Here is a 72089-nt window from a genome sequence, read left to right as displayed (position 1 = left end):
AAGTACATAAAACACATACGGGAAACAAATCATCACCTACCTCAAATTCGAGCTTTAACAACCTTTAAAGTGCAAGAGCTTTCCCTTTTTAGGTTCATTCCGCTAGTTCTTGGTCTAAAACAAGTCACATATATACAAAGGATCAATATAATTGCCTAGTTCAGATAAATTATAAGATAAATGTCACTCCCCATGAGGGTACCCTAGATGTGACCGGCACTAGAAGACCATTTCTGGTCATCAAGCGAACTACTTGGTCCAATCACACATCTATTCAATATCAATCAACCAGCAGAAAGTTTAAAATAAGGAATAATTTAGTGGGCAACCCAAATCAACGATCTAACTCAAGAAAGAAAGGCCATGTGCCAACTAATAGAACTCCAATCTTTGTCATTGAAAATAGTTTGACAATAATAATTCAAGCAAAAAAAATATTCAATCGACCCAACACTATCTAGTCTATGAAGCTTCTATCACTACTATCTAATTGGTGCCAATAAAATATTCATGGCTACCTTAAATTAAAATGAAAGGGCTAACTCGACGCAAGAATAACATAAGCGGTGTCCTCCGAATGTAGAGAAAGACTCACCAATACGCTGAGTGTGTATAGATCCTCAATGGTACTCCTATTGATGATCTCTTAAACCTGTCTCTGCATCATGAAATGATGCAAGTCCAAATGGACGTCAATACATGAAATGTACGAGTATGTAATATGGCAGAATGAAACATACCTCAAGGAAGAATAACGTTGGTTCAAGCATCTCAAATCAAAAAGATAAGAGAGACTCAAATCAAAGTGTTGTAAGTCTAAAGTAAGAATACATTTTTAGACAAAGACCAATCATATACCATACTATCCAATCCAATTATGTACAATACAGTTCAATCAAATCAGTTACAATTCTATCACATCCAATCATGTACAATCCAATCCAATCCAATTATATATCATCCAATTCAATCCAATCATATCACGTATTCAATCCAATCCAATCACATACCATCAACTCTAATTCAATCACATATTATCTAATCCAACCCAATCACATACCCAATCCAATCCAATCCAATCATATGTAATCAACTCAATTCAATAGCTATGCAAATTAAAATTATGCAATTTTTTACAATTCAACTCAATCATCTACAATCACAATCAAACCAATCCTATCAAGCACAATCCATTCAATTGGGAGTTTTTCTAACCAACAACTATCACCATAGGAGTGAGTGATAGTACAACAAGACGATGTTGTTGCCACATCCGTTCATACCTTGACAGGGTAAGAACGAATCAACAATCATGGATCCATAACCAATCAAGTCGTATCATGTCAGGATAATAATTTAGGAAGCATCCTACTTTAACAGTTCAATCCTCTCCTACGTTTGGCGACGTAGTTTATTGGTTTGAGTATAGACTATACTCGTACCCAATTCGATGTTCGATACTCCTTCCAAGACTCAATATGCTCATATCTATCAAGTGAGTAAAATACTCATAATACTCATTTAGTCTCATTGGACTCTTTTCAAAACTCAAATCAAATCTGGCCTCATTGGACCTTCTTTCAAATCGACTCATCTCAAATCATCAAACTCTTCTCTTTAAAATTGATACCATCTCAACTCGATCTCAAAAATTGACATTTTAAAGTAAAAATGCTCAACTCATTCATACTCAAAATATTCATGTTCAAAAATGAGAATTTAAGAGACTTTTTCAAACTCAATTTATGCTTAAACTCTTTCTAAATTAAAGATGAAAATAATCACTCTTTAAACTCAAAATAGTGTATAAATAGTTTATGCAAAAATGTCCACAAATTATTTATTTAAAACTCCTTCTCAAAAGATCATTTATTTTCAAAATATTCATAAGACTCCAATCAAATCAAATTATGCAAATCACATATCACATAATCACATTAGACTCCAATCTACTTCACCTCAAGCATCATCCTCAATATACCTCTTCATCAATAATTCTACATATGTTTAAAGATAACCATCACTCACATCATTATCAAACATCACCATTTACATCATCATCAAACCTCATTATTCACATCATTGTCAAACATCATCATTCATATCATTATCAAACATCATTATTCACATCATTGTCAAACATCATCATTCACATTATTATCAAATATTTTTCTCCAAAATCCTTATTTAATTCTATATTCTATTTATAGAAGCAAAAGTGACATTCTAGCTCTACCAATGTTTCATTTCTTTTTATACCATTCACATTCATAACTATCTCAATTCTCATATAACTCAAAATCAATTTCATCAAACGCATGTAAAAGAATACCTCATTTCACTATGAAAATAATATTATTTTTATTATACATAAAAACCATCAATCTCATCATCAAGATAAATTATGACCAAAAAAATCTCATCTTGGGGTCATGTGAATGAATACATGAATCCATATTCTCAACAAAGTCAACTCAAGAACATCATTAACACATTTTAGTAATATTCTATAGTTTAGGAAATTTCAAGAAAACCTTCATAGAAGGTTCAAATCTTTCACAACTTCTATCTAACACATTCATGGGCATATGGAAGAACTCAATCCATATTTTAAGTTAGCCTTGCATACCTTGGTGAAGACTTTGAAGGAACCTTGATGTTAGGTCTTCAATGGAAGACTTGAATCCTTGAAATTTTTGACGGCAATTTTTCTTAGAGATGGATTGAGGAAGAGATGATGAGGATTAGGGATTTTTAGAGAGGCACAAGACTGAAAAAAATGGTCCAAATCATCCCAAACTAGTGTATATATAATTAGGGAAAATATCCAATCTGTCCTTTCTTAAAAATCTGGAAAAATGGGCTAAAACCCTCCTGGTACTATAGTGGCGCCCCGCGCCACTGCAGCGCCAAGTCAAAATAAGCTTAAAACCCTGCACACCTAATAGTGGTGCGTCGCGCTAAGGACCAAACTACTGAGCCTATTTTCTGGCGCTATAATGGCGTGTTGTGCCCTTGCAACGCCAAGCCTAAATTTTCTAAAATCTGGAAAATGGGCTTAAAAACCCTGCAGGCCTAATAGTGGCACGTCGCACCAAGGAACAAACTACTGAGGCTTATTCCTGGCACTATAGTAGTGTGTCGTGCCACTGCGGCGCCAAGCCCATGTTTTTCCGCAGTTATTATCTAGGCCTGAAATTCCTACAGTACTAGTCCATTGTAAGATAGTCATAACTTTTGACTTCGAACTCCAAAATTTGAAATATTGGTGGAGTTGGAAAGAAGACTCAAAGACCTTTAATTTGGTAGGTCATAGGCCACCCAGTTCATTATATTCTAGGAGATATTCTCGTTTGAAGTTGACCCTTATACTAACTCATCCGAAAACTTAATCGATTGGAATTCTTTGGACTTGATTTGGTGTTAGGGGTCCCTTATGACCCCTAAACACATCTAACACACTTCAAATACTTAGGAATTGATACTAACTCATATATAAAATTACAAGTCCTTCAATTTGAGTCTACACACACGTGAAGAAATATTCAAGTCTTTGCGGAAAAAAATCTGGGTATTACAATAAATTTCCATCATAGGCCAAAACCCATGATCCTAACCCTACCCTAGGTCTATTTCCCACCATTAGTTTTAGTTTAAACCCTCCCCCAATGATTACCAATGATAATTTTTAGGTTCTACAAATCAAAAGATGAGTTTATGGAGTAAACTCCTTACCTTAAGCATGGAAATTCATGGAAAATTAATGAAAATTGCCCTAGGTCATCTCCTGTCATTCTAGAAACTGTTTCTTGCAGAAAAAGACCATTTTCCCCGACTTAATTCACGATTGTCCTGCTATGGCGGGACCCATCCCAGTCTGGTGGACCCAATTTGGTGGGAGAAATCCTTCTTTGGCAGTATATGCGGAAACAGTGAGCTCAGAGTTTGGGCTCCAAGCTCCCATTTCACACACACCCTTTTCAAAGGCGTATACCTTTCATGCCAAGTTCAATTTCAGAAGGTTTACTTGCACGAACGAGATTTCATGAAGACATAAATGCTTCATATCATCTTAGCTATTAGCTTACCTAATTAAACTAGAGATTACATCATCCACCATTCACAAGGTCACCCTAGATTTCACCTGACTCAGAATTCGTCCAGATCTGTCCTGATCTAAATTTTTTCAAAGTTACTACCCAAAGTTTTCTGACCTAAATTCCTTCTCCATTTTCCTATCCATAACAACGGGGATATGTCATTATAGTGTTGGAGAGAGTGGTAAAGATGAGAGTGAGAAGGGGTGTGTCAATTTCTGAGAATTTATTTAGTTTCATGCCAAAGTGACTGATTATAGAAGCTATCCATATTTTGAGGAGACTGATGAAAATTATCGGGAAAGGAAGAGGGACTTACATATAGTGTTCATTGACCTTGAGAAGGCCTACAATAAACTACCGAAGTAGGTTTTGTGGCGAGCCTAGAGGAAAGAGGTGTATCGCTGTCCTATATTAGGGCGATAAAGGACATGTACGAAGGATTCAAAATGCGGGTAAGAATGGTAGGAGGAGACTTGAAGCACCTCCCTTAGAGATGGGGTTACACTAGAGGTCAACTCTTAGTCTATTTTTATTTTCTTTGGTGATGGATATATTGACGAGAGACATTCAAGATGAGGTGATAGTGTATGTTATTTGTGGATGACATAGTCCTGATTAGTGAGACACCTTGAAGTGAATGCTAAGTTGGAAATGTAGAGGCAAACTTTGGAGACTAAAAGTTTCAGGTTGAGTAGGACTAAGACAAAATATGTACTGGAGTACAAATTCAATGATGCAATGCATGAGGTAGCATGAAAGTAGGCTTGGTACTAAAAATATACCTAAGAAAGATTTGAATATCTTGGGTTTATAATCAAACATAATGGAGACATCAATATGGTATCACATATTGTATTGGTGCGACGTTGATGAAGTGGAGGCTGGCCTATGGAGTCTTGTGTGATAAAAATGTGCCAACAAAACTCAAAGGTAAGTTCTATAGATTGGTGGTTAGACCGACCTTGTTATACTAGACTAAGTGTTGGCTAGTCAGAAATCTCATGTACAAAAGATACATGTTGCGGAGATGAGGTTGTTGAGGTGGATGTGTGATCACGCTAAGAGTGATATGATTAGAAATGAGGATATTCGGGATAAGGTGGGTATGTCCTCTGTGCTCGACAAGATGAGGGAAGCAAGACTGAGATGGTTTGGAACAGCAGATGCATAGATGCACCAGTGAGAAGGTGCAAAAAATTTACTATAGAGGGTACGAGGAGAGGCAGAGGGATACCGAAGAAGTATTGGGGAGAGGTGATAAGATAAAATATGACGCAGCTTCAGGTTACTGAAAACATAACCCTAGATATGAGGTTGTGGAGAACTATATTAGAATAGAAGGGTAGTAGGTAGTGTAGTGTTGTCTTGCTTAGGGTGGTTGGTGTTTGCGATGGTACTAGTTCTATTATTATAATTCTGATTTTTTAGCTAATCATTTCTTATTATTATTTGTTAATAATAATCTACGCTAGTATGCTATTTATGACATTTCGATTATCGCATGATTTTATTGTTGTTTTGGAGTTTCTTATTTCGATTTCTCTTCATTGTCTACTTCTTTATACTAGGATTTACTGCATTTAAGCCGAGGATCTTTCAAAAACAAACTCTTTACTTCCATGAGGTAGTGGTAATGTCTGTGTACATTCTATCCTCCCCAGACCTCAGTTGTGAGATTTTATTGGATATGTTGGTTTTCATGTTTGTTGTTTTCAAACTTTCCAACAAACACCCATTTTCAATTTTTTCATTCATTGTGAACTTCTTTCCAACAACACCCATTGTGAACTTCTTTCCAACAACACCTATTTATTTTCAAGTTTTTCTACCAATATGAACTTAATTATTCAAATTTTAGATCCATTATTATATTTTTAGTATGGGCTGCACGTTAGCTGTCATTGGATTATTAAGTTGTTGATGTTGCTCATAGTCGTAAGTTTTTGGTGTATTAAGAATATTGAAAGACTTGTTTTATTTAATTCAGAATACATAAGAGTCAACTTAAGTTAATATATTCCACATCTAAACACATCTTTATATAACAACTATGGCAAACATAGAAATTGTATCTCTAATTACTATTCTTCTTCATCAGCTTAACTCTTAGAAATGGATCCGTTTTCAGCCGTTGCATTAACTACGGCAGTGACAGCGACCGTGAACCTTCTGGTGGAGAACTTGTCGCATCTTATAAGTTATAATTGGAAGCTGTATACAGGTTTACAGAAATCGTGCGAAGATTTGTTTGATGAAGTGAAACGTTTAAATGCGTTCCTAGTTGATAACGCGAATAAGAGAAGTAACAGTACTCAATGGGATGTATTAGTCGATAAAATTCGACGTACAGTATATAAAGCAGAGGATGTGGTTGATAAATTACTGATTCAGGGTAAGCTAGACCAAGAGAATAGTAGGGCTAAAAGATGGTTTCACAAAACTTACAAAAACAGGAATTTTACACAGGAAATCAATGAGATCCTTGAAGAGGTGAGGACAATCCTTGAAGAAAATCAAAATTTGTTTGAGGCCAGCCCAACGATTGATCATCAGCTGGAAAAAGTTGTCCAGGAGGAACAGGTTCGTTTATGAAATCTGCACAAAATTTCAATTTTAATGCGATTTGTCAACATGACACTTTAAAGATATTTCAATACCTTTATTTATTAACTATGATATGCTCCTTTGGTAAAACCATATAAGAGTGAGAAATATTAATAGTTTTCATAAATCATGTCCAAACGGGCCATAATAAATAGTCGTTCATCTGCTTTAATAGACTTCATTTGTTTGAACTTAATGAAGGTATTAATCTTAATCATTCAGATCTCAATCATTAAGTTTGTCTGTTTTCAAGATCTGAATTTTAATCATTCAGATCTTAATTTCAATAGGGTTTTAATTATGAAAAATTGATTTCCTACACGTTTAGGAATATTTAGATAACTCCCCAAAGGTTTTTAGGACAAAAATACCCTTAAAACAAATTAAAAGAAACGGCAAATGCAGTGAGGTCCACCTCCTCTCCGTATCACGGACTGGTCGTGGATGCCAAGTTGGAGCATCTCCGGTAATAATATTTTACTCCAAACTTCATTTGACAAACGGTTGGCGGTGTTGGTAAGAAAACTTGTAGACCTTTAATTTGATTAGTTATGAGTCACCTAACTCTTCATGTTCTAAGAGATATGGTCGTTTGAATGTGACCCTTACAAAATCTTATACAAATATTCAATGGATAAAGAAGCTTTCAACTTAACTTTGAGATAGATGTTCCTTATGACCTTAATTCATATTTAAAGCTATTCCCACAATAAAGAATTATTTTTAATACCTATGCAACATTAGAAATCATTGGGTTTGGGGTCTATTCACATTTGAAGAACAACTCGGATCATAGTTTGAAAATTCGCAGTGTTACAATAAATAATTTCCCCCAATGTAATTTTGTACAACAAAAATTGAGTTGGTTACCAGACAAATCCTAGTATCAGCATGCATAGTCCATAAGAAATACTTCTCTTATATTTGAAAACTATTTAGCTTTAAGGGTGTTTTTGGTACGAAGGTAAATAATGTTTTGTTGGAAAATAATTGAGTTTCTACTTATTTTTCTAGTGTTAGGTGTGTAAGCAATAAGATGTTGTCCCGAAAGAATTTATATGTAATTTCTTCTTCGGATACAATCAAGACTTTGTAAGTATATATAAGAAGTCCTAATAAGTTGATCCATCTTAAAGGGTTCTTCATTGGAAAATCACGATGTGGTGGGGTTTGACAAGGAAGCAGAGGATGTGATCAAGCGTCTGGTTGAAGGAGTAGAATGTCTAGATGTTATCCCGGTTGTAGGAATGCCGGGACTTGGTAAAACGACACTGGCAAGAAAAATCTATAATGATCCTATGATTTCACGCCAATTTTTCAGTTACATTTGGGTTTTCATAGGACAATCAACCTGTGCAAAAAGGGATATCCTTTTTTATATTCTGAAAAGGTTCACAAATCGCTTTGACGAATTCCAAAACAAAAATGAGGCAGACTTAGCTGAGGAAATACGTAATCGTGTGGCTAATGGAGGTAAATGTCTCATTGTCTTGGACGATGTGTGGGATTCAGAAATTGTAGATTTTGTCAAGACAATTTTCCCAAAAAACAACAAAGCCCACAGGATCATGATGACCACTCGACACAAAGATATTGCTAGATCTGTCAATGAAAATCCCCACAATCTGAAATTTTTAAATCCAGTCGAAAGTTTCCAGCTGCTAGAAAAGAGAGCTTTTGGCGTTAGCCGTTGTCCTTATTATTTAGTAGAACATGGAGAAGCCATTGTAGAAAGATGTAGTGGAGTACCACTTACAATCGTGGTAATTGCAGGAGCTTTAAGAGGTCGTACTAGCGAAATTGATTGGAAAGTAGTTAGGGAAAATGTTGGGAAGCACCTTATAGAAGAAGACAGACTTCAGAGATGTGTGAATGTTGTAGGACTGAGTTACAATCATTTGCCTCAAGAAAAAAAGGCTTGCTTCTTGTATTTTGGTGCCTTTCCTCAAGGATTCGATATCCCTGCTTGGAAATTGATTCGACTCTGGATTGCTGAGGGACTCATAATGTCCAAGTTGTCGGGCAATGAAATTGAGGAGATAGCAGAGTATTATCTGAATGACTTTGCCAACAGGAACTTAGTGATGGTGATGGCAAAGAGGTCTAATGGTAGAATAAAAACATGTCGTGTTCACGACATGTTACATGAGTTTTGTGTTAAAGAGGCTACTAGATTGACTCTTTTCAAACAAGTACGTCTCACATCCGATCAAGATATTGTTCCTTCTATACAAAACTCAATTACTTGTCGTCGTGTCTCTATTCAATCCTCTGTTCCTCAAAATTTTATCTCAAAAAAGACAGTTGAAGAACATGTTAGGTCTTTGTTATGTTTTTCATCAAAACAAAAACAAGTTGACCTTTCTAATATCGACGTCAAGCTCATCCCTAATGCATTTCCACTAATGAGAGTCTTAGACATTGAATCCATCAAGTTTAGTATTCCAAGGGACTTTTACCAGCTATTGCACTTGAGGTATATTGCTATCTCAGGTGAATTCAAGGAACTTCCTCAACTCTTTACTTCTTTCTGTAATGTACAAACTCTTCTGCTTAATACTTCCAAGCCAACCCTTGATGTAAAAGCTGACATATGGAACATGCCACGTTTGCGCCATCTGCGCACCAACAAACCTGCAAATTTGCCACCCCCTACTGCCTCCTCAACACAAGGTAGTAGTACATCTTCTTGTTTATTGCAAACTCTATCTCTGGTTACACCAGAAAGCTGCAAGGGAAATGTTCTTTCAAAGGCTGGTAATCTCAAAAAAATGAGTATTAAAGGTAATCTGACCCCTTTTCTTGAAACTAGCAAGAGTGAATTCTTCAGCAATTTTCAAGTGCTAAACCTCCTGGAAAATTTAACACTGCTAAATGATGATAAGAGTAATATATCTCTTCTCCTTCCGTCAGCATTCTCCGAATGTTTACTAAATTTGAAGAAGTTAACTCTATCAAAAACAAGGTTTGACTGGAACCAGGCACATAGATTGGGACAGGTGAAAAATCTCCAGGTCCTAAAATTGAAAGAAAATGCATTCACGGGGAACTCCTGGAAGGTGGAACCAGGAGGTTTCAAGAAACTTCAGGTCTTGTGTATTGAAACGGCAGATTTTGTATCATGGGAGGCATCAAACTGTCCCTTCCCAAGACTTAGGAGCCTTGTCCTGGTCTCCTGCCTTAATCTTAAGGCCCTGCCAATCGAGCTTGCCGATTTGGATTACCTTCAAGAGATGACGCTGGACAACACAAGAAAAGCAAACGAATCTGCAAGAGAAATAGAACGCTTGATAAAGAAGAAGCAAGCTGATTCAGAAAGCGGCAAATTCAAGCTCAATATTCCCTACTGAAGCTGATTCCACAAAGTGAAGTTGCAATAAGGTTAGTCCAATTCCCTCCATCTCATATCATTAATATCCATAGACATTTTTCAATAAGAGTGCATCTATCTCTATAGTCTCTATACGCGAGGCTAGAAGGTAGCAATGTGTTGTCTTGTTGTCCGTTCATATTAGTAGTCATAGTATTGCTCCCGTATTTTCTTATCCTTTGATTTTTGTTACTATATGTTGTTCCTTATACTTCGATTATCGTAATATTTGTTGTAGTTTTTGTTATGTTTGTTATCTGTTGTTTCTTGTACTTCCGTTACTTCTTTTCGTTGATCAGTTGGACTGTTTTATTTCGAGCCGAGAGTCTATCAAAAACAACTTCTCTACCTTTGAGGTAGTGGTAAGGTCTGCATACGCTTTACTCTCTCCAGACTCTACGACTACACTGGGTATGTTGCTGCATTGTGGGTTGTGCACTTTTCTGGAGCATTAAATTGAGCAACATTACTCTGCTATACTACTCATATAGAATTTAGGTTCCTTTATATCAAACATAGATTGTGTTCAATTATTTTCATGTTCGTCACATTCCTCTCCTATTTTTCTCATACTTATTTTCCTCCTTTTTGCAGGATAGTATCAAGGCATGATGATGCATTTGCAGTCTCAGTTCATCTGATTACTAGTTCCAATAAAGAAACTTGTTACCAGTCAAGTTGAAAATATTTCCCTGGGTGGTTCTGGAGATTTTTAAAAATTAATGTGTTTGAGTGTTTTCTTTAATGTAAACTGTTCCAAACAAGTTTTGCTTCGCCACATTCAGTACTGAGTAATTTGTTTTATTTGGAGTTCAGCTTTGGATATCTATGTATTGTTCAAAGACGTGTTATTTGATAATTATGAATCGTATTTGTAGTCTCTATGAGATTAGATTCTACTTCTTAATTGGAAGGTTTCGAAGCCAAATTTTGAATCAACACATGTCTCATTTGGCTTAAATCTGATGAAGAACAGTGACCAAATGTATTGTCCCAGACATCATTTTTCTAATTTGATCATCAATGGACGATTGCCCCTTTGTATGTTGTTGTTGTTGTTAGTCTAAAGTGAATAAGGCAACTATCACTATTGCTATGGACGGTTGGATGACACTATAGAACGGGGTGTATTACTCCTAAATGAGGTTTCACGTTTGAGCCCTACTGGATACAGAGTCGCCATTTTAGGGAATATTTTATTGGGTTCTTATGTAGTTTGATGATTGACAAAGTGAGATGAAACATGTAAGTCAAGCTGGTCTACAGGTACACTGTCTCAAGTAGCTAAATTTGGAGCAAGATCATAAAATGAATAAAGATAAGTATGCAAAAAACAAGGGATGGATAATGATTAATTCTGATTCAGGATATTACCATTCCTACTAGGAAGTGAGAAGATTTGAATTTGGACTTCATCACAGGTTTGATTCGCATGTGTCGACATTATGATTCTATATGGGTGGTTTTAGACCAAATGAGTAAGGCAACATATTCCTCCCAGTTAAGATTTTCCTATTCAACTGAGGATTATGCTAAACTTTACATTCAGGAATTGGTTCATTGCGTGGAGTTCCTTTGTCCATTATCTACGATAGGGGTACTCAGTTCACCTCTCAGTTTGGAAGATCGTTCCAGAAATGTCTCCAAACTCAGGTTAAGCAAAGCACAACTTTTCATGCACAGATAGATGGCTAGGCCGAACGAACTATTTAGATTTTGGAAGATATGTTGAGAGCTTATGTGATCTACTTTGAAGGTATTTGGGATGATCATTTGCATTTGATTGAGTTAGCCTATAATAACAGTTACCACTGTAGTATTCAGATAGCTCCATTTGAGGCGCTCTATGGTAGGAGGTGTAGGTCTCCCATATGATGGTGGGCGTGATGAGATTTGGTAAGAAAGGGAAGCTCAGTCCCCGTTATGTTGGTCCTTACCAGATTCTGAGGCGTTTTGGCAAAATGATCTATTGTAATGACCTGTTAGGTCATTTTGAAAACGAGTCCTCAATCTTTAATAAAATACCTTTCTGTAAATTTAAATTGGGAATATTTGTTTTTTTAATTATAATTAATTAGTTGATGGGTGATTTTAGATAATTAATTTAGTTGATGGGCTAAATTGATAATTTTTTAAGACCCTATTCTATTTTGCTCATATAAATTAAGTTAAGTTGGTGAATTTAACATTGATTTAAAATATAATTTGAAAAAAAACTGAGTAAGAAACCGATGGAAGCAGTCACAGAAGCAAAGCCCTAAGGGTCTTGTTGAGAAAATAGCTTCAGGTACCTAGGATATCTCTTCCCATAAAAAAAAATTTAGCAAGTAGTAGTGGTATATTAATGGGTGAAGTTTCATGATTAGGCAATCAATGTAGGTAATGATTGATAAAGTTGACATTCTTATAGGAAAATTATAAGTTTTGAGTCTTTCCTTTTCACTTCTTTGTTCTGTCCGTAAATTCCATACTCATTTTCAATTAAATATTATAATTACTTCCTCCTAATTCTATGCCACCCCAAATAAAGAATTGGAGAAATTTTGGGTTTATCCAAATTTATACAGGTTATTGGTTCTGAAATCTCTTTATTTTTCTCTCATAATTTTGAATGGGGTTAAAAATTGTTTAGGTGCTCCGAATTTATTTATCCATATTGAATATATGTATTGGTGTATTTAGAGAAATCGAGACTTAACCCTAGGTTTGAAATTTAGAAAATATAATATTTAATTTATTAATTGGCATCAAAATTTGGGAACTTTATTATAGATTTGTGTGAGTTTTGGGTCTAGGCTAGACATGGGTGTTGTTAGTTTCAAAATCTTATTATGGTTATTTATTTGATTAGATTATACTTATTTGGAGGCCCAATGAAAAGGAAAGACTCAAGTTCCGAAGTAATTGCTTGATTATTAGAGGCAAGTGAATTTCTAAACCTCAGTTTAAACTTGTAGATACTTGTATTTCCTTGTTATATGCATTGGGGAGTAATGAGAATTAGAATTGGTTATTGACTGTATGATTGGCCTTAAAAATGGAGATGAGGATTATAAAATGGCGATCTAATGACATGCATTAGTGGAATTGATGTGATGAGATTATGGATTTATTTTGGACATGTAAAATGACTATGTTGACATGAGATAGGAAAAATTATTATTTTTGTCATATTATTATCGTGAATCATATGAACATGAATTGATTGTATTAGTTCTGACATACTGTGCTGAGACTGAAAATGATATGAAACGAAGGAGTCGAGCCACACGCTCCATGGCAGGTATTATGAAACAAAGGGGTCGGATCACACGCTTTGTGGCAGGTATTATAAAATAAAGAGGTCGGGCCACACGCTCCGTGGCAAGATATGTATATTGAGGGGATGGGCCACACGCTCCGTGGTAGGTAACATGAACAGAAATGTCCCCCATGGATATTGGACTGTAATTTAGCGGATGTGTAACGATAGGACATACATGCATCATCTCATTGCATTGCATCGCGCTTTGTTGATATTTGTGAATTCGTGTTTATCACTTACTGCTCCGTATATGTTGAACTTGACTTGATATGATTCACTTGATGAGACTACTGATGAGTATTCGTGGACTATATTTTTATTAGTGTGTAGAGTGTAGAGTTGGGATGGTTTTATGCAGGTTGTATTTAAGGAGGTTTGGTTGTGATGACAGGAGTACTTGTATCTATTAAGCTTTGCTTAGTTTTAGTTATCCACTTGTTGAGTACCGTGTTGTTTGGTAATCACCCCTTACTTCTACACTTTTGTAGGTTGTGAGTTCGGACCTGCTTGATCTCCTAGTGTTTCCTACTACTTTCGAGGCTATCATCTCGAGTGTTGAGGTAGCTGTTACATCCATCTAGCGGATACCTCTTACTCTTTTAATATGTTTTAGTCCTTTTCTAGAAACAAAGACATTGTGACTGTATTTTTTTTAGTACTTCGTTAGTGGCTTGTACACATGACAACCAATTTTGGGAGTGTTTGAGTTTGTTTTACATGTTTTCGATTAAGTTAAATTTTGATTTATTTACTTTTCTTCCACATCTACTTTCCATTGGGTATTAGGCTGATTTGTCTCGGTGGGTTGAGATGAGTGTCATCACACCCCTGTTTGGGTCGTGACACCTATAAGTTAATTTTGCCTGCAAAGTTGGCATCCTTGCATCAAGTGTTTCATATGTCCTTATAAAGAAGTACATTGGTGATTAGACATGAGTTCTGCTTGTAGAGAGTGTTGGAGTGAAGGAAAGTCTCTTTTATGAAGAGGTTCCAGTTGAGATTCTTGACCGTCAGACTCGTAAGTTGAGGAATAAAGACGTTGCTTCAGTGAAATGGAGAAATCAGATAGTTGAGGGAGCTACTTGGGAAGCCAAAGCAGATATGATTGCCAAGTACCCTCATCTTTTTCCTTCTAGTTCAGTTTCAGCGTGAAGTAATAGTTCCTCCATAGTACCCTTTCAAATTCATATATGTCACGATCCAAAATAGGTCATGAGTTATTAGATATTGGGTAGCATTAAGTCATTTTAATTTGTTTTCCGTTAATATTACTGTGTTGGAACGTGATACCCGATTCAAAAATATACCATATCGTAAAGTGACACCCGATCTAAATATACTGTGTCGTCTCGTGACATCCGATTCAAATATAATTAATTTATTATTTTTTATTATTATATTCCACTTCATTAACAATATTTCATCAAGTCTTCTTTATTCAAGGCGCCATTTTTGATAGCGCAAGTTCAATATTATGGATTTCACGGTCTTGAGATTTCAAACCAATCACAACAACATACCAACCATCCAAATCATAATAATTAAATGCATAGTAAACTTCACACATTACTCAATGACTATTAATCACTATTAAGAGTCTATCTATGATATAGAATAAATCATAACCTACCTCAGCCGAAGAACCGAAGTAAAGCAAGCTAATCCACCATACATTTCCTTTCTTCAATGCCTCACATTTTCAATCTATCAAGTATACAATATCTATAAGCAAACGAGTCCTTAGACACTCATATTACTATATGTCTAGTCTAGACCCAAAATTCACTTAATTCTATAATTAATTTCTTAAATCTCATGTCTAGGGTTAAGTTTTAACTTCTACAATTAACATAATTCTAATGGTATTCATACAACACAATACCCTAATATTTAATTACATATCTCAATATAACAAAATATTGAAATATAATATAATAAATCGCAAGAGTTTTCTTAATCAAAACTACATATCCAATACTTTAATTACGGAAGCAAAATTCAGGACATGCTTCCTGCAAAGTCATTTTATACATAATATATATAACTTCGAATGATTACTTTTCAAGTGTCATTGTTATCATTATTCAATGATAGTCATTAGTTATGTTGTCCTCCACTAAATTACAATTACCATAACAGAACCTCATATCTAAGCCTTTTAATTATGTTGTCCTCTAATCTTATTCCTTCATCAATCTATAACTTTTTGAAACCCACATCTCTCCACACCAACATATAATACCACTTTATACGCCTACATCATATCCCAATTTCACAAATTCAGAGATTGTATAAGTTTTACCCAGAGCAGTTCTTCTTTCCCACGTCCGCCGCAATGCTGTGGGGTGTTAATCATATAAAACCCTTTTCTACTCTATTTCAATAATTATAGGATAAGTGGTAGAGGGTGTTAAATAAAATACCACTTTAGCCCATTAATTAAATTAGCTATTTAAATTTACCCCTCAACTAAATAACCATGGTTATTGAATAGTCAAAAATACCCGTTAAAAATTTACGAGATGAGTCTTTTGTGAAATAAAAAGTTCTAGTTCTCAAAATGACCTAATGGATCGTTACAACAGATACCAATTTATCCACCGTTCATCCTCTAACTGTCAAAAAAAGAGCGAGGTAGAAAATGGTACTTGACTCGACGAACAAATGTGAATATCTTCCACGCATATCTGATTCAATCTCCCAAGTGGACTCCTCAACAGGATGATTCCTCCACTGGACCTTCACAGACGCAATCTCTCATGATCTCAACTTGTGGACCTCTCTATCAAGAATAGCGACATGCTCCTCCTCATAAGACAAATTCTCATCAAGCAATACCGAATCCCAGTGAATAATAGTTTCTGTCACAATGATATCTCTTTAGTATAGACACATGAAACACTAGGTGTATCCCAGACAAACCTGGAGGTAAAACCAACTCATAAGCCACCTCTCCAACACACTTAAGAACTTCAAACGACCCAATATACCTTGGATTGAGCTTACCTCACTTACCGAATCTCACCACACCCTTCATGGGTGAAACCTTCAACAACACTTGCTCTCCCTCCATAAACTCCATATCCCTGACCTTTCGGTCTGCATACTCCTTCTACATTCTCTAAGCTGCTAGAAGCTTCTCCTTAATGAATTTTACCTTCTCTAATGATTCCTTCAAAAGAGTAGTTCCCCAAGGCCTCACCTCAAATGCATCAACCCAACCAATAGGATACCTACATCTCCTCACATACAATACCTCAAACGGAGCTATATTAATACTCTAGTGATAATTATTATTGTACGAAAACTCTGCCAAGGGTAGGAACTAATCCCAATGACCACCAAAATCTATCACGCATGCACGAAGCATAGCCGCCATCACTTGAATTGTCCTCTCAAACTGCCCATCGATCTAAGGGTGAAATGCAGTACTAAGATCCAATCTAGTACCTAACTCAGCATGCAAGGTCCTTCAAAAGTTAGAAGTAAATTGTGTACCTCTATCTGATTATGATAGAAATCTGAACTCTATGTAATCAAACAATCTCACAGATATAGAGTTTGGCTAACTTTTCTACATCATAATTCACCTTAAGTGGAATAAAGTGAGCAGACTTAGTTAACCTATCAACAATTACCCATATCGAATCAAACTTACCCAATGTCTTTGGAATACCAACCACAAAATCCATTGCTATCCTTTCTCACTTCCATTCAGGAATGGGCATTCTTTGAAGAGTCCTTCCAGGTCTTTGGTGCTCATATTTTACCTGCTAACAATTTGGACAATAGGCAACAAAATTAACAATGACATGCTTCATTCTACTCCACCAATAATGTTATCTCAGATCGCGATACATCTTGGTTACACCAGGATGTATAGAGTACCTCGAACTGTAAGCCTCTGCAAGAATAGTCTGAATTAAATTATCAATATGGGGAACACATACCCGCCCCTTAATCCTCAAGACGCCTTCCTCATCGATCACAGCCTCTTTGGCCTCTGCCTGCAAGACCATATCATGAATCTGGCTCAGCTTCTTATCATCAAACTGCTTTCATTTAATCTTGTCAAGGAAAGAAGATCCCCACAGAGGCCAAGAATCCTCCTTTCTCAGTTACTTCCAGCCTCATAAAGTCATTAGCCAGAGTTTGAACCTCTCTAGCCAATGAACGTCTAAAAACCTACAAATAAGCTAAACTTCTCATGCTCCATGCTTTTTCTGCTCAAGGCATTGGCCACTATATTAGCTTTTTTCGGGTGATAAAGAATAGTGATATCATAGTCCTTTAGCAATTCCATCAATTTTCTCTGCCTCAAATTCAAGTCTCTCTGAGTGAACATATATTGTAAACTGCGATGATCTGTATACACTTCACACTTTATTCCATATAAATAATGTCTCCACTACATCAATGTGAATACAACCACAGCCAACTATAAATCGTGAGTGGGGTAACTACGTTCATGCACCTTCAATTGCCTTGAAGCATAAGCAATTACATTTTTCTCCTGTATTAGAACTGTACCTAAACCAGAATATGATGCATCACAATAAACAATGAAATTCTTACCTTCTACTAGCAAGACAAGAATTGGTGCAGTAGTCAATAAAGTCTTGAGTTTCAGAAAAATCTCTTCACACTCATCCGATACATAAATGGAACTTTCTGCTTGGTCAGATTGGTCAACTGGGAAGCAATTGAAGCAAATCCATTGACAAACCGGCAGTAATAGCTAGTCAAATCAATAAAGCTCCTTACTCTAAGACATTAGTAGGTCTTGCCCAACTCTTCACTGTTTCAATCTTCTAGAGATCCACCATTACTCCATCCTTAGAAACTACGTGCCCTAAGAAAGACACAAAATCAAGTCAGAACTCACACTTGGAGAATTTGGCATATAGCCTTTTCTACCTTAACAATCCAGAACAATCCTTAGATACTCTTCATGTTCTTTTCTGCTTTTTGAGTAGATCAATATATCATCAATAAAAATAATAACAAAAAGATCCAAATATGGCTTAAAAATTCCATTCATCAGACTCATGAAAGCAGCAGGTAAATTTGTAGGCCCAAAAGTCATTACCAAGAATTCATAGTGCCCATATCTAGTTCGAAAAGCAGTCTTCGATACACCTATTGCCCATATTTTCAGCTGGTGGTAGCCGGACCTCAAATCAATTTTTGATAAAATAAAAGCACCATGCAATTGATCGAATAAGTCGTCAATATGAGGAAGGGGATACCTATTTTTAATAGTCACCTTGTTCAGCTGCCTGTAGTCTATGCACATACAAAGGCTACCATTCTTCTTCTTTACAACTAAAACTGGAGAACCCCAATGAGAGGCACTCAGTCTAATAAAACTTTTACACAACAACTCCTGAAGTTAGGACTTCAACTCCCTCAACTCAGTCGGGGCCATTCTATAAGGTGAAATAGAAATAGGGTGAGTGTCGAGCTCCAAGTCGATAAAAAAATCAATATCCCTATCAGGTGGCACACCAGGTAAGTCTGTAGGGAAAACATCCATAAACTCACGCACTATCGAAATAGACTCAATCGATGGAACTTCAGAACTATCATCCCTGAGATGTGCTAGGAAGGCTAAACAACCCTTACTCACCAACCTTTTAGCACGAAGAAAAGAGATAATCTGAACTGAGGCAGAAAGATAGTCACCCTCCCACACCAACTGATTTATCCTAGGCTTGGCTAATGTCACAGTCTTAGCATTGCAATGTTAGATAGAAAAATTTGGAGAAAGCCAAGTCATACCCAAGATTACATCAAAGTCAACCATCTCTAGAATAATCAAATCTACATAAGTTTTGCTTCTCACAAAAGTCACAAGGCAAGACCTATACACTTTGTCAACTAACACAGACTCACCAACAGGAGTAGAAACACGAATATGCATGTCAAGTAAGTCATAATATAAATTGATTCCATCACTAAATGCTGAAGATACATAAGAAAATGTGGATCTAGGATCAAACAATACGAAAGCCAAGCTATTGCAGACTAGAAGAGTACCTATAATAACAGCATCGGATGCCTATGCCTCTAACCTCCCAGGAAAAGCATAAGAATAGGCTCTGTCGCCTGTCTGACCTTGCCGGGCTGTGCTCTAGTAGTTCCAACCTGTCCCCCACCTTGGCCGAACTGGACCACCACGACCTTGACCATCACGTCTTCCAGAATGAAAGCCCCTACCATAGTCGTCGCCTCCTCCTCTAGCTATTGGGACTCTATAACCCTGATCATGCCAAGTCTAACTTTGCCTGGGATAATATTTTCTGATATGTCCAGGCTCACCACATCTGTAATAAGTATTAGGGTTAGAAGTTGGTCTTTGTGAAGACGAAAAAGACTAAAGATTACCCCTGAAATTAGAAAAGGGTTAACTAGTCTTTAACGGACCTCCATCTGAAACCTGTAATAAAGACTGAATAGGACGGGTCAAATAATCTCTAGAACTCTATTCTTTGGAATAAGAACCACTAAACTCACCTTCCTTACGAAACTTCTTGAACGTTGTCTCTTTAGCGAAGTTATCTGGCTTCATCCCCTCCACCTTTATCACAAAATCAACCACTTCTTAAAAAAAATTGCTGAAGCAGCCACCTGTAAGGCTGGAATCCGTAAATCTAGCCTCAATCCCTTCACAAAGCGGGGAATTCGCTCTTCTAGACTGAAGCAAAGTTGAATAGCATATCTGGCTAAGGCACGAAACTTGGCCTCATAGGCGGCAACGGACATCCTCCCTTGCTTTATATTCACGAACTCATCTCTCCTTCTATCCTTTAAGGTCTGGAGAATATACTTCTTCATGAAATAGTCAGAAAAATCTACCCAAGTCATAGGTGGTGCCTCTGCTGGTCGGTACTCTACATGAGACCGCCACCATATTTTGGCGTCTCCCCAAAAGTGGTATGTCACAAACTCAACACCAAATTGCTCTACTTTATCCATCTTATGAAGCAGCTCATGACAATCAACAAGGAAATTATAGGCATCCTCAGATTCAGTAGGTTTCAACTTCAAGAACTTAACAAAGAGATCATGCTGGTCACTAGTCATTACCGGCTCTTTAGTGTAACACCCCTCAAAAGTTTTCCTAAGATTCGGGCCTTCTTTGTATACGTGTGGGGCCCATCGTATTTATTTCGAAGTATGTGCTTGAGTTGAGATGAGTCCCTAATAAATTTAAGAGCATTGGAGGTGATGTGGGGTCATTGAGGACCCCTAGGACCGAGCTAGGTCCAAAAGATCCGTCGTGGCTAAGTTTAGGACGAATTCATGTAAGGGTCGACTTTCAATGACCCTACCTTTTTAAAGACGTCAATATGGGTGGCCCACGACCTATCAAATTAAAGGTCGTCGAGTTTTCTTTCCAACGCCACCAAGAACGTAAATTTTGGAGTTCGAAGTCAAAAGATATGACGATCCGAAGATGAACTAGCACGACAGAAAGTCCATTTTTGGCCTGGGTGGCAACTACAATTGAAATGGCCTTGGCGCTGTAAGGGTGCGATGCGCCACTATTGCGCCAGAAACATGCCTCAGTAGTTTGGTCCCTGGCACGACGCGCCACTAAAAGTTGTGCAGGGTTTTTCAGGCCAAATTCCCAGAATTCAAAACAAAGGGCTTGGCGCTGTAAGGGTGCGACGCGCCACTATCGCGCCAGAAACATGCCTCAGTAGTTTGGTCCCTAGCGCGATGTGCCACTAAAAGTTGTGCAGGTTTTAGGTGTGATTGGCCTTGGCGTTGTAAGGGCGCGACGCGCCACTATCGCGCCAAGGGCGTTTTAGCCTATTTTCAGAACTTTTAAGAAGGGGCAATTTGGGAACTTACCCAAATTATATATATGTAACCCTTGGTCTTTTGGGAACCCATTTGGCAGCCCCCACTCTCTCTCTAAAAAGCCCTAGGAGCTTCTCTCTCTCTCTCTTTTTCATTTTCTCCATTTCCAACAAAAAGAGTCCAAGAGCATCAAGATTTGAGTCTCCCATTGAAGACCCAACATCAAGGTTTCTTCAAAGTCTTCAAACAAGGTATGTAAGGCTATCCAAAACATACGCTAAGTTCACCCATGTGCCCTATTCTTGCTTGAGGTTAGATATTCATGAAAAATAGAGTTCTTGGTATGGTGTATGTCTATATGAACTTTGTCTCCTATTTATATAATGTTATATATGTTGATGTTGTTGAGCCAAGAAGTCCTTAAAATTCCTTCCTGATTAGTATAAATTGATGGAGATGAATTGTTGTTATGTTTTGTTGACTTCTTTAGCCATGTGAATATGTTGTTTAAGTCAATTTCCTTAAATGCGCTAGTCTATTTGAATGGTTGAGTTGAAGTCATAGAGTTGTGTTAAATCTTGAGGAGATGTCATAAATGTTCCTATAGAGGAGGCTTGATTGAGTTGATATGAGGAAGGAATTGGCAACTGGACAAGGTCCAAAATGAGACTTGTCATTGTGCCTCAATTGAATTGCAAATGAGAACCTAGTTGATGAGGTGGTATTATACCACATGAAACTAGCCGTGAGGGCTTGTTTGAGATGATTTGAGGAGTCTTATGAGCATAGAGTCATGGGAGGAGTATCGAGCACCGAAGCGGGTGAGAGTATAGTCCATACTCGAACCCCAGAAACTACGCCGCCAACGTAGGTAGGGATGGAACCGTTAAAGTCGGATGCTTCCCGAGGGATTGGAACTGTTAAAGTCGGATGCTTCCCGTGGGATCGAACCATTAAAGTCGGATGTTTCCCCATTTGTATTATCCTGAAATGATAGAGCTTGACTAATCGATGGTACTCATGATTAGAGAGGAGTTCATACCCTGGCATGGTATGGACGGACGTGGCAACAATGTCGGATTGTTGTACTATCACCGGCTCATAGGTGATGGTTGTCGGTTAAGAAAAACTCCCATTTAGGCCTTGTTAGTGCTCCGAGTCAGTTGAGTTAAGTGGATTATGAGTTAGTCCTGTCTAAACTATTCTTGTTGGACTTAGGACATTGAGTGAGTTGTGATGTATACATGTATGAGTTGAGGTTCTGAGTTGATATTGATGTTTTCTTAATGTGGTTTCATCCGGCCATTTTACATACTCGTACATTCCATGTACTGACGCCATTTGGCCTGCATCATTTCATGATGCAGAGACAGGTACTAGAGATCATCAACCGATGCTCCGTTGAAGATCCACATACACTTCCAGCCAGTCGGTGAGTCCTCCTAGTTTCCGGAGGATATTGGGCCTTCTTGTACAGTTTTGATTGTCTTTTCTTTATTTAGATTGTCGGTAGCCATGGGCTTGTCATTGGCACCTTTTAGACTTGAATAGAGGCTTCATAGACTAGAGTGTGGGGAGGTCGAGCGGTCATCTTGAAGAGTCCTATTTTGATTATCTTCTTTGATTTGTAAATGTTTGGCCTTCGGCCCTTATGTTATGAGAAGGATTTCTTTAATTGAGTTTCTGCTAAGAGAATATGCTTGAATAAATGAGTGACTGTATCAGGTGGTTCGCTCGGAGGTCAGAAATGGCCTTCGGGTGCCGGTTACATCTAGGGTACCCTCCCGGGGCGTGACAAACATGGTATCAGAGCACAGAGTTCAAGTGTCCTAGGGAGTCTATGAAGTCGTGTCTAGTAAAGTCTTGCTTATGGGTGTGTTGTGCACCACACTTATAAGCAGGAGGCTATAAGACATTAGGAATTGTTTCACTTCTTTCATACGCTGAATTCGTGCGATGGAGTTAAACTCCATGAAACTTCCTTTCTAATTCGTGTGTTTATACGTTACAGATAATGCCTCCAAAACGTACTGCTAGCCAGAGGAATGTTGACAACGCCGAGATGCCCCAGTCCGAGGCACGTCCGGCAAGGGCTAGAGGCCGACTTATGAGATACTCAGAGGCACCCTAAGTGCCAGCTACCCCACCTGCACCCACATCAGAGGCAGAATTTCGAGGGGCAATTGCAATGCTCACGCAACTAATAGCTGTTCGAAGTGGTAATCAGAGTTCGCCGACTCTTAGCTCTAGCTCCCAAGAGCCATCTGCTACCACTAGAATCAGAGACTTTCTGAGGATGAATTCACCGGCATTTACAGGTTCTAAGGTTGATGAAGACCCCCAGAACTTTATTGATGAAATGTGGAAGATTCTGAAAGCTATGCATGCTACGGAAATTGAGGGGGTTGAGTTGGTGTCTTATCAACTCAAAGACGTGGAAAACATTTGGTATAACCAATGGGAGCAGAGTAGGGGTGAGGATGCTGAACCTGCTAGGTGGGATGAATTTGAGGGAGCTTTTCTTGACCACTTCTTTCCCCGAGAATTGAGGGAAGCGAAGGTGGAGGAATTTGTTAATCTGAAATAGGAAGGTATGTCGGTTAAGGAGTATGGCCTAAAGTTCATCCATCTGTCCAGGTATGCTCCAGAAATGATTCCTGATGTGAGGACAAAGATGAGGAAGTTCGTCTCCGGATTAGGGAGGCATGTGAAGAAGGAGTGCAAGGCAGCATTATTGATCTCGGATATGGATCTTTCCAGATTAATGGTGTATGCTCAACAGGTAGAGGAGGAGAAAAGAAAAGACAGAGAAGAGCACCTGACCAAAAAGGCAAGGTCATCTGGGCATGAGAATGAGCAGAGGCAAAGCAAGGGCAGCAGGTACTTCTTCCAGAAGAGGCCTTCCAACTATGCCTCATCTACCGCCAGTGCACCGATGCCGCAGAACAGGTATGATAAGCAGGGACAGAGTCGTCAGAGTTTCAGACCCCAGGGTTCTCAATCCCAGGTCAGTGCAAGTCAAGGTGCGAGGGAGAAGCCATCATGCAGTAAGTGTGGTAGGCTCCACTTTGGAGAATGCAGAGCGGGAAGGGTTGGTTGTTATAAATGCGGCCAAATGGGCCATTTTCAGAAGGAGTGTCCAACAGGGGGAAATAGAGCCCAGCATTCTATCACCGCACCGCCGGCTAGAGGTAATCAGAGGGGCACTACTTTAGGCACCAGCGGAGGTACCAACCGCCTATATGCCATGGGTAGTCGCCAAGATCAGGAGAACTCTCCAAACGTCGTGACGGGTATGATTCGAGTCTCTTCTTTTGATTGTTATGTATTGATGGATCCGGGTGCCACCCTATCTTTTGTGACTCCTTATGTGGCTAGTAAATTCGATAAAATTCCTGAACATCTTCTTGAGCCTTTTAGTGTGGCCACTCCTGTCGGTGATTCTGTCTTAGCTGAGAGAGTCTATAGAGATTGTACTGTGTCCATTTATCATAGGGGTACCTTGGCCGACCTAGTTGAGTTGGACATGGTTGACTTTGACGTGATCCTTGGCATGGACTGGCTCTATGTCTGTTATGCCTCTATTGATTGTAGAACTCAGATTGTCACGTTCAAATTCCCGAATGAGGCTGTCATAGAGTGGAAGGGTAGTCCGATTGCGCCTAAGGGTAAGTTTATTTCATACCTTAGAGCCAAGAAGCTAATCTCAAAAGAGTGTGTTTATCACATTGTCCGAGTGAAAGGTGACAATATTGAGTCTCCATCCCTTGAGTTGGTTCCGATTGTCAATGAGTTTCCGGATGTCTTTCCTAAAGATCTGCCTGGAGTCCCCCCTGACAGGAAGATCGACTTCGGGATTGATGTCCTTCCTGATACCCAACCTATCTCAATTCCTCCATATAGAATGGCTCCAGCTGAGTTGAAGGAGTTGAAGGAGCAGCTGAAAGACATGTTAGATAAGGGATTCATTAGGCCGAGTGTCTCACCATGGGGTGCTCCGGTCCTATTTGTGTGGAAAAAAGATGGGTTCCTTAGAATGTGTATTGACTACAGACAGCTGAATAAGGTCACCATAAAGAAGAAATACCCTCTCCCCAGAATAGATGATTTATTTGATCAGCTTCAGGGTGCCACGTGCTTCTCAAAGATAGACTTGAGATCTGGTTACCACCAGTTGAAGGTGAGAGAATACAATATTCCGAAGACTGCCTTCCAGACTCGTTATGGCCACTTTGAATTCTTGGTCATGTCCTTTAGGTTGACTAATGCCCCCGCCGCTTTTATGGATCTTATGAACCGAGTATTCAAGCCATATCTTGATATGTTTGTGATTGTGTTCATAGATGATATACTGGTTTACTCCAAGAATGAGGAGGAGCATGCCCATCATCTTAGAGTCGTTTTGCAAACTTTGAGAGACCAGGTATTGTATGCAAAGTTCTCCAAATGTGAATTTTGGCTTGCATCAGTGGCCTTCCTAGGCCACATTATATCTGGAGATGGTATTCAGGTTGATGCTCAGAAAATTGAGGCAGTGAAGAGTTGGCCTAGACCCACATCCCCGACAGAGATAAGGAGCTTCTTGGGTTTGGCTGGCTATTATCGAAGGTTCGTAGAGGGATTCTCCTCCATATCATCACCATTGACTAAGCTGACTCAAAAGAAGGCTAAGTTCCAATGGTCCGAGGCTTGTGAGGAAAGTTTCCAGAAATTGAAGACTAAGCTAACCACTGCCCCTGTTCTAACATTGCCCGATGGTACAGAGGGTTTTGTGATCTATTGTGATGCATCCAGAATTGGTTTGGGTTGTGTGTTGATGCAAAGGGGGAAGGTGATAGCCTATGCTTCAAGACAGCTTAAGGTTCACGAGAGGAATTACCCAACTCATGACCTTGAGCTGGCGGCTGTGGTGTTTGCGCTTAAAATCTGGCGCCACTACCTGTATGGAGTGCATATCGATGTATTCACCGATCACAAGAGTTTGCAATACGTCTTTAGCCAGAAGGAACTCAACCTGAGGCAAAGGAGATGGCTTGAGCTACTCAAGGACTATGATATGAGCATCCTCTACCACTCAGGTAAAGCTAATGTTGTTGCTGATGCTCTTAGCAGGTTGTCTATGGGTAGCACTGCCCACGTGGAGAAAGGAAGGAGAGAATTGGCGAAAGAGGTACACAGATTAGCCCGATTGGGAGTTCATCTGGGAGAGAACAATGAAGGCGGAATTACTATTCAGGATGGGTCTACGTCCTCACTTGTGGCAGAGGTAAAGGAGAAGCAAGACCAAAATCCTATCCTTCTCCAATTGAAGGGAATTGTTCACAAACAAGAGATAATGGTTTTCACCAAAGGGGGGATGGTGTGTTGAGGTACCAAAATAGATTATGTGTGCTGGATGTCAATGATGTTCGAGAGAGGATTATGGCCGAAGCGCATAGTTCCAGGTACTCCATTCATCCAGGCTCCACGAAAATGTTTCATGACTTAAAGGAAATCTATTGGTGGAGTGGGATGAAGAAGGATATTGCGGAATTTGTTTCCAAGTGCCCGAATTGCCAACAGGTGAAGGTTGAGCATCAAAGGCCATGTGGTCTAGCCCAAAACATAGAAATTCCAGAATGGAAGTGGGAGATGATCAATATGGACTTTATTACAGGCTTGCCGAAGTCCCGAAAGCAACATGATTCCATTTGGGTGATTGTGGATAGAATGACGAAATCAGCTCACTTCTTGGCGGTTAAGACTACTGACACCGCAGAAGATTATGCGAAGTTGTATATACAGGAGATCGTCAGATTGCATGGGGTCCCTTGGTCTATTATCTCAGACAGAGGAGCTCAATTCACTTCCCAATTTTGGAAATCCTTTCAGAAGGGATTAGGTTCGAGGGTGAACTTGAGTACAGCCTTCCATCCCCAGACAGATGGCCAAGCAGAGCGCACAATTCAGACATTGGAAGATATGTTGAGGGCGTGTGTGCTTGACTTCAAGGGAAATTGGGATGATCACTTGCCTCTCATAGAGTTTGCATATAACAATAGCTATCAGGCAAGCATTCAAATGGCTCCTTATGAAGCCTTGTATGGGATGAGGTGTAGATTGCCTATTGGGTGGTTTGAAGTTGGTGAAGCCGAGTTGATTGGGCCTGACCTCGTTCATCAAGCTATGGAGAAGGTATGAGTTATCCGAGAGAGGCTAAAGACAGCCCAAAGTCGCCAAAAATCTTACACCGATGTGAGAAGGAGAGACTTAGAGTTTGAGGTGGATGATTGGGTGTATTTGAAGGTGTCACCCATGAAGGGGGTCATGAGGTTTGGAAAGAAGGGGAAACTTAGTCCCCGATACATTGGTCCATACCAAATTTCGAGGCGGATCGGGAGTGTTGCTTATGAGTTGGACTTACCCTTAGAGCTAGCTTCTATTCATCCGGTATTCCATGTTTCCATGTTGAAAAAGTGCTTGGGCGATCCCTCGTTGGTAGTCCCCATTGACAGCGTTGGAATTAAGGATAGCCTGTCTTATGAGGAGGTCCCAGTCCAAATTCTTAATCGCCAAATTCGCAAATTGAGGAACAAGGAAGTTGCCTCCGTAAAAGTTCTGTGGAGGAATCAAATTGTTGAGGAAGCCACGTGGGAAGTGGAGGAAGCCATGAGATCTAAATATCCACATCTATTCGTGCCTACCGAGGAGGATGTCGAAGGTAATGACCATTTCCTTGACTCGAATTCATTTGTGCCTTTTGAGTTTTGATTGATATTTGATTGAGAATTTGATTGATTGAATGACTGAGTTTTGAGGTTAGATATTCATGAAAAATAGAGTTCTTGGTATAGTGTATGTCTATATGAACTTTGTCTCCTATTTATATAATGCTATGTGTGTTGATGTTGTTGAGCCAAGAAGTCCTTAAAATTCCTTCCTGATTAGTATGAATTGATGGAGATGAATTGTTGTTATGTTTTGTTGACCTCTTTAGCCATGTGAATATGTTGTTTAAGTCAATTTCCTTAAATGCGCTAGTCTATTTGAATGGTTGAGTTGAAGTCATAGAGTTGTGTTAAATCTTGAGGAGATGTCATAAATGTTCCTATAGAGGAGGCTTGATTGAGTTGATATGAGGAAGGAATTGGCAACTGGACAAGGTCCTAAATGAGACTTGTCATTGTGCCTCAATTGAATTGCAAATGAGAACCGAGTTGATGAGGTGGTATTATACCACATGAAACTAGCCGTGAGGGCTTGTTTGAGATGATTTGAGGAGTCTTATGAGCATAGAGTCATGGAAGGAGTATCGAGCACCGAAGCGGGTGAGAGTATAGTCCATACTCGAACCCCAGAAACTACGCCGCCAATGTAGGTAGGGATGGAACCGTTAAAGTCGGATGTTTCCCGAGGGATTGGAACCGTTAAAGTCGGATGCTTCCCGTGGGATCGAACCGTTAAAGTCAGATGTTTCCCATTTGTATTGTCCTGAAATGATAGGGCTTGACTAATCGATGGTACTCATGATTAGAGAGGAGTTCATACCCTGGCATGGTATGGACGGACGTGGCAACAACGTCGGATTGTTGTACTATCACCGGCTCATAGGTGATGGTTGTCGGTTAAGAAAAACTCCCATTTAGGCCTTGTTAGTGCTCCGAGTCAGTTGAGTTAAGTGGATTATGAGTTAGTCCTGTCTAAACTATTCTTGTTGGACTTAGGACATTGAGTGAGTTGTGATGTATACATGTATGAGTTGAGGTTCTGAGTTGATATTGATGTTTTCTTAATGTGGTTTCATCCGGCCATTTTACATACTCGTACATTCCATGTACTGACGCCATTTGGCCTGCATCGTTTCATGATGCAGAGACAGGTACTAGAGATCATCAACAGGCGCTCCGTTGAAGATCCACATACACTTCCAGCCAGTCGGTGAGTCCTCCTAGTTTCCGGAGGATATTGGGCCTTCTTGTACAGTTTTGATTGTCTTTTCTTTATTTAGATTGTCGGTAGCCATGGGCTTGTCATTGGCACATTTTAGACTTGAATAGAGGCTTCATAGACTGGAGTGTGGGGAGGTCGAGCGGTCATCTTGAGGAGTCCTATTTTGATTATCTTCTTTGATTTGTAAATGTTTGGCCTTCGGCCCTTATGTTATGAGAAGGATTTCTTTAATTGAGTTTCTGCTAAGAGAATATGATTGAATGAATGAGTGACTGTATCAGGTGGTTCGCTCGGAGGTCATAAATGGCCTTCGGGTGCCGGTTACGTCTAGGGTACCCTCCCGGGACGTGACATTTAGTCAATCGAGAAAACATGCTTATTCCGAACGATGCAGTCATGTGGGCAGCCACAACAATTGTATGTTGAACTCCTAGATTATGAGGTGATGAGGGAGCTTTTCCTGATCGGATAACCCACCGAAATAGGTGAGAACCTGGTGGATCATCTCTGGAGTAGGCTGGGGTGGTGCTTCTCTCTCATGAACCTGCTCATCCTCCACCTCAACATCCTCTCTACCTACCTCATCAGTCGGTGGAAGGGTCGTTGCTCTTTTCCTGGCTGGCCTAGCTGCTTGGACCCTTCCCTTGGTGGGCTTTATCCCCGACATCTACCACGACCTCTCATTGCTACTTCTCATCTAGCTACAGCCCTAACAGCTGGCTTAGGTGATTTGGTTGCTCTAGTTCTAACCATCTGTGAAAATAAAGTGAAGAAGGTTAGATACCAATTTGTATCACCTAGATACTAATTGAATTCAAGTAATAGAACAAAAGAAAGAAGGAATAGAGATTTCCTAAAGTCCTGTAGCCTCTCGAAGAAAATTAAAGGTGTCGCTGTACCGTTCTGCAAGACTCTACTAGACCTATCCTTATGTGATGAGATCATCGAATATAAGGCTCCGATACCAAGTTTTTCATGACCCAAAATGGGTCATGAGTTATTGGAGATTGGATAGCATTAAGTCATTTTAATTTATTTTTCTTTAATATTACCGTGTTAGAACGTGACACCCGATCTAAATATACTGTGTCGGCTCGTGACACTCGATTCAAATATAATTAATTTATCATTCTTTAATATTATATTCCACTTTATTAATAATATTTTATCAAGCCTTCTTTATTCAAGGCGCCATTTTTGATAGCGCAAGTTCAATATTATGGATTTCACGGTCTTGAGATTTCAGACCAATCACAACAACATACCAATTATTCAAACCACAATAATTAAATGCATATTAAACTTCACACATTACTCAATGACTATTAATCACTATTAAGAGTCTATCTATGATATAGAATAAACCATAACCTACCTCAGCCGAAGAACCAAAGTAAAGCAAGCTAATCCACCATGCATTTCCTTTCTTCAATGCCTCACATTTTCAATCTATCAAGTATACAATATCTGTAAGCAAACGAGTCCGTAGACACTCATATTACTATATGTCTAGTCTAGACCCAAAATTCACTTAATTCTATAATTAATTTCTTAAATCTCATGTCTAGGGTTAAGTTTTAACTTCTACAATTAACATAATTCTAATGGTATTCATACAACACAATACCCTAATATTTAATTAATATCTCAATATATCAAAATATTGGAATATAATATAATAAATCGCAAGAGTTTTCTTAATCAAAACTACATATCCAATACTTTAATTATGGAAGCAACATTCAGGACATGCTTCCTGCAAAGTCATTTTATACATAATATATATAACTTCGAATGATTACTTTTCAAGTGTCATTGTTATCATTATTCAATGATAGTCATTAGTTATGTTGTCCTCCACTAAATTACAATTACCATAACAGAACCTCATATCTAAGCCTTTCAATTATGTTGTCCTCTAATCTTATTCCTTCATCAATCTATAACTTTTTGAAACCCACATCTCTCCACACCAACATATAATACCACTTTATACGCCTACATCATATCCCAATTTCACAAATTCAGAGATTGTATAAGTTTTACCCAGAGCAGTTCTTCTTTCCCACGTCCGCCCCAACGCTGTGGGGTGTTAATCATATAAAACCCTTTTCTACTCTATTTCAATAATTATAGGATAAGTGGTATAGGGTGTTAAATAAAATACCACTTTAGCCCATTAATTAAATTAGCTATTTAAATTTACCCCTCAACTAAATAATCATGGTTATTGAATAGTCCAAAATACCCGTTAAAAATTTACGAGATGAGTCTTTTGTGAAATAAAAAGTTCTAGTTCTCAAAATGACCTAATGGATCGTTACAATATCTTAGTATGAATGTATGTTCATGAAATCAGTTAAGTATTCATGTTTTAGTAAGGAGTCAGTCACTCCATCAATTTCAGTGTTCAGCTTTTCAATTGGGTTGCAAATCTTTCCCCCCTACTATTTTCAGCCTATTTAGACTTCATTCGAGGACGAATGTTTCCAAAGAAGAGATATTGTAACACCTCAAAAGCCCCTTAGTACAGATCATGTTGGACAGTGCAGAAAAATCTGAAAGTCTTCAATTTTTGGAATTTATGGACGAAATTTATGAGTCGTACATGGAACCACAGCTAGTGGATTCGGTCTGTAGATGAGATTCAGGAAGTTGAAATTTTACCTTGTACAGGATGAGAGGGAATTAGGGGTCATGGATGGGCCTCGTAAACCAAGTCCTAAAACTTCAGAAACTTAGAACCCCAGCTTGACTTTTACGAACCAACAATACAGATCGTAGATTTATCTATGGACCGTAGATTGGTCTCGAAGATCCATCTTCAGGAACCCATCCCAAATCATTCTACGGAGCCTAGCTACGGGTCATAGTCTGAACTACGGTATGTAGAAATGGGCCTCGTAGATCAAACCTCAGAGATGATGTATTTTAGTATAATCCTTCTACGATCGTGTAGGATGGGTCGTACATCTAACTATGGACCATACTTTGGTCTCGTGATGTAACAAAAGTTAAAATTTATTATGAAGGGAAAACAGCGACGTAGCTAAGGATTTAGTTAAGGATGTTCAAACTTGAAAAAGTGATAATTTTGTAAGAAATTAATTGGTACACCAAAATTTTCAAATCAAAACTACACAATATTTAGTTAAACAATAATTTAAAATTTGATCATATAAGCAATATTTTTTTTAAAAAAAAAAGAGAAAAGTCAAACAAATAACGATTGGAAATTTGTAAGGGCAATTTTATTTTTGGGAAAAGACATAAATTTCTTGTTGAACATGCCATTTGTAAGTACTGTTATAATTTGCAAATCACGTATCATACGGGGCATAACGTGAACACTAAATTAGAATACTCAAAATTTAGATCTGAAATTGATTAATTTAAGTTTACAATTATTTGTCTTAGCTGAAATATTAAATTATTGTGTTGGTATAGAGTATAGAAAGACTTCATTTATTAAACTTAAACTAATCTATTTCAGATCTAGATTTTGATAAACTAATTGAAACAAAAGAATCCATCCAATAGCTTGCTACGAATTAAAATATTTATCAGATGGAGTCATTTGAATAAGTCATGAATTAGGTTACAATTTTAAAATGCTACTACAAACTACCATAATATATAGTTCATATATAGTTGCAAGGATCAAGGGATAAGAGTAAATAAAATAATACTACCTTTTAACCCTAGAGAATAAACCGACCTCCGAGTTATTAAAATTACACAATTGTAAAATGTGTTATCTGAGAAACAAATTCTCATTATTATTGGGATAGGCTACATTTTTACCTCTAGACCGTTGGTGTTTTGTTGGTTTAAGATTTTAATTTTTTTATTATTACTTACATTCTTCAAATTCATTTTTCGCAAAAAAAAAAATTAATCTCTCCGGAGGTCGTCGATAGTTTTTTACACAATAGGTAATTATTAAAAATAATCGATCTACAGAGATTGATTTTTTGAATTTTGTTCATTTATCTATTTAAAAAATAACCTCCAGAGGTAGGTTGTGATTGTTGTTATTAAATTGTATTTTTTTTCCAATACAATGCAAGAATGATTAAGGATATAAGAAAAATATATAATACAACTGCATCCAACTTGGTGTTTAAAATTATAAAACGAGACCTCAATTCCATTAGTCTTCATAAAATATGATAAGCCAAAATAACGAATAATTTAGTGGCAAAGATAAAGGATGAAGTTTGTCAATTTTCTCTTGTTGTTTGGCCATATATTCAAGCTAGCCTTCATTAGCTTTTAAGTTTTATTATTGTGAGATGTCTCTTAAATCACATAATTTCCTTGTTAACTTTCATAGTTCTAACAGCTTTGGGTGGTAAAGGTAAAATATAATTTCTAGCTAGTTTTCTCTTTCGATTTCATTTTTGACATATATTTTAGTGATTCACTTGATTTGAAAGAAATATTTGGACTCAAAATTCCCTTTTTGTTTATATTTTTGACTTGATAATTATAGAATGTATATGTTGGATGATCTGATAATTAAACATCAACTCTCTAGAAATTGAAGGCTGGTTCGAGGTTAGAGATTAAATCCGGCATAAATGAAAAAAGGAGGAAGAAGAGCAAAGAGGGTCCAAATAAGAAGAAACTCAAAGGTATGTCTATCAATACTTTTACATGTTCTAAATTAGTGTGTTTGGTAGGAAGAAATTATTTTACGGAAAAAAAATCATTTATTTTTTAGTGTTTGATAAATAAGTAAGAAAATATTATTTTAATATCATTTATATATTATCTAGCAAAATATTATGAAGGGAAGTAAAAAATGAAGAGTGGGAGTGGCGGTGGGTGGGATGGTCAAGGAATGAAGTAGTGGCGAAGCCAGAAATCTATATAAGGGTGTTCAATTTAGAGAGTATTTTTTTTTAATATGAAGGGTGTCAAATTTTTTAAATCAAACTATATTATATTTAGTTTTGCCATTTTTTCAGTAGTTTATCCTCAAAGCCTTATTCAAACACTAAATTTGAAATATGTTATTGAGTTTTCCCTATAAATTTTAGTTGAGCAAACCTCGAACACCCTACTGCTGAGCTGCATAACTCAGTTGTTCAGGTGTGTTCATTATGAGGTATATCATCATTAATTTTAAAAATTTAACTGGCGAAGGGTGTTTTGGATTATAGCGTAGCTCCACCCTTGGGGTGAGGGTTGGGGGATTGGGTCGGTGGGAGAAGACAATAAACTTGTGCAACTTGTTTTCGCTATTTTCATGCAAGAATTTACTTAAAGAGCATAAAAGTTATTGTTAGAATGTATGCTTCTACTAGAACAGTTGAGACCAGGTCCCTTACCAGAAATCAGTACAGAAAATTTAAAGAACAGAAAGATAAAATCAGACTCAAGATTTTACGTGGAAACTCGTTGCTCAAGGGAGAAAAATCACGACCTGTCCCATAGGATTTCAGCTCAAAACTTCACTAAAACAACTGAGCCAAAGATTCAGATTACAAGCTCTTGCAATCTAGGAATTGCACTCATAATCCCTCTTCACTTCTTGTAACAACTCTGTTACAGATCTGAAGCAGTAACTCTACTACTTCTTAAATCACTAGACTCCTAACTGATTTAAACTTCAAGTGGTATTCATAACTACCTCTGATTACTTCGACAAGATGAACAATGAAACGAAAATAAAGAACTGGTCTAGCCTCCTTTATAGTTAGGAGTAGACCTTACAAGATTAAGACCAAGAAATTACAACTCTAAAAACAAGAACAAAACGACTGATAACTTTATCAGGTCCTTGGTCTTCTTCAAGTGCCAATTTTCGATTCTTGAGAGCATAAGCTTCAATGGATTTCTCCTTTTTTTGATTCCAAAAAGCTAAGTGAGAAAATGTTGTAAAGAATGTATATATCAGTGATATATATTGTGTTGGATAATTTGTATTGGTTAGACAACTGGGCTTTCTGCACAGGGACTCGGCTGCATACACATAGACCTGCAAGCTTGGCAAAATTTATTTTGTAGTAATTACCTGTTGTCGTTATCAGCAAAATGTCTTCAAAGAGACCAAGTCCTCTACCTGTTTTCTGAATTTGTTAAATCATCAAAATCAACTAACTAAGCATTATCAGTTATGGATATTAGTACAAAAAGTCTACTCTGACAGCTGAAAAGGACTACTATCAACAGTACTTGATTACTCGCCTGAGATTTGGCTTTGAGCACAAGGCTGATTGGTTAAACCATCACTTCACATTTGACAGGAATCATACTCAGAAAGGGATACTTAAAGTGTTCTTCTTTTAGCTATTATTTTCTCTCTTAGAAAACTAGTCTTGCCATGTCTTCTTCCTCACATTCTTATGCATCTTAAGAATACCAACCAGGTAGACCATCAACTTTTTCTTTAAATAATGACCATTCCAAAGAGGTTGCACATATTCTAAGTCATCAAGAGGAAAGGCTTCCATCGGTGAGACTTCTCACTAAGGTAATCCACAATTTTTCACTGCTAACACCACTCTTCGACCTTTTTTCTTTGGCAGAGCCCGTCAAAGAGACTACCATGATAAGGTGGTGTAAGGCTTCAAGTTTGTTGCCAAGATACGCCTTCATCTAAAGTTGTAGTTATAAATATTTGAGGTACTATGATAAAGGTCACAATAGGTCATAATATGTCAAATAGGTGGGGTTCTCACTTCACTTCACATGGCTTCTCTGAATAGAAATAAACTCGAGACTCTAATAAGTCTATGGTGGAGTGTTTTTTCCCGACTTCTCCATCGGATGGTCAAGGCTTGGCAAAAAGTGACGCCTGTGGTGGTCATAGTGAAGGATAATGAAAAATATGTAGGCACGAGAAGAGGTGAAGACCTCCTAGAAACCATCCCTTACGAAGTTCCTGAATGTTTTAGTGGAGCTAACAAAAAAAGAGGTGAAGCAAATTCAATAGGCGACGCTAATATACCCAAGGCCAGCAAGGACCCGTATTTTGGATTTTGAAGCAGGAACTTCGGATCCCGCTCCACCCCAGTCTATGACAAGTACTTCCAGGTGTGCTGATGTGTTAGGTGATATCTTAGTGATAGCCTTGGCTTATGAGAGCGAGATGGAACCGTCTTTTGATGGTTTAGAGAATTCATTCTCCTAGCTGATTGCTACCATCCTTCAGATAACGTGATATATCCTTAGCTCTTCCTTGTTTATAGCAAAGACTTGACGCCCTCATCTTGTTTGTAGAGCCATTTGATTTCTATCACTACTATGAATAAGGCTCAGGAGAAACTAACTGTGTTTGCGATGCCAGTTGGGATGTTATAAATGCTTGGACTGAGGTATGTGGACTTTGGTCAGCAAATTCGGCAGATAACAAGATGTAGGAAGCTTCAAGAACCTTCTTGTTTCTGCTTTTCTAGGAGAACCATAGAGCTCTGGAAAAGTTTGAGGTCATACTGTCAGCACTTGCTAAGTTTAACCGAAGTCTTCTAGCTGAGAACTCTCAAAAGGCAGGACAACTTGTACATACCTCTTTCAGATACCGAATCTCTTCATGTAAAGGTTGTCTAACTGGAAGTTGAATTAGTTGTAGTCAGGGAACATCACTGCTAAGAGGAGGCTTTCAAATTGGAACTTTAGAGCGAGTTTGGTGTTTTGAGAGAGTCTCGCAAAGCCAACAAGGAAGTGACAGAGTTCGATAGGAATTGGGTGACCTCTACGACCCTGTTGGATGCTCTTCATGTTATGACGGAAGGATGCAAATCCAAAAACAAAAAAAATAAATAACACTAAATTTAACGTGGAAAAACCTTTCAAATCGAAGATAACAACCACGGGATCTTCAAAATCCGAATTGCTCCACTATAACAATAAGAGGGTTACAAATATTCTCCTAAATGGCTACACAACAATTGCCAAGTAAGGAGAAGTAATAGCTATAACAACAAAAGTAATAGGAAGAAAATCACCCAAAATAGAGCTACTGTTCGGGACCTAAAATGGGATATTGCTGAACTCCAAATCCGATCTCCACTGTTCAAATCAAACACTAAGATGTTAGGAACACTTAGTAAATATTTCAGCCCGATCCAACGGTTAATAAATCGGCAAACGCAATTTGAAGGTTGCTGATCGGAGAGGCAAAACTCTTGCGGAAAACACTCTTTTCTTCTCTCTTCTCTCTTCTCTCTTGTTGAAAGCTCTCTCAAAAACCTCTCTTATGTGCCTAATGTCTCTTAAAGACAATATCAATGAGCAATTACATAATTCTCTCAAATCATCCTATTTATAGAGTGGTACTTTTTCCTAAATCCAAAACCAACTCCAATTAGGATTATAATTTCAATTCGAATTGGAAACCAAATTAGGAGAATTATTCCAATCCTTTTACAAATAGGATTAGGCCATGGGCCTTTGGCTGTAACATGGGTCATAGCCCAACAAACCCCCCCTCCAGCCAAGGGGCCAAATGGGTTTCATCCTATTTGTAAAATGATTGGAATAATTCTTATTTTACTATTTTGATATGGAGTACACCACTCTCATATACAAGGAGAAAACAACAATTAATATTCTCTCTTGTAAAAGGAACAACTACTAAATGCCATAATCAGTTGTCCCTCTAATATACCTCAACACCTTTTTAGCAGCTCCAAGATGCTTGGTGCTACGACATTGGATATATCGGGACAATAGACTAGCTGCAAACATCACATCTGGCCTGGTAGCAGTCAGATATAACACGCTTCCAATAAGGCTCCTATAAAGTTTTGAATCTGCCCATTCTTCTCCATCATCCTTCATTAACTTTTCATTCACAACAAGTGGAGTTGCAACAGGTTTGCACTTATCAAGCTTGAAATTTTTTAAGAGATTCAGGGCATACCTCTTTTGGAACAAGAAAATTCTTCACAACCTTTAGGATCATAAATGACACATTTTGTATCCTTAAAAGTAAGTGAGTAATTATTATGAAGTAACTGAGCAACACTCAACAAGTTTTGAGTTAAGCTTGGCATATAAAGAACATCATTTATGATTTTCATACCTTCATCCGCAGGAAATTTTACGGACCCTCTACCTTGAGCTTGCACTAGTGCACCATTTCCAAGCTTCACTTTGGTACTATCAGACCTTTCCAAGCTAACAAACAGATTTTCATCAATCGCCATGTGCCTTGTGCATGCACTATCGACATACCAATTGCATCGATCAACATGTAATGTGTGCGAAGCCATAAATACCTCCTCCTCTGTTTTTTTAACTTATTGATCTTTCGCAAAATTTACTCGTTGAGAAGACTGACCACTTTGAGTTTGCTTTTTCCTGCAATACTTCTCAATGTGCCCATATTTCTTGCAATATCTGCATTGAATAGGGGACCTTTTTGACTTCTGCCAACAATTCTTCTCCAAGTGGTTTGTTTTCTTACAAATACCACAAGGTGGAAATTTACCTCTCCTCGACGATTCACCTTGGTATCCACCAGATTTCACTTCTCCAGAGTGGTCTAAAGAGACTTTTTTTCTTCCTTTTGTTGCCTGAATTTATGCCTTACTTGGAAGGCATCTTCAACTGTCCCTTCACTTCTCATGGTTACCCGTTGCTCTCGGATTTTTAATTTAGAGATCAGCTCAGCTATTGAAAGAGTATTCAAGTCACAAGACTCTTCAATAGCTGAGATTTTTGATTCAAACTTGTCCGGAAGGCTGACCATGATCTTCTCTACAACCTTCTGATCTGGAAAGTTTTCACCAAGTATCCTTATTTGGTTCACAATATCCATCAGTTTGGAAGAGTATTCTTTCACACTATCCGAATCTTTCATCTTCAAGAGCTCAAACTCCCTCTTCAAAGCTAAGACCTTAACGGACTTAACTCTGTTGCTGCCTTCAAACTCCCCCCTTAGCTTATCCCAGGCTTCTTTGGCTGTTTCACATGCCATAACCCTTGTAAACATCACTTCTGTAAGGCTGGAATGTATGCAAGTGAGAGCTCTTAGAGATTTTGTCACCAATTCATCATACTTTTTTATATCATTAAGAGTTGGGTTGTCTCTCAATGGCTGGACAACAGGTTCTCCTCTCTCAATGACATCCCACAAGTTGAGAGCCTTCAAATAGGCCTTCATTTTTATGGCCAAAATATGATAATTATCGCCAGAAAAAATCGGAGGACCCGTTGTTGGTTGATTTTCTGGTGCCATGTTTTCTAGCATACAAATCCAAGAAAAAAGCTTTAAAAAAAGATGAGCTAATCAACAACAAAAACAAATTCAGATCCCGTAAGAAATGGGATCTGATACCATGTTATAAGAAGGGGAAGAAGGATTAGAAAATAGAAAATTGAAGCAATGAATAAAATGTAGCTGTAAATTGCTACACACTGCAGGGAAGAAGAAGAGAAAGTTGGAATATTTTTAAGCATTCTTCTTATTTCAAGATATACATTTCATAGGCTACACACACATATATATAGTGTGTGTATGAGGACTACAAACCACAAAACAAGCAGGAAAAAAAACACAATACATAAGTGGCCAGCTAACCACCACTCTTTGTGGCCAACTAACCACCACTTATTGTGGCCAACTGACCAGCACTTAGTTTTAAATAAAAGACTTGGTTACTACATAAAAATATCTACTAAGTAGGAGTTTCTTAGATAAATCTTAATTTCCTAACAAAAACTGATTTCTTACACGTTTAGGGCCATTTGGATAACTCCCAAAAGGTTTTTAGGAAATAAATACCCTCAAACAAATAAAAGAAACTACAAATATTGGTCCAGCTCTATGTTGGCTCCGTGTCGTGGAGCTAGAAGACGAAAATCTATTCAAGTGGACAGTGAGGTCTGCTTCCTCTCCTTAATGAGGACCTGGTCGCAAATCGGTCAGTCAGGTTTGAGTTTTTCTGGAAAATTAGTCATAACATTTTACTCCGGACTCCGATTGATGAACAATTGGTGTTAAAAAGAATACTCATAGGTCTTTAATTTGATAAGTCATGAGCCATCTAACTCTTCATAATCTGAGAGATATGGTCGTTTGAAGTTGACCTTTATATGAACTCATGCGAAACCTTAGCCGGTAAAAATGTTTTGAACTTGGCTTGATGTTTGAGGTGCCTTATGACCCTAAGCCACTTCTGACATACTTCCTACACTTAGCCAAATAGACTGCCCATCTCACTCCTGCCCTTCACCTATAATATTAGCTCGAATTGTGACACCTCAACCCTCCCTATAACGAACATCTACTCTCTTATCTATATCATTGCTCCCTCACTTTAAAACACCACTATATACAATCATAACATAAGAGAGGTCATTGAGGTACTAGAGTACGACCATCAAGAAATAGGAGTAATACTACTCAATTATGACTCATATTTATCACAATACTCAAGAGAGGAGTAAGATGCGGTACAATAGGCATGAATACCTAATCTATAAAACGCATAGAGAATGGACAGATGATTGTTCTGGCATACATATAACATGGCATGAGTTCTTAGGAAAACGAGCATATCGGGAAACATAAGTTCATAACCAATTAGCAGGGTGCACTAAACTTTGGATCCAACAAATATTAGGGTGAAAGCAGAATTACCATACGAGACATTTTTCTCCTTGTTCGAGGAGTGAAACATGGTTCAGAATTTGCATGAAGTGCTTGAGCTTTATACATAGACAAGGAATGAGTGTGTAATACATGAGCCACGTGCCATCTTGGATTTTAGGCATAACATGCTATAAATTGGTAACCTCCTACAGAGTCAGGTTATTTAGAGTTAAGCATAACATGAGACACAATCTTAAGAATCATGAGCATCATATCATCATACTTGAATATCTGGAAGTTTAGAGGTGAACTTGTATCATTTGAGAACCATTATCTCTTCCATTCAGTGGGTCAGACATGAACATAACTGTGTATAACGAATCTGGATCTCAAACATGGTAGAGTGTCTTCTTAAACAGAAGTACGAGGGATATGTTAGAAGGTTAAGAAGGGATCCGTATGGAACTCATCATAGACTCCTCTATTAAACTCAAGGCCTCCCATGGTCCAATACTTATCATCTCCCCCTTATCTCCAAGGTCACCATCCTAGGGTTGCATACCCATTGTATAAACAGATCTATAAGAACAATACTCAATGCAACAGATAATTTTATACATATGAATAATATATTAAGAAGGTACCAACTTCTTTCTAGGACATCCCTTTCAGAGACACTACCCTTACAACACCAAGTTTGTCATCATCCTAAAACTTAACTCTCATGGGATACACATCCCCACTCTTTAACACTTGACAATTTATTTTCCACTCCTCAATCTACTAGCATTAAACTTCTAATCCCATATCCTTCCAATTCAAAAGAATTTAGTACTATTCAAAGAGCTCACATCATCTAGTAATAATTCCCCTAATTAAACTATAATTAGAACCATATATTAACCACCTAGCCTCCTTCATACGAGGCAAATCCAAAATATTACTAGGTACACGTAACACTTATAAACTTAAAATCTCATCTAATAGTATTATACCTTGGATACTTTATATTCTTACAAACATAAGGATCTTATTCATCTAGTGACTTAGCCACAATTCACTGCTTTAACACTAGTCCTCACATAAATCCTGCGCACATATTAAAGATTCTCAAGAGATACCAACTTAAACTATTCCTCACACCACATCTAGCCTAGAAGATCCATTTCCACAAAGACTGTTCTACCATCCTCAAGATATCATTATTTTTTTCACCATAATCAACATCTAGAGTTCAAACTTAATGTCTAGTACAAATTATAGATTATCGATGGAACATCCACATACTATACTAGTCCATCAAAATTTTGATAAGGAAAATCAACCTAAATTTCTAATTTCGTGTAACTATGGCCTATATGCACATCTTCTTCGCAACATTACTACTACAACTTAAAATTTACTACACACCTCCTCACCTATTAGACCGGCTTGCAACTACTAGAAAACAAATTGAGTATCACCAATTCACTAATCCCCATGATAAAATAGTAAAACTTATCTTGCACTCTATCTAATTATAATCTCTTAGCACATTCTTCTTTTTTCATATCACATCTATCTACCCATACATACAATTAAACCAGGCGTATAGTTCTAAGCAACAAGGAGTTCCTCTACAATACCACCAACTAAAAATTACACTTGTAAATTCTTAGCCACCCTATCTTTCCATTCACCACCTACGCTTGTTCTTCAAAAGCTCCTTCCTTATTTCAAATAAACTTAAAAACAACTTAACCAACCATCCTTTTTCTATGGACTACCATAAATTTCTCTAGTCTTGCTAGACCATAACCAACACCATAAGGACGTACAACCTCCATCACTCAATTAATGGATACAATACTCTCGCTATCTTCTCTGATCAATTTCTACTCCCACTCTTAGACTTCTAAACTTATGACTCCACACTTCAAGTGTCATTTCACTGCTCACGGGTCACAACACCAAAATATATATATATATATATATATATTTCCTTAAGTTGGCATTTAAAAAAGATTATTAGATCACCTGGACACCCGTCCTACATTAGCTCAACCGCATGATTCATGAAAGTAAGGGTATATACTTGAACCAATAAATTTTGATGCAATAATGGACTCCTCTTAATCCCTAGTGCAAATTCCATACCTTTTTTGATGACTAAATCCAAAAGGATCGCTCTATTAGAAATATGAGCTTTAAACACGTCCGCCACCTTAAAAGTAAGGCATAGCCAACGAAATTAGAATAAAGCAGGAAGTCTGTAGGAGTTTATCACGGTTGGATCGATTGCAAGATTTGGAGTATAAAAGAATGGGAAACATTTCCTAAATGTCTCATAGCCTTCTCGTTATAAGTGTGGCGCACTACACACTCATAAAAAGGACTTCACTCGACACGGTTTCATATACACCCGAGGAAAATTGAACTTTAAGCTCTGATACCAAGTTTGTAACGTCAAGACTCCACCTTAAATGTGACATGACACTCGGAATCCAATTAGGCCCGAGAGAACCAAACAAACTACTTAACTCAGATAATGCAATACAAATACCAATGCGGAAGATAAGGCACATTTCAATTAATATTCAAAAGAGGACAACCAAATTGACTCTTAATAAGAAAACCAATTCCAACAAATCATAGGTCTACAAAACCTCTACTAACAGAATAACAATGCCCACATTGGGACATGGCCCCTAACATACCATGAAAATCAAAGAAAAGACTTGATAAAAGAAGAGTCCGCTTTTCGAAATATGGAAAGCTCATCACAATGGTAATTGTTGTCCCTGAAAGATCTATAATTGCTCGAAACGACAAACTTATGTCTCTGATCCTACATTATGAAATGATGTAGTGTTCGAGGACAATCAGTACTGGCATGTAACCCAGGGAAAGGGAAAAGCAATATACATACATATAATATAACCATAAAGGAAGGAAAAATCATAAGTGCAAACCTTAAGTATTTAGACATCGACCTTTTGAAAAGCATTTATCCTGAGTAAGGTAGTGTTCACCGACATAAAGTGACCCACGCGCTATATGGATCCAGCCTCCGCCTAATTGAGGACCCCAATCCATGTATGTCGCATAATTAAGAGATATAAGAATCTGGAAAACCAAACTCTCCCAAAGAAAATAGTGTAGAAGTTGCTCTGATTAACAACATGCAACAATCATATCCATATTTTAGGACAAGGACCTCCCAGGCCGGCAAATACAATGCCGGGTGATGAGTCACGGGGACCTTACACCTCTCGGTGATACTACCAAACTCTATCTAAGCCCCATTAAAACCTCTACAAGTTTTCATTTATTTAGAGTTATTTGTATAAGGCATATTTCCATTGGTATCGTCATACCAAGACCTGCAAGCCATAGTAACCATGCTGAATTGTACAATTAGCCATTTAAAAGTCTTAATCCGTTCTTTGTAAACCAAAGACTTACTTATGTTAAAGTATTCCATTCAATGCCATCATCCAAGTCTTCCAAGTTATAAGACAACATATAAAATGCAATATCATTAACATTTTACTGGGAGGAGAAATTCTCCTTGCTCATCATTTAAAATCAAAGCTTTTGAAAGGCTCACAAATTCTCAAATCAAATAACCGAAAAACCCTTTTCCAAAATCATATGAGGTAATTCACCCATTCAAAAGCAACAATCCAAGTTCCGAAATCATAATAAAGTAATTTGAATGCAATTAACAAGAGAGGAACATTTGTAATTAATTTTTATGAAAGCATCTCTCAATCCTAACCTCAATCCGTAATTTAGGAAAATACGAATAATAGAATATGAACCTTGTATGAGTACTTTGAAGTAGAAAATGTTCAAACATACCTTTGGACGAAGAACTTAGGAAAGGGACCTGGCAAATTAACCTTAGATCTTGCTTCTTGAAGCCATGAGTGTTTTTTTTGAAGTTCTTGAGCGTAGGAATTTAGGAGGGAATGAGAGGGTTTTATTATGAATAACTGACTAACTATACGTTTAGGGTCATTTAGATAACTCCCTAAAGTTTTTAGGACTAAAATACCCTCAAACAAATAAAAAATGGCAAATTTTGGCCCATCTCCACGTTAGCACCATGTCGCGGAGCTGGAAGATGAAATTCTATTCAAGTGGATAGTGAGGTTCGCTTCCTCTCCGTGACGCAGACTTGGTCACGGACCAGTCAGCCAGGTTGGAGGGTCTCTGGTAAATCGGTCGTAACTTTTAACTCTGGATTCGATTGAAAAATGATCGGTGGCGTTGGAAAGAAAACTCATAATCCTTTAATTTGATAGGTAATGGATAACCTAACACTTCATAAACTGAGAGATATTGTCATTTGAAGTTGATCCTTATATGAACTCATGAAAAAACTTAGCCGGTAGAAATGCTTTGAACTTGGTTTGGTGTTTGAGGTACCTTACAATCCTAAACCACTTCCGACACACTTCCTACACTTGTTAAATAACCTTAACACACATGAAAAACTAGGAATCATCCGGTATGAGTCTATATGCATATAAAGAATAGTTTGGGTCTTAACTTAGAAATTTTCGAGGTGTTACAACGTCGGGTTGTCTTGGGGTAATCCTCATCCCCAAGTGGGTGAGTGTAAATGATGGATATAGGCACAGGAGTCTTTAAACTTTCTCAGTAAGTATTCATGGTAATATGTTTTATATTTGTTGGCTCATTAAAAATCTTGTCGGGAAAGACTCAATCGGGATAAAAACATGGCCGAGGAAAAGATGCACTATGTTAAACAAATCATATTGTATATCAAGAAAATAGAATATCTTTTTGAAAATATTTTGACAATGTTTCTTATAGGTCAATTTATGTTACATCCCAACTCAAATTTTAAATCTGTTGAATTGACAAGTCAAAATGAGCTGAGCCTATAACGGAACGGATCATTGACCTACTCAAACTCAATTGAGTTAAACGGATCATATTTTCATGAGCTAATCTTACTATCCATCGAGGGAATGGGTAAATGTAGCATTCGAGGCAGAGAGCGCATACACATTATAGTAGTAAAAGTTTATTTTTTGGATCTAGGAAATAAATTAGCAGTAATTATTATCACTAAATATATATCGGTAAAAGTGTCTTTTGTCGTAATGATTTTCATAGGCCAAAAAAATATTGATGCTAATTGGCAATTGCTAAGACGAGCCCTGTTTCTATTATTGTCACACAAATAGTTATAACTTGTTTTAGATTACAAGTTTCAGAAGTAATTCCTCATTTTTCAAATGTAGTGCTCAGTTCAATAATGTCACATAAATTGAAATTTAAGATGGAGGAGTAATTTTTTAATTCTTGTCTCTTTTGAATGTATGTTTTCTAACAACAATAGTAAAATGTTATCATAACGGTAAGTGATGTTTGTGTTTTTTAATTTAGCAGCTGCCATTTGAGGAAAAAAGAAGAAGAATCGGGAATCTTATTGATGATTTCTTGAATGGCTTGAAGAAAATAAAGAATGAAGAAGAAGAATTCATTGATTCAAAATTGGATGAGTTTGAAATGCTAAGAATGGAACTGAGATTCCTAAAAACATTTGTCCTGTTTGGGAATTCGACTTTGGATGACTTTTATGACAGGATGTGGTTTCTGAATAAAGACAAGTTCAATAGTCTTACTAGGTCACTTTTCTATGAAGATGAATTAATCCTAGCGAAATATGACATGGAAGGTCTTGCCCCTCTGCTGCTGGAAGAGATCAAAAGTTATTTGAGTTTGAAGAATGATTATGTAGCCACGACGACAGAGGAGAAAATGTTGGAATACATGGACAGCATCTTCAAACACCTTTATGATCTACCAATGTATTGTTCTGATTTGCTTCTCCCCCTGATGAGTGAATACAAGATTCTTCGGCAAGTATGCAGACATCTGAGAGATTTCTATGGGTTGGAATGCATCATGGCCAACAAAACAAGAACTGAATATCTCTATCCTCGGTACCAAACGATAGTTGATAGAGTAACACAATTTTGTTTTGATCTTTGGACTGGAAAGCGTAAACAAAAAATTGGTGATTCGAACTATTTCTACAAGTATGATGTCTCTCAATGCTCTTCCAAGATTACGTCTCTACTCATTGACATAATCCCTCTTGAGCTGGAAGTTCTATACATTTGTACTTCGGAGATCAAGAAACAACCAAGGTCAACAGAACTAAAAGGGTGGGTTCAGCAAATCTTAAAAGCATCTCCAAAGATTCTTCAAAATTATCTGATTCTTATCCAAGGACACATGGAAGGTGCGCTAGCTGTCAATTACGCTCCAACTCAAAGCATTAATGTCATGATGGAGTTCCTATTGATCTTTCTCACTGATATACCAAAGCGCTTTATCCATCCTGACAAATTGAACAATATGTTGGCACATGTTGGACTAATTACAAGGAAGATATCTATTCTGGTGAGCAAGCTGTTGGAGGAGAGCTCTGGGATTAATATCAACGAAGAAGACTTTTCTTCTCCAGATTTGTGGCACGAAATTGAACGAATGAAGGGAGATATCAGACAGATTTTTCAGAAAGCTCCAGAGTCATCTCAACTTTGCTTTCCTATGGATGATGGTTTCCTCTTCCTTAATCTTCTACTTAGACATTTAAATGATTTGCTCATTTCCAATGTCTATTCAGTTGCTCTGATAAAGAAAGAAATTATGATGGTGATAGAAAGCCACGAATTCCTAAGATCATCTTTCGGGAAAGTCAGGCAAACATTGGACGACACTAGTGGAGTAGTTAAAGATTGTTGGGTGCGTTCTTTAGAGGTGGCATATGAGGCAGAACATGTCATTAATTGCATTCTTGTTAGAGATAATGCTCTTAAGCATCTCATCTTCTCACTTCCAAGTGTCATTGATAAGATCAAGCTTATCGTGGCAGAAGTCACCAGTTTACAACTGGAGGATAAGAATGGGGATGACCCCCTTGATGCAAAGTCTTCCGACGAGCCAATTGAGTTTGTTGATGTAACAGTAGGTCATGAGGAAGAAGAAGCCCGGATCATTGAACAGCTCCTTGATGAACATGAATCCGAGCTTGATGTCATTTCGATTGTCGGAATGCCAGGACTTGGTAAAACTACTCTGGCCAACAAAGTGTTTCAAAATAAACTAGTTGCTAGTCATTTCAATGTTTGTGCTTGGTGCACTGTTTCCCAAAAGTATAACAAGTCAAAGGTGTTGCAGCATATTCGTCAGCAAGTTACTAGATCGGAAGAAAAAGAAAGTGAGGAAGACCTTGCTGAAAAGCTACGACGTGCACTACTCGATATAAGGTACCTCATTGTCTTGGATGATGTGTGGGATATTGCAACGGCGGAAATGTTAATAGCATGTTTTCCAAAGGTTAAGAGAGGAAATAGAATTATTTTAACTAGCCGAAGTAGTAAAGTAGGTTTGCAAGTTAAATGCCGTAGTGATCCTGTCCACCTTCAACTTTTAACACCTGAAAAAAGTTGGGAGTTATTCGAAAAAAGGGTATTTGGAGAAGGAAGCTGCCCTGCTGAACTGTCAGAAGTTGGACACCAAATAGTTGAGAAATGTCAACGTCTTCCTTTGACTCTTGTTTTGATTGCTGGTGTAATTGTTAGAGCAAAGAAAAAGAAAAAGGAAAAGGATTTGTGGCTTAAGATTCAGCATAGTCTGGATTCCTTTATTTCTGCCGACAAAAATTTGCAGATGATGAAGGTTATGCAATTAAGTTATGACCATTTACCATACCATCTGAAGCCGTTGTTGCTTTACTTTGCAAGATATCAAAAGAGCAAACGAACTCCAGTCTCTAAGTTGATGCAGTTGTGGATGGACGAAGGGCTGGTGGATCGTGATATTCCATCCAAGAGTAGTCAAAGTGACTTGGATACATTAATTTCCAGTAGCCTGATAATGGTGGATCATATCCCCTGTGAGAGTAATCAGCCTTTTTCTGTTATGATCAAGGTTTGCTACGTACATGATGTTGTGCACGACTTTTGTTCAGTAAAAGCCAAAAAGGAAAAGTTTTTGAAGTTAATCAATTCAGGTGCTCCATTTCATGGTTCGGATTTCCTACACCGTCGTCTAACCATTCATACTGACGAGGGCCAACTCCACAAAAGATGTGTTTTGTTCAATTCTCATAAGTCTTCAGCTGGTAGTAAGCATCTCATAGCTTTGAAAGTGAGCGGTTCGCTTGATAACTCCAGCTATATCTGTCACACAAGACACTTGAGACTTCTTAGAGTGTTGGAACTGGGTAACACTGTCCTGGGAGAGTCTTTAGCTGAAGAAATAGGCTCCCTATTTCATTTGAGGTTCTTAAGGATTCAGGCTTATATAAACGCTATTCCACTGTCGTGGGTGAACCTACAGAATCTGGAAACTCTGTTGATCGAACCAGGATATCACATCATGGTACTACTGCCCAGAATACTCAAACTGTCGAAGCTGAAACATGTGAGTATCGACTTATGTTCTTTCTTTGAAGTGGACAATGAATGGGACATTATTATGGATCAACCAAGTAGAATATTGGAAGCTGAGAATTCAAAGTTAGAAGACTTGACAACTTTATCCAAAGTTCTTATCTCATATTCTGAAGGCACGAATGATGCTCTGGAGAAGTTCCCAAATCTTCAGCACCTTAATTGCATCATCAAGGAACCGATAGATCCTCCTACACACGGCGATTGGTTTCCCAAGATTGATGTTCTTAATAAGCTTGAATCACTCATTGCAAGCTACCAAAAAGCATGGGCTGAATATTGCTACGAGTATGATCCCGAGTTAATAGACAAAATCCCACCTCCCAATGAATATCACTTCCCTACAAGCTTGAAAGAGTTACGGTTGTATGGTTTTCCCATGAGATGTGCTTTGTTTTCAGCAATGGCGGCATTACCTGAGCTTGAAATTCTGGAGATTATCGACTGTGATTTCGTGGAGGACAAGTGGGATGCAAGTGAGGACATCTATCAAAGTCTTAAGACTTTGCGTTTGGTATCTGCCGAATTTTCTGAATGGGAAGTTGATAGGGAAAGTTTTCCCAACCTTGAGAAATTAATACTAGAACACTGTGAAGAGCTTGCGGAAATCCCTTGTGCATTTGGGGATATACAGTCTTTAAAGTCCATTCGCGTGGTTCAAATTAAGCGTGAGGTTGGAGATTCAGCCATGAAGATTAAGAAAGATGTAGAAGCTTACACAGGAGAGGACAAACTTGATGTCCATGTATCATATGCGTATGATGACTCAAGTGAAGAAGAAGAGGGTGAAGAAGAGGAAGAAGACGAAGGTGAAGAAGAGGAAGAAGAAGAGGCAAGTACTTTCTCACATCTTCACCCTTACGTATAGTTCATTTTGATTAATCATTGTTTGTTTGTTTTCATCATCATATACATATATAATTTGCAGAATGCCCAAACTAGTAGGATAGTGAGACGGTATGGATATGGACATCAACGTCATATAGTACACAAGGACTGAACAACAAGGCGTCTCAACAAAATTAGAGGCCTAATTCTTAATTGAAGAAGGGGTAATGAATTTCTTAGTCATAAAATTGCTGCATATCTTGTTTGAGTTCCAGTTATACTGTGATAAAAACTTTTTTCGTTGGATGGCAGATTTAAACATGGTTTGGAGCATTTAAAAGGTCTTATTCATATAATATAATATTTTCTTTGTATTTTCGACTAGTGTGGAGATCCAACATTATCTCAAGGTCAAGTGCATGATTCTTGTGTTGTTATATAATTTTTGTTTGATGGCAAATGCCATGTCTCACTTTTATTTTAATGAATAAATATAAATAGTAAAATTAATATTGTTAATTTCAGAATTTTCTATTTCATAACTTGATTTTTTTTTAATATATAAAAATCCTATAATAATGATAAGGAACAAACGTATAACGCACTTTTCCATAAATTAGTACATTTAAAATTAGTCGAGGTGCGAGTAAACTGGTACTTCGACTAATCACACAATGAAAAAGAAAAATAAAAAAGAAACAAAAGTTATCGGATGGAAATGTTAACTATTTCAAGCGGTAATAGTGAGAATGCAATTATATACCAATAAAAGCTTTATATATACAATCACAACTATAAAATGGCTAAAGCGTTGTCTTCCGTTCGTAGACCTATCTGTTATCTGTTAAGGACAATTGAACTTCTTTGGGAATCGAAAAGTAGTTGGGGTTGCACCCGATTTAGCTGGCTATTTGCAATGTAATAACTCTTATTTGGCTTCAAGAAGTCTTTTCATGTTTCAATATGCTTATTAAATAGTGATACTTGAATCTTTGCCCCCAGTATTTGATTTAAGCAATGATTGATGTCATCAGTAAAGTATATGAACGATTGGATGACTCTATACAAACAGGGTTTACTGCTAACAAGAGTTGTAATGGAATGGTAAGTACTTCATGATCATTAATCAGAGGAACATAGAGTCGCCTTTGTTAAGGAATGTCTTTACCTCCAACGTAGAACTTTCTGAACTCCATGATCCTTAATCAAAGGGATATAGAGTGCCTTTGTTAAGGAATGTCTTTACCCCCAATGTGGAACGTTCTGAAGTAAATCTAGTCAATAATTATCAACATGATTAACATGGAAGGAAGTTACAGGTCTGCATAAACAAAATAACATCACTACTGTCCCAAATCTGTACTTTTATAATAATATCACATGATTGTACATAAAGTTAACTAAACAAATTTGGGAATGAAAAGATTCAAAAATTGAAAGCTCAAGAGTCTCAAATTATTCACCTCCTGTACAAATAGAGCACTAATGTAATACCACAATTATGAAAATTCTGATACAAAAAGTAGAATAGAATGCAAAAAACAAAAAAGACCATCAGAGTTTCAAATTAAGATCAGGCAATGTTGGATCTGTCCTAGTTTGAGGAGATACAGCTACAAAATTTATGCTTGAACTTTGCACTGAATTAAACCCCATATTGCCACCAATTCCCTCTATTTGCCTGAAGCTACCAGGCCAGAACATCTCCACTTCATCATCCTCGACGAAAACTGGCATCCCGAAATAGCCGTGTTCAAATCTCGCCCCGCTTCTAATTGCATGAATAGGCATTTCTTGGTGTGAGACGCGTTGGTGTGCGGAAGCATGAGCTTCAACACCAAGAGATCGAAATGCAGCCCCGTGAAGGGGCAATGATGCTAAGCTAGCGTACCTGTCTGATAACATTCCCATCCTCATTGCCCTCTTAGCTAAAGTCCTCTCCCTCTTATGTGCGTTCTGGTGTCCGCCCAACGCCTGGGAGCTGTAAAACTTGCGCCTGCAGAAATTGCACGAGAAAATTCTGGATAGCGCTGCCGTTGGAGGATGGGGTACTACTTCGTCACTCGCCTCTCCATTGGCTTTCAACTCGGTGTCACTGCTGTTGAAGCCAAGAGTCAAGTCAAGAGTAACAGGAACAGATTCCTGCTGAAGATTAAGGGAAGGACCAGGACGAATTTCTTGGACGGATATGTTTGAACCCACTTGGTGGTTACTGACCTCGGACTCATCTTCTGATTCAAGATTGAAATTTCGAGGCTTCATGTTGCTTGGAGATTAGCCGGGTATGGATTTAGACTTTGGTGAAACAACAAGGACTGTTAAATCAATGTATGGTCGCCGTTAATTGATTCACCTGCATATGTACAACAAAGTACATGATTTTTCGAACCAGAGAAAATAATCTTTCATGATGGGACAGTACTTTCAAGATCAATTGACCAATGATGCATATCAATTTATCAAGCCATACAGTAATCATTTCCCTTGAATTCTAAACCAAGTCGCACGCTGAGTGTGAAGCTCCCCAATAGATAGACACAATTATCGACTAAGGGCACAGAAACCAAAATGAATTAACATTGAATGGAAGCAGGTTAGCCCTTTTAAAAGATTAACTATAAAATACAATTTGGAAAGAGAAATAAACACTTAAAAGTATGAAGGAATGAAATACGTTAACAGAAAAACAGATCCAATATAGGTATTTAAAATAAGTCAGTGAGGCGGTCTATCCAACAGATTCTACATGGTCACCGTCACACAAGGCCAAACAAGCACTAGCTTGCAAGACATGACTAATTCGGAAAGATTTTCAAAACGCAAAGAATTGGCATGTGTTCGAGAGCCTGTTTGCGTACCATTCATGGACCTCATATCAATAACTTCATAAGTGATCCGTGGGTGTAAAATGGATAACATGTGTATACTTACCCAAAAAAAAACAAATGGTTAGCATAGTTGTAAAAAAACTCATTATACTATATTTAATTAGTGTGTAAACTCGGGACATTTAGCTTTAACTCAAGAAAAGCGGAGATATCAGTCTTAAAACATGCGAGCCGCTCGCCATATACATAAGTTATCAAGCATACAAGGTCATACCATTCACTTTGTCAAACTCTTAAATGTATAAATTATTAACTTTTTCAATGATTAAACAGGATAACTAGATTTCTATTAGGTAGAATATATACATTCTTTAACCTTTCTACCACTCCCCATTCAAAGTGAACGTTTAGAGACGATTTTGATTTGCTTTCTGCTCTGTAGGTTAGTACAAGTAACCCCATTGGTTTATAACATAATGGAGAAAGAGATTATAACCAAGGGACATCGTATGAGAAGTATCGGAGAGGACAAGTTCAATATACCTCTATGGAAACATCTTTGAAATTCTAAGATCAGTAAAATATATACCACACGAACACATAAGAATTTCACATTCTCAAATCAATACCGGTGCATCAAATAAAAGTAAATCATTTGTTCACATATGGGAAAAGATCTACCTGCTTACAACCGTAAACACCAAGCTCATGTTGAACCTTAGACTGGTTGTTATCGTAGTAATGACTCAAAGGTCGGTTAAATCATGTAGGAAAAAGCTCGGTTCAACAAGACAGTGCTAAAATGGTTAGGTAATTGAAAGTTGAAATGAGGAATACAATACCTACGGAATTTCAGTTTAATTGCACTTCGAGAAATAATCAGAAGAACTGCAAAGCTTCTTGAACTCTAGCAAAATTCAACTTTTTGGAAGAACCTGGGAAACAAAAGCCAACATCAGAAAATTTCTGCCAAAGAATCACATCTCGATGCTCAAAAAAAGGTCCATTTGAGTCATTTCCTCCTTTCGTTTTTCATTTGAATTTAACACTTCATTTCATTTTCAAGGAACTTTGAGAAACCGGTAAACATCAAAGAAGCAAAGGGACAGAATCAGGGGCGGAGCTAGAAGCCGAACCTAGTAGCATTTAGTTCAAACTCTGTATTTGCATTAAGAAATTCACTAAACATGTACAAAAATTAAATTCAGAACTCAGTTACTAACACCTAATGTTGCTATCTTAGAATTTAGAACTCATAAAATTCAAATCTTGGTTCCACTCAGCACACAATTTCGCTAGAGGTATCTTAACGCCTAAAATAAATCATCATTGAACCAAAAATCAGTTGATATACACCTATTTTCCATGTAATCATGAGCTCATCAAGTCTACTATGTTTGAACTACAAATTTCAAGAACAGTTTAGCATCTTTAACAAATTTTCATAGGGGGAAACTTCGATAAATTAGTTCAGTTCCTCAAGTTAAACCAAGTTTCTTATTGTTCCCTTTGGTAGGATCTATCCCAATCCATATTTACACCTCAAATAGGTGATAAATTAGTACCAAAAAAGGAAGAAAAAAGACACAAAATCAAGCTTCTTCACTTTTACCTATAGTGGAATTTGTTCATAAGACATTTGCAACTTAAATAGCTTCGTTGATTAACTACCTGAACTTTCACCTTGTAATCGCAATTCCGTTGGTTGACTAACTGAATTTTTACCTTGATTCTCCACAATCCTAATTCCATTGGTTGACTACCTGGTGAGAGTCCAATTCTCACCTTGTAATACCCTCCTCCATTTCCCTTACCCTTTCCCCTACTCCCCATGTATGATAAAATAAAAATAAATAAATAAAGTAAGACCTCAAATACAGCAAAATTCAAGCTACTCATAGTAGATCAAGAAAAGAACCCAAAGTTACCAAATTTACAACAACAATTCAAGAATTATAATCATAGTAACAACAGTTTATATCAGTAGAAGTAACATTCTATTAGTAATTACCATAATAATGATTATAACAAAAACAATCACAAAAAAATAAGAACAACCCACTATTATTTTGAGAAAAAGCTCAAGATATTATCATCAAAGAAACAGGAACAAAAAAAGGGGGCAGAAAAGCAGAGAGTACCCTTTATTGATTTCAAGAAAGTTGCAGCAGAGAATGAGAAGTGACATGACAGAAATTGTTTTCTGCTTTGTGGGTATTCTTAGTTTTTACTAAAAATGTTGAAGAAGAAGAAAGAAAGAGAGATAAGATCATTGGAGAGAAAGGAAGAAAATAAAAAAGTAGCACACTAGTTTAAAAGTATATTTTTTTAGTTGTTATTTTTGGAGCTTTTTGTTCAGATGAAAAAAGGCAAAGCATTAAAACAGTGACAGAGAGAGGAGAGAGAGAGAGAGGAAAAAACAAATAAGTACTACTAAAATGGAGTTTTTAGAAGTGTGTGTGCACAAGGATATTGGATCCTCTTCATACACCAAGTTGAAAATTTAGTAAAATGCATTTTTAAGATTCTGTTTTCTTTTTCTTTGTTCTTTTAACTTTTTTGGATCATCGTTATCTATATTGAAATTCGATTAATTTCGATTTATATTAAATAAAATTTATTTTGAACTAGTATTTTCTAGCAATGATTTTTTATATTCAAGGCTCAAAATATCGAGACTTCTGGTCAAGAGATGAACAGTCTCGTCCACTGCAATATATCATATGGTGGTATTATATTATATCATTAGTTTAAATACAATATTTATTGTGATTGTTATTTAATGTGACGATCGATTTGGTGTGATTTATTTTTATTTTTTCTCATTTTATCTTTGATTATGATTACTATTAAATAATTCTGTTATGTTTTTATCTTATTTTTTATAATAGTTTTATCCCGTAATTTATATTTTTATAGGTCTATCCTTCAAATTATTAATGTGTAACAATTAGCAATATATAATAATGAAAAACGATACAATTTATTAAAATATTATATTCATGAAAATAATATAATACAATATAATATCAATACTATAAAATATTAGGTAATAATCCAAACAAAGTGTTAAGTTTTACAGGAAACATTTTCAGCCTTTTTCTTCTCCCTCTTGCATGGAAACCCATAACATACCCATTCCTATCTCCATTGTCCTTTCTTTATTTACATAATTTTTGGTTTTCTTGCATCTTTTGTTTTGTTTCCTCATATCTTTTCTGTTTTGTAAGTGATTAGAGGGAATATTGGGAAAATAACTACTTCCCTATTTTAATTTATTTATTCTATTTTAAATAAGTATTTTTTAAAAGTAGTAAAAAATATTTTCAAATAGAAGCTAAAAAACAAATATTTTTTCCCAAAAATAAGTGTTTTGCTTTTATTTTTTATAAGATTACCGATATCAAAATTTATATTTTTCAAATCATTTAGTAACTTTCTTTTTTCATAATTTAACACTTCAAATACTTGTCAAGAATACTAGTCAAATACAAACTATTACTAAAAGCACTTTTTTAAATGATAAGTCAAACATAAACTATTACGAAGCATTTTTGTAAAAAGTATTTCTCAATAGAAGTTGATTTCAGAAACAAAATTAAACCAAAAAAATAGTCAATTTCAAATTATTATTTCAAATTATTATTTCTATTTGAATACCAATTTAAATTTCATTTAATTATTATTTATTTCATTTTCAACCTCATGAGTGGAGGAGGGTGTTTGGTGCTGTCTCAGCTCCAACTTATCTATGTGAAGTGACATGCACATTAGGTATTTGTATAGCCCAAAGACAACATACCACATTAAATGCCATTAGGCAGACCAGACAAGAACATGGACCACAAACTTGTGTGACATCTCCTCGTGATAATTATGCTATTTGTACACAACATATGTTCTTAGATATTCTCCAACAACAAAAATTCGATGGCCACATGACTAGAAATAGGTAAACCCTAGTTCATTTCTATTTTGAGTGAAACAGATCTACTATTTCTTTGTTTTCAGTTAATTTTGAACGGCATTTTTATTTTAAGAGGAATAGATTTATTATTTCTTTAATTTTGGTTGAATTTTGAACGACCAAGAAATAAACTTGTTCATATTAGGATTTCGTTAATTTAAAAGTGATTATTAAGTGAGTTTTCATATACAAAAAAATCTATCCAATTAAGTTTGTAGTGTCTACCATTTTTCCTATATCCCATTTTCTTAAGTTGAATTCGTATATAGAACAAAGTTTAAATTTTACTTTTAATTAGGGATCTTGAGATTAGTTATTTTAGTTTTAAAAAAAGTAACAAGTACCTTTTTGGATATTAATGTTATTTAACTTGTGCATAATTTTTAAAAAATTTTGCACTTCGAAACATCTTCAAACATGAGATATCTAAAGTTACATATATATATATATATGGTTGAAGTTCAAATATTTGTGCTTGAATTTTAAGGAAAATATTGCACTTCAACCATATATATGTATATGAACTTCAGATAAAAATGACTGAAGTTCAAGTAAAAATGATAATTCAATCATATGTGCCTGAAAATCAGGCAAAAGTTACTGAATTCGAACCATATTTGCATGAAAATCAATCATCTGTAACTTTAGATGACACTGCATGTCTGAAGTTAATTTTTAAATGAGTTGACTTGAAAATTTTTACACACTACTGGTATTCCCATTATGTGCGACAACACAAGTGCGATCAACATCGCTAAGAACCAAATTCATCACAAATGAACGAAACACCTTGATGTCCGTCATTAGTTTCTTCGGGACAATGTAGAAAAAAGGATGGTCACACCATGATGTCCTGTAAGATAGAAGATCGGGTGGCTAACATATTCACCAAAGCTCTTTGAAAGGAACAGTTTGAAAAGAATCGCTTAGCATTGGGACTCCTACGCCAGACGTAGTAAATTGAAGATGAATCTCCCAATGCGTAATGTCTCAATTCTTGAGAAATTACTTTTCAGTAAAAATGACCAGTTTGCCCTTTATTGTAGTATTTGCATACTTTATTTGTGATATGGGGATGGTTGGCATGGGTCCTGATGCGATCGGGCGAGATTTTGACGATTTGAGGTCTTGAATGGGAAGTTTCATTGATAAGGTTGATTTTGGCCAACATATTGAGATTCGAGCATCGGATGAGAATTCTATCAATTCCACTGTGTCTGGAACGTCGAGTTTGGTCTAGTTGAGCATTGACTTAAAGTCTCGGGACCTTAGTTTTTATTTTGGAAAAATAGGCTAAAAATTGAGTTTTAGGAAAAAAGGGGTTCGGGAGGGTAATTTAGTCATAACGATCCTTTTTCGGAAATCTGATGATTCCATTGAGTCCAAAATATCAAGTTTAGTATGGTAGCATATTCGATTTACTTTTATCGAATCTCGAATGATTTTTGAGGGTCCAACCGGAAGCATTTTTAGACTTGGCAAATCTGCAGTTTCGGTTTTCTAGTGTGGGTCATTTTGTTCTTCGGGATAGCGAAGAATCCACACGATTATGACCTGCCTCTTTTTTGTGCTTCGTGATCGCGACACTTGTCACGCCATCGCGAAGGGTTCCCTCTCAGTGTTTCACGATCGCGAGAGGTGGGTCCGCAATTGCGATGCACCAGTTTCTAGTGCTTCGCGATCGCAAGAGTAAGTGACTCGCGATCGCGATGCATAAATGATGCATGAACAGTATCTAGTTCAGGAATCACTCCCATTTTTTGAAATTCCACCATTGTTCACGTTTTGAGCTCTAGGAGAGGCGATTTTGAGTCTATCTTTTGAGGATTTTCACTTGGGTAAGTCCATCTAACATTGCTAACTTGTTTTCTATCCATTTTATCTTCTTAAATCATTGAAAAATTAAAGTTTTAAATGGGAATTTGGGGGGGTTTACTCCTAAACGTTAATTTCGGATTTCATTAGTTTCTAATCAATTTTTTGAGCAATTTTAATGGGTTTTTCGACCACAAACTCCTTTTTAAATTTTAAGCATTTTTGGTCATTTTTGTCTCCGATGCTAAAATCCAGCAATATGGTATCATTAGACTACATTTGATGTAATCTTATCATTCTTGATAGTGGGTAATCGTTTTGGAATAGTATTCATGGGTGGAGCTCCAGTTAGAGCATTCGTGCGAAGTTTTTGACATTTGAGGTAAGTTTAGCTATCCTTCTTGAGACTAGGGTGGGGTAATTAGTCGTTCGTATATTATAGACTTTGGGATGAGGTTGTAACATGATTTGAGACTGTTAATCATATTGTGATACCTGTGTGGGGGCTTATTTGTGTTGTGTAGCCTATGTGGGGGCCTTATTTCTGATCTTATCTACTTTGAGAATATGTGATTCATGATTTGCTTGTGAAAGAGGCGTGAGGAGACTATTTGACTTGTAATGCTCGCCTGAGGGGTTGAGTTGTGGGTTTTGAGCATACTTAGTCCTAAAACATTTTCGAGAAAGGGGTGAACACTTATTTTGATGTAGTTCCTCCCCATTACTATCTATTGAGGGTGAATATCATATCTAGGTTGAGTTTTGAGAACTTCGGACCTTGTATTACATGTTGAGTTGAATATTGCCTACATGTCATATGTGTTATGATGCATTCATCCTCATTCATTATATCAGTGATCTTGGGAAGTTGAGAACTGTGAAATTCTTTTTTTAAAAAGAAAATGTGGCACCTTTTTATATCCTTGACCACAAGCTAGGTGGCAAGTTAATGAGATATTGTGATTGTGATTTGGTATATGGATTGCGTGTCTCCCATGGTCCTTGTCTGAAAACCTTAGCTCGACATGTGTATACAATAGATTGTTCGACAGCCTTGACTCCACCATACTACCACATCATTGCATCATCATATTGCATTGCATTGGTAGATGTACTACTTGACTTATCTAGTTAATTGTGATAATGAGTTATTCTTATGTGTTTACTTTACTCGGCCCATTCTATATAAATTGGCGGCACCGATGCCGAGATAGGACTTTTTGTATACAGGTGAAAGCATTCCTTAGTTTATTTCATAGGTTTGATTAATTTCTTATACTGAGTTGGCTAAACCAACTGAGTACATGCGGATTGTACTCACCCCTACTTTTGTGTTCCTTTTGTATGCAAATCCTAGTCAGGGTGTTCTGCATGGCAGCTGATCTTTCTAGCGGACTCCATATTTTCATATTAGTGGTGAGATCCCGGGATCCGAATTGCCACTAGTTCTATCTTTTATTTTTCGATCTTTAGTACTATTCAGAGACTTATGATGTATTTCATATTCAGACTTTGTATTAGATGTTCTTTATACTTATGACACTAGATTTTGGGATAATTTCTTCGTTATATTTCTCTTCATTTAATTTATGGTCTGACTTCCCATTTGAGAGTCTCGTATGAATTTTACTTTTAGATTTACACATCAAATTAGATATTGAAATATATGTCATCATGACCTCAGATTTTAGATCGTGACACAATGCCTAATCATACAAGCACATAGTCTAAGTTGAAACAAATGAATACTGACTCAGTTTTGTTCATGTACAGGTTCACACCTATAGCAGCAATCTCACTTGTAATCTTAGCACTGACTTAGGAATTACTCTAAGCCTGGTGTCATCTTGCGCATAGAGAAAATTGTTAGGGAACCTGGTTCTTAGAATCCTTCATGCTCAGGTATATACTTGCCTTACTACTAATGATTGAAAATCCATATATTTGTGATAGGAATTTATGAACCTGGTTCACCATTGTTCTGCTAAAATAATATATTTCTCGTGGGAACTTTGACTTTTCTAACCCACACTTGTCTTTTCACATTCATCCCTTACTGTCGTTTCTCGTTCCCAAGGTTAATCACATTCAATGAAAAAAAATCTTAAACCAATTGGCTCTTTGATTTTTTCTTCTCCTTATCACCGCCTCATCATTCAGCACTACCAAACCACGTCGCTCCAATGGATGAAATACCGTCTCGACGAATACTCCGATGATAAAGAAGAGCCCCTAGTCAAGAATCTCCTCCTGAAAAACCCTAACTCTCCCAAACAACCATTATACGGTGGAAATCTCTCCAACCATCCCTACTGATACTCCGTCCATCTTCTCTCCAATCGTCACTGAATCGCCTCCTCCAGATTCCCCGCCATCGGCAACTCAGTCTACACAAATCTGAAGATCTTGGATGGGGTGAGTGTGAGTTATATGGTGAGGGGTGTCTCGATTGTTTTTGATATTGCACGATTGGAACAAATTTAGGTGTTAGGGCATCGGGATATAAGAAGAGAGATGATGATACTCTATTTCTCACTCAAAAATTCTCTCAGTGGCGGGTAGGTATGTCCCTAAAGAGGCCGATATGAAGTATGCCCATAAGTTGTTATTTGAATTTGTCAAGAATTATGTTAGGCAATGGGCGCCTCCTTTAAGGACATGGCTATTATGGATGCTTTGGGTCGAAATGTGCTAATTAATCTTTCTATTGTAATGATCAAACTCAGTTGATACCCATGGGTTGGCGTATGGTTTCATCTTGACTACTTGTTTAAAACTTTTGGGGTAGTTCTAGGAGATGAAAAGTTGACCTATAAGTGTGAATTGTTGGATAGAAAAACTCTGAAGGAATGTGTGTGTGTGTTGATGCTGGACCTAGTGCTAGGGTAAAGAGTCCCATAACTCACCTGCTTCAGGAGCTTCAAGAGGCACAGAGGCAGAATGTTGCGCTTCAGTCGGAAGTGTTTAGGCTCCAAGATGAATTGGCACCATCTCAGACTGAAGTTTTGGTGATGAAGAATAAGCTACTTGATCAACAGACTACTCATAATGTTAGGATTGACCAGTTGCTTCAGCATTTTTCCTCTTCGTCCTTGACTTAGAATTTCTATCTTCTTAGTCCCTAGTGGTGAACAATGGTGCAAAGTGGTTCCTCTGTTTTTGTCTTGCTAAACTCTTGGTGTTTTTTTTTACTTGGTTGTAAGGACCAGTTTTGGCTTAATATGAATACTTCTGTTCTTCTTCATCTTTTCTAATTGTGCCTTGATTCTTTCTAAGTAAAATGTGATTTGTGGTCTGTAAATTGCTTGTGCTGATTGTTGCTCATGTCAGTGTTGCCTAATGGCATTGAGTCTATGGTTTATTGTTCTACTTTATTGTGTGTTAATGTTACTTTTCAAAGATGCCACAAAGGGGAAAGATTTATGTTTTTGGGGTTCCTAATATATAGTAAGAATTTGTCATCTAAGCCGAATAATCAAGGGAGAATGTCGTAACCTAATTGCACGATATAAAAGGAAGGCTGCATCATTGAAAAGCTCAACAAAGGTTCAGAAGGACAAAACCAACTTCTATAAACGAGAGTTTAAGGTGGTGTTAAGAGTTGAGTAAGAGCCCGTTTGGATTGGTTAAAGCCCCTTTTCAGCTTTTGGACGTGTTTGCCTAATGCTAATTTTAAGCCAGAAAGTTCATAAAGTCAGTCAAAAATGAAAAGTTAGGATTCCTAACTTTTTTTTTCTAAGTGCTTAAAGTCATTTTCTTTGACCATGGAAATTACTTTTATATCCCTTATATTTTAACTAAATTCCCAAACTATCCTTTTTGTTCTTTTAACCCTAAAATTCACATAATTTTTCTCATTTAAGCACTTTTATCCAAACACTCAACTGCTTATTTATAAAAATAACTTTTAGCACTTTAAAGTTCTAAAAACACTTCATACATAAAAGTTAATTTTTTTAAGTCTATCCAAACGGGCTCTAAGTAATATGATAGCTACTAAGTTGTAACTATTCTTATTATTGTGGTTAATTGGTGAGGTTGTGTGAATTGTGAAAGAAGAGAGTTTATCTTCTTTAAGAGTAGTTGTAACAGTTATAGTTAATTGTTCCATCGAGGTACTAGAGTTAGTCTCTTAGAGTATAGAGTTGTAGTTTGCAACCGTTCGTTTGAAAGTAATAAAGATTGTTTGCTGAAATCCTACACACTGTGGGTCGTGATTGTTATTCCCTGTCCAAAGCGTGACGGACCGGGTCAAATTGAGGAGCTGCCAAGTAAGAAGGTAGCCTTCATTCAATAGAATACCATCCTAAAAGAGATGACCCCTCGCCTTGGTCTCCAAATAAGTTTTTTTCATAGTCAAAAGCAGATCGTCAGGTGAGTCACATATTGCGCATTTACCGCTTTCGAATTTTGAAAAATGGCTTGGCGGTATGTTAATGAATTGGTCCACTACAGAAACAAGACTTCATAAGTTCAGGGACGGTTCTACAAGAAAATTGACCCCCCTCCTTTCTATTGAAGAAAGAAAAAAATAGAATCTATCAGACTCACATCATAAGAAAGTTTTCCACAATAAATTCTAGTGTTGTTTATTTTTAGTTTGGCTATGTATCTAGGAACCAGGTTCTTAGACTTAGTTGGTAGAGTGTAGATTACTTCACAAGCAAAAATGATGATTCAATCATATGTGCTTGAAAATCAAGTAAAAGTGACTGAATTCGAACCATATATTCATGGAAATCAATCATATGTAACTTTAGACAACACTGCATACCTGAGTTGATTTGCAAATTTTTACACTCTATTGATATGACTTAAATGGTGGTTTTTGAAATCAGGTATCTCTACACTTTAGCCGAGAACTCCTTCTATAATAAACCTTATGCAGATATAGATTAATTGAGGCTTCAAAAGAAAAATGGAACACCAATAAAAAAATCCAAAAAAAAAGTTTATAATTGCCATTGGAAAAATATTATTTTATTGGATGTTGATTAAATGACACTCTTTTTTATTTTGTGTTGTGCTAAAATATTTGATAATGTATATGATTTTAATAGAATTTTCTTAAGATTTCAGATTCATTAGACTATTTAATATTAAATATGATTATATGAAATTCTCTATCAAATAAACCCTTCAACCACTATTTTGTATTGTCTCTCTCACTATCATTAATATATATAAATATATAAGTTAGGTTCCATCTCAAACGCTCTTATCAAGTTGAAGATTGTCATATAAAATAAAATGTGTAATATTTAGTAGCTTAATTGACTATCTGAATTTTTACCTTATGAACGAGGGTTCATTTCCCCATCTTGTAATCCCCTTTCCTTATCCCAATTTTAAAAAAAAAATGATCAAAGAATACACTCGCTTTTACTAAACCTGTCACATCTGAAAGAAAACTAAAAAGGAATTAAAATAAGAGAAAATAATCATAAATAGCACGATTTGCATTTAGATTTACCCCAAAAAATAACAAAATTTTCCTTAATTACGAAATTTATCAGCATTTTGATTTCAAAAAATAGCGGAATACACTATATATGTGCACATCATAATAGTGAAATACACCATATCCATGTGCATTCAATATCTCTATAACGGAATACATCATATCTACGCATATAACAATTGTGAAATACAATTTATCTGCATGCTTAAAAAATGTATCCACACGTATCCACCATAAAATTTCAAACTATCGTTGCATTATGTAAGTTTTTAAAATTACCACTATTTCGATTAAATATATGGTCTTAATTTACCGTGTCACATTATTTTTCCATAAAATAATGTAGACTTTTATGTTGGACCAATAAAATCCAAGGTGGAGTAAGAAATTTCTCTAGTAGACTTGACCCACTAGAGGTAAAATGCAATTGGATACTTTCCAACTAGAAGTACACTAACAATTATATGCCAAACTAGCATTAAGTTTCTCTATATAATGGAGATATCATAATGTCCCTACTCAAGATCTGTTTTTCTTATTTCAACAATATTTCATGTGACCATTGCTCAATCTTGGCTCCACCTTTCCATAATGCAAGTTTTAATAATTTTTTTAGAAACAATTAGTATAATACTTGAATTATTAGCTAGGTTGAGCTTTATTCCAACTTGATTAGAAAGTTTAAAACATTGTGGAATGAACCAAAAGCTTTTTGGACAAAAGTCACAAAACCAACTAGAAATTACAATTTGCTACAAAGATATGTACATATTTTATATTAAAATGGTACGGTTTGCCATTCAAATCGTATGTGTTTTTCTTTCCCTTTAGATGAGCCTTTTTAATTTTTGTCCTATACCAATCCAATTTATGGCATAAGTTTTTCAAAAACTGAAATCATGCGTGGACATAAATTATAAAATATTATAATACAAAAATATAAATTTATATTTTTGTGAATTTTTTTTAATTACGAGTGGCATAAATTAAAGATCGTCACAAAATAAAGGCAACAGTGCAAATAATCCATTTTAAATTTTATGAGTGAAAAACTCCAAAATATTATCAATGAGTTTTATCTGTAAAACTTGAAACTCTAGAAGTGATTATTTCTTCAATTATAAAGATTGAAAAATGTCTATTTGTGAATTTTATACTATTTATTAATGATAGATATCTCATGAACGGATGTGTCAATTTTTTTTATTTTCTTCCCCTTAGTCTAAATATGCTCACCAATTGAATCTTGGATTTATTATTTAATTAAGCCCACGTGGAACTCGATTTGTGAACGATTATGCTTAATTTCTTGATCAATGGGACACATTGATCTAATCAACATGCCCTAGTTCCAGTAAAATACCATTGATAATTGGTTATCATGTTTGTCTGCGCTTTGCGCAACTCTCTCTCTCTATATATAGTATATAATATTTATATTTAGATTAGTATTGGATATATAAAATAATATTAATATTTTTCTTCATCTGCGACATAATATATTTTTTCGTTTTTTTTCAATATATAAAATAGATTTTTTTTTGTATCTTTTTAAGTGCAAACTATTCATATGTATATAGTAAAACAAAATATTTATTGTGGTAAAGTAAATGGAATAAAAGATCAAATTTTGAAATAACAATATACGATTCTACGTTAAAATATTTTTATATTTTAATTTTCTCTATCTTTTGTAAGAGTACTTAATTATATATACAAATTTTGATTTCGTAAAAAAAATAGAATTTTTTCATTGTGTCTTTATTATTACATTCGTTTATAATAATTTTTTAAACATTAATTAAATATTTTTAAATATTATGAAAATAGAACAACAAACGTTATAAAAAATATTTAAGAGTGGAAGTTACAAGTAATATGAAGAGATATGAGTCATTAAATATAGTACTAATTATGGATTGATTTTATTTGTAATAAAAAATTATTGAATGTGAAAATTGGGGGGGGGGGGTTAAAAAATATATATAAAAAAAGATAATAATAAATGATTGGTGGGTATAAGAGATGTGTCACCTTATTATTTCAAAAACTCCAATTTAATAATATATAGATGCTATATTTTTTAGTTATGTTATTAAGACATATAAAAATTATATAAATAACTTACACTATTACATTGACAAAATAATTAAAAATGAAAATAAATAAATTATAAATACATCTCAAACAAAAAAATAGAGATGAAAACATATTGTTAAATACGCAAAACAAAAAAATAAATCATAGAAGTAATATTTTATTTTATATTATTTTTTGCGAGCATAATAAAAATGAAACTCATCATCATTATAATTCTTTTAATTGAAATGGAGTAATTATATTAATTGTGCTTCATAACAAAAAAAAATAGGATAGTAAAAGACCAAGTGAGTAGTATTTTCTATACATTTAGCTAAGTTATTAATACAAATCAAAGTTAAAAAAAAAGTTCTAGCAAAAGTAGCTAAGTTACTAATATAAGAAAAAATTCTAACAAAAGTAACTCCTAATTATGCTTTAAAAAAAAATTCTTCTACCATCTTCCATTGCAAGTAGATCCGCTATCATATTCTGTTCCTCAGCTGTGTCAAACTCTTCATCATATGCTACACATTGAATTAAAATATTAACAAAATATGAACAAATAAAATATTATACCAATTAAACAATAATCATATCAAAAGAAAAAAATCTAAACAATACAATGTATCTGCAAATTATATTTTCAATTGTACTAACAATAAACAATAATCATCTCTTCAAATTTATCAAATATTGTAATCAAACTACAATATACGTTTATAATGTTATTGCCAACCGCAAACTGATTGTTAGAGAAAACAATCATTATCATACTTTCTTGGAGGATTATAATACATAATTAATAAAATATTAAGAAAGCATGAAGGTACATAAAGATAAAAAGAAAGATTTGAGAATGAAATATTTCTTACTTTCATGTACTTCTTTTTTGTTATATGTGAATTAAATCACAAATCAATATATCGAATAAGAGAAAATATAATTTTGAATGTTAATTTCCATGAAACTAAATAAGAATTTATATAAGAAAATTAGAGAAAATGAAAATAAAACACTTATTACCTAAGACTTGAAAATAAAACACTTATTACCTTCATATACTTTTTTTTTGTTACATGTTACTTCATTCACAAATATTAAATTAATATGATGAAGAGCAAAAAGGATAACCTTGAATGTGAATGTTCATAGAACCAAATATAAATTTATATAGGCAAATAGAGGAATACCATAAGACACCATAAACTTACAAATTAAAGTTTGGAGGTAATGGACACGAAAATTATGGGGGTTATGAATATTATTAAAAGTAAAAATTAAAGAGCGTAAATTATGGGTAACTACTCCTTGTAAATAAATTAAATAATAAAAATATAAATTCTTAAAATATTATCATTTTATGATTAGAAGAAAGAAAAAAAGAGAGAAAAAAGAAAAATGAATTTATTTAGAGTAGAAATTAAAGATATGTGAGTTATGAATAATTACTTCTTGTAAATTGGCATGTGAAGAGTCTTTGTTCTAAATGTTTCTCCAATAATAAAATATTTATTTGTAATGAATTAAGTAATTTACTTTTACGACACAATAATTAATTTAAATAAGAAAAAAAGGCAAAAAAAAGAAAAAAAAGATAAATGCAAATGGAGGTCATAGAGAGATGTCACATCATCTTGTCTATTATTATCCTTTATATTATATATAGATTCATGGAAAAATTCTAGCTTGAATAATGGGGAAGTAGAGGAAATTACCTTGAACGATATTCTCACAAAATTTAGGTTTCTTGTTCTTGAAGAGTCATTTGAATTCTTGGTGAAAATCTTGAATTTAGGAATCAAATTATGTTAATTTCTTGATTTCAACGCGAGTCTATGGTGGAATATTACCTTGATGGTACTTAGATTTCGAACTTTGGCTTATTTTCTTCTTCAAAACGCTATCAAGAATGTGCTAAAATATTATAATTTTTCTCTCTCTGACCCCTTTGGATTTATATAACTCTTGAACCGTGGAATAGCGTGTCGTACGTGGCTGACACACGAGGCCCTTGTGCACTGCTCGTGCATTGCACACCTATCACGTGGGTAGGCCCATGTGTGTTGCTTGTGCAGGTGCACGTAGATTCTCTAACAAAATAACTTTCAGTAAAATACCTATAAGTTTTTGTAGGAATGTCCAGATGATGAACGGTTTGAAATATTAGAAATTAAATTTCAAGAGATTGACATATAGTTCATTGCTAAATGCATTGTACATTAGAGATATGATCGTTCGAAATCGGACATGTACGCGTTCCAAACTATTTCTCTCATCTTATAAACATCAATACAACCTTCCAAACATAATATTAATTAGGTGTTGTACACCTTTATAATTTTCCAAATACCACTATCCCCAACTTAGAATTTGAGCAAGGATGTAACATCTAGCAAAAAAATCCCAAAGCCCTACACGCATATTAAAAGTAAAGGAATACATTGTGCCAAATTTTAATTTTGGAATAATAAGCATACATTATTAACGTTGGATTACGTATTTTAATAATTTACTTTGTGCACAAATGAAACTAATTCTATCACTATCAATATCTATAATATAATAATTAGATAAGATTTACTCTGACGAAATCAAGATTCTGCGAAGATCACATGACTATTTCTGTTATTTAATCCCATTTTCATATTAATTTATTTAGTTTTCAGTATCTTAATTTAATTAACTCAAACTAATTACCTAGGACCTAAGTGGGACAAATGTTCATTTGCATTGAGCCCCTAACCTATGAACTTCTATTGGTTTATTCTTTAATTCTTGATTATTTAATTGCTCCGTACTATGCTTCTAGATGCTTTTGTATTTTTGCATGCAACCAACCAGACAAGCAAGATTTTACTATTTTGTTGGGGCAATTTTACGCTTTCAAGAATCAACAGACGATTTTAGAGATAGAAAAGAGATTTTTAAAAATTACGTCAATCTTTATTGTAAAGTTTGAGGGACAATAAGGGAATATAGTTTATAAAGTGGTAGAATTCGTTTAGATATATGTATACCGTTCGATTTGAATAATGTTTGTATGCGTGTTTATATGTATAGTTAAAAGAATTTTTGAAAATGTACATTTCTAGTACTAACCTTTTATTCATTATCACAAAGAACGATCTTTGACCTAAAATTCTGAAATTTAACTTTGAATAAGTTATGTCTCAGTCTCACCCTGAACATTGAATAACTCATGTCCCGACAATTTAATTCTTATATTTGTTCTTATGCGTTTTCACGCTCCTTTGAGATCCCGAAAAAATGAAGAAATTCCTTTTCTTAGGGTACAAAAATTAATAGTTGTCTGAAATAATCTTTTTACAAATCTATCCACTAGTTCCTCATTGTTTAATATCTTTTGAACAGTGGGCCTTTGATCCATACAGCCCCCCCGTCCCCATTGGGCCTGAAAATTCATTTGTCATCTTCTCTTGAACAAGATTTGACTAAAACTAAACAAGCAAAATTACACATCAAACATCCATTATTTCCTCAAAACAGGTTTAAGAAGTGGAAACAAAGGGGAAAGTTGAAGACATGCCACCTTGAGAGACAGCTTTTGACAAAAAATGTCACATTTCAAACATCCATTGCTACTACAATGCTACCTAAATTATAGGGGAAAAGACATGGTGTGGCCGTTAGAAATTTAAATGACTCACTAATGATCTATATACCCATAAATACATTTTAGGTCCAAGATAACGACAACGTATAACCAAATTTTCTCTCTCTCTCTTGCCGCTCTTTTTCTTCCCCCTCTCTCACCTCTCTCTCTCATCTCTTTCATGTGTTTTGAGAAAGATGCATATAATATGTATATATATTGTATAAAAAATGATATGAAATATGAAAAGTGTATTGTTATAAATATATATGTATATATATATATAATGTGTATATAAATTGTATTAAAAGTGAATATGAAGTATCAAAGAATAAAAGTATATATATTGTATGAAAAGTGAATATGAAGTGTTTATGAAAAGTCTATTGACAAAAAATATATATGATGTGTAAATATATTGTATAAAAAATGAATATAAAGTGTCTATGAAAGTCTACTGATAAAATGTATATAATGGATATTGTGTGTGTATATATATACACACATTATATATTAAATATATATTGATTATATATTTATTAAACACGAATTATACTGAGAAATAAGCATAAAGGATGATTGTTAAAAAGAACAGAAAGCAACAATTAAAAGAATAGTAAAAGATTATTTATTTATTTTTTAAAAAAAAGAGTAAGGTCATTTCCTAGTCTTACATGGCTGAATTGTTTGTAAAAACTCACTAAAATTTCAGTTATGTGTGGCTAAAGTGATAGTTGAATATTCTTGTTCTAAAATTTAAAAAACAAAAAATCTCTAATTCTCAAATCTACTCCAAATAATTTCAGATTCGAAACATAAGTTTCATATACGTAAAACCCCAATCATTAGTTTGTCAAAATAATAATAAATCTAACGAACTCATTTAACATCCTTCTAATTATTTTTTCATGTTTGTCTGCACTTTGTTCATAATGCATGTAAAAAGTAGATAATACGGTTTGTTTCACGAGCGCATACTACTTCTTGTGATGTGTTGATATATTTGTAACACCCCGGAAGTTGAAAAGCCAAGAAAGAAAGAAAAGAATTTGGAACTGTTGCTGGTGCAAAGTTTCATGAGGCTACCTACGGACCGTACAAGGTCTTATGATTTGTAGAAGGCCTTCGTAGGTAGGGTTCTAAGGTGAGAGAATTTTCTAAGTCTCCGAACATTTTCTATGAGCCCACAAGACGGGCCATAGAAGGAGATACGGACCGTATAGTGGAGCTCGTAGGTGGAGATCCGAGACATTATGTTTAGGGTTACGTTGGTTCCGTGAAGAGGTATGTAGGAGGAATTACGAGTGGTAGGGTGGTTCTACGTAAAGATTCAGAGAGGTTTTTTAAGGGTTCAACGGGACGAGTGGTACTTACGACTCGGAGGAGAGTCTACGACCCTAAGGGGTGGTCGTAAACCAAATTTCAGAAGCTTGAATTTCTTATCCTGATTCCACGTGCCCTTTTTGAAGATCCGTAGAGGGACCTATGACCTACAGGTAGGGCTCGTAGAATCCTTTTGGCAGAATGCTTGTCTTTTTCAATTCTTTTAGCCATGTCGTTTTGGACTAATTCCAAAGACCTATAACTACCCTTGCCCTTCAAATTTCTCTCATTCACTTAAAATCCCTAAAGACTTTAAAGAAATTCTCTCTCAAGGTCATCTTCTCCAATCAAGCTACGGTTCAAGAATTCAAGTCTCCTCTTTCATTTTCAAGCTAGCATTTCATTGAGGTATGTGGGAATTTCATTCATGGATCCTTTTCCATTCATGGAGCCCAAAATATTTTCAATTTTTCTTTATGGTTTCTTCCTAAACCTTAGGTTTTTGATGATTTGCATTGAATTCAATCAACTGTGCTTTTATTCATTCTCAATGATCTTATTATGCATGATTTGATCTTAATTACATGTTTTTGATGAATTTCTCATGAACACATGCATTATGCATATTTTATTACTATGAACTATGTTTGAGAATTTATGCATGCATCATGAATTTATGAAATTATGGTTTTAAAGATGCTTTTAGACAAAGTATCAATTATGATTTTATGAAAACAAGGTAAATGAAGTATTCTTATCATGAAGAATTTTCATGAAGTATGCTGCCATGTGACCAGGAGGTCACGGGTTCAAGCCTTGGAAACAGCCTCTGGCAGAAATGCAAGGCAAGGCTGCGTACAATAGACCCTTGTGGTCAGGCCCTTCCCCGGACCCCGCGCATAGCGGGAGCTTTAGTGCACCGGGCTGCCCTTTTTAAGTTTATCATGATTTAGATGCTTAGATAAGTGTCTTTTATGAATATGTTATGAAATCATGCGTTGTTAAATGAGCTATTCTTATGTTTC

General features: G+C 36.1%; 3 protein-coding genes across 6 annotated transcripts; 2 read left to right on the top strand and 1 right to left on the bottom strand.

Moving 5' to 3' along the window:
- Positions 1 to 6160: 6160 nt before the first annotated feature.
- Positions 6161 to 10956, top strand: LOC129871731 (putative late blight resistance protein homolog R1B-23). The gene is made up of 3 exons (XM_055946701.1): positions 6161 to 6680; positions 7841 to 10085; positions 10669 to 10956. The coding sequence occupies exons 1-2, from the start codon at positions 6213 to 6215 to the stop codon at positions 10052 to 10054; spliced, it is 2682 nt and encodes an 893-aa protein (XP_055802676.1). The 5' UTR covers positions 6161 to 6212; the 3' UTR covers positions 10055 to 10085; positions 10669 to 10956.
- Positions 10957 to 33333: 22377 nt separating this feature from the next.
- LOC129904931 (putative late blight resistance protein homolog R1B-16) lies at positions 33334 to 50019 on the top strand. Of its 2 annotated transcripts, none has more exons than XM_055980345.1 (3): positions 33334 to 33476; positions 33657 to 33753; positions 46071 to 50019. In XM_055980345.1, exons 2-3 carry the CDS (start codon positions 33700 to 33702, stop codon positions 50013 to 50015), a joined length of 3999 nt encoding a protein of 1332 aa, XP_055836320.1. In that variant the 5' UTR covers positions 33334 to 33476; positions 33657 to 33699; the 3' UTR covers positions 50016 to 50019. The 2 variants fall into 2 exon arrangements, with proteins under 2 accessions (XP_055836320.1, XP_055836319.1); XM_055980344.1 differs by having other exon boundaries at positions 46068 to 50019.
- Positions 50020 to 51432: 1413 nt separating this feature from the next.
- On the bottom strand, positions 51433 to 55108 carry LOC129871292 (zinc finger protein 4-like). 3 transcript variants are annotated; one of them, XM_055946196.1, is made up of 3 exons: positions 54945 to 55108; positions 53650 to 53738; positions 51433 to 52328 (listed from the first exon to the last, which is right to left on the bottom strand). In XM_055946196.1, exon 3 carries the CDS (start codon positions 52235 to 52237, stop codon positions 51530 to 51532), a length of 708 nt encoding a protein of 235 aa, XP_055802171.1. In that variant the 5' UTR covers positions 52238 to 52328; positions 53650 to 53738; positions 54945 to 55108; the 3' UTR covers positions 51433 to 51529. The 3 variants fall into 3 exon arrangements, with proteins under 3 accessions (XP_055802171.1, XP_055802170.1, XP_055802172.1); XM_055946195.1 differs by having other exon boundaries at positions 53646 to 53738; positions 54945 to 55107; XM_055946197.1 differs by lacking the exons at positions 53650 to 53738; positions 54945 to 55108 and adding an exon at positions 53485 to 53633.
- Positions 55109 to 72089: the final 16981 nt, after the last annotated feature.

The sequence above is a fragment of the Solanum dulcamara genome, chromosome 10, assembly GCF_947179165.1.
Source record: "Solanum dulcamara chromosome 10, daSolDulc1.2, whole genome shotgun sequence".
Classification (NCBI taxonomy): Eukaryota; Viridiplantae; Streptophyta; class Magnoliopsida; order Solanales; family Solanaceae; genus Solanum; species Solanum dulcamara.
The sequence above is the reverse complement of the archived record's forward strand: the minus strand, read 5'-3'. Positions and strand labels throughout refer to the sequence as shown.

What these genes read in the sequence shown, in the direction of transcription:
- LOC129904931 (XM_055980344.1), top strand. Translation starts at nt 33,700, where the DNA reads ATGAAAAAAGGAGGAAGAAGAGCAAAGAGGGTCCAAATAAGAAGAAAC. An exon ending in AAATAAGAAGAAACTCAAAG is followed by an intron (nt 33,754 to 46,067) that starts GTATGTCTATCA and finishes TTTTTAATTTAG; the next exon opens with CAGCTGCCATTTGAGGAAAA.
- LOC129871731 (XM_055946701.1), top strand. Translation starts at nt 6,213, where the DNA reads ATGGATCCGTTTTCAGCCGTTGCATTAACTACGGCAGTGACAGCGACC. An exon ending in AAGTTGTCCAGGAGGAACAG is followed by an intron (nt 6,681 to 7,840) that starts GTTCGTTTATGA and finishes TCCATCTTAAAG; the next exon opens with GGTTCTTCATTGGAAAATCA.
- LOC129871292 (XM_055946196.1), bottom strand. Translation starts at nt 52,237, where the DNA reads ATGAAGCCTCGAAATTTCAATCTTGAATCAGAAGATGAGTCCGAGGTC.